The sequence below is a fragment of the Myodes glareolus genome, chromosome 14, assembly GCF_982192425.1.
Source record: "Myodes glareolus chromosome 14, mMyoGla1.1, whole genome shotgun sequence".
Taxonomy (NCBI): Eukaryota; Metazoa; Chordata; class Mammalia; order Rodentia; family Cricetidae; genus Myodes; species Myodes glareolus.
Window position 1 is genome coordinate 34,604,918 of NC_142039.1, and position 72,089 is coordinate 34,677,006.

At 40.0% G+C, this 72,089-nt stretch overlaps 1 long non-coding RNA gene across 1 annotated transcript; it reads left to right on the forward strand.

The window, feature by feature from the left end:
• The first annotated feature begins 6,764 nt into the window (after positions 1–6,764).
• LOC125417460 (uncharacterized) lies at positions 6,765–41,814 on the forward strand. The gene is made up of 2 exons (XR_015005082.2): positions 6,765–7,071; positions 40,480–41,814. It is a non-coding gene; the product is annotated as an uncharacterized LOC125417460 (long non-coding RNA).
• The last annotated feature ends 30,275 nt before the right edge of the window (positions 41,815–72,089 follow it).

Here is a 72,089-nt window from a genome sequence, read left to right on the forward strand (position 1 = left end):
TGTCTGGGTGTGACATTCCAGATTGGATACAACAGAGAGAGCCCTGCAATGCTCATTTCTAAATCCAACCCTCGCAGCCTTGTTATCTTTGTCAGAACAACCTAGTAACTGCTTCCTCGATGTTTTAATTTAGATTTCTGAGATACAAGAGGAATGTAGATGTTATCTCCCACCCCCACCCCACCTTAAATGTGTGGCAGCCTTGCTGTTTCTAGGACAAGGCTAAAAAGAAACAGATCAAGCCTCAGTGAAGCCCTGAAATGTTATTCTAAGGCTCCCTCAGATTTCCGTCCTTCTGTACAGCATCGAGCCTCATTTAGAGCTATAACACACAAGAAAACAGTTGTGGTGTAGCCAGAAGACTGAAGAGGCACAGGAGATGGGTGACGAGGAACAGGAGGCAGCTAATTGTTTCAGCTCTGCAGTTTGGGGAAGTTGTAAGTGCAAATGGGAAAATGAGAACTCCGGTTTCTTTTTACTGTAAATCTTGAACACAAACACTGCTAAGCCCTTTGAGCATTACAGTGTATCTTTTTGTATACCTTTTGGGAAGGCCATGGACATATGTTAAGGAATCATTCAGGGGGGATTCAAAGTGTAGGTCATTTGAGGACTGGGCATTTTCTAGATGAGGCATTAAGCCGTTCATACAGACCCAGAATTCTCTTGGAAAAAAATACATATTGTAACAATTTCCCTAGACATTTAGAGTCTAAAATACCTTTGTATACTCCCATTTTGTCCTTGAGAAAGTCAGGTGTCCATGGTTAGTGGACAGTGCACCAGAGATCTGATCCAAACTCCGAAAGACAAAGAGCTACTGTGAGAGCTGTGTCTTCGCCAGCTCACTCTGTTTCTTAGGTCCCTGCTTTGGTGAGGTCCCTAGCAGCTGACAAACAGAGCCTAAAATTTAAGACAGTCTTGGAAGGTGAAGGCCCACTTCCTTGTACTTTTAGTGAAAGAGTCCGGCAGTTTGCCTTGGGAAAGCAGCAGAACAAAAGAGAGGCCTATGCATTTATCTGAGGAATTCCCCTGCCTCCTCAGCAACAACCTTGTTTTGGTGTGCTGTGCTCACTAGAATCTTCCTCAGAGTTTTGGGATTGAAGCATCGAGATATGATAAAACGATATGTTTGAAATCTAGAAAAAGAAGAGGAAGAGGAAAAGGAAGAAGAAGAAGAAGAAGAAGAAGAAGAAGAAGAAGAAGAAGAAGAAGAAGAAGAAGAAGAAGAAGAAGAAGAAGAAGAAGAAGAAGAAGAAAAGATAAACAGACGGGCAATTCAAACAAGGGCACGGGTAAAGGGAGATGGGATAACATAAGAAAAACGCAGCACGGGCTCACCAAGACAGCTTCCAAGTGTGGAGCACTCTGAGTGAATTTCAAAAACTAATTGCAAGCATTAACTATTGTGATCTTTGTAGGAAAATCCAATAAAGCTGTCAAAGGAATTTCGTATTGAATGCTTTGTGGTTGGAGAGCTATCGGTTTGTTTGCTTTGGGGTTAGTTTATGTCCTTAGTCATTTAGGTGTCCCTTTTGTTGTCATGGTTTAACTTTTTCTGCGTAAATTATAGCCATTTTCCCATTATTTAAACAAAGGAACAGTTCTAGGTTTCTGCAATTTCAGCAGAGAAAGAGTGTGGGGATCCCAACATCCGCTGTCCTTCAGAAGCAGCTTCTGAGTCTGGAACCAGATGCTTTCTGGGTCCCAAGTGTCTCAGACTGGGACAGAGCTTCCTACTTTCCAGTCCGCTTCTGTTTTTAAAAATAAATTTTCTCCTAAGGGCCTTCTCAGCACACAGATAGTCTATGATTGTCTGCTAATTGAACCTGGTGCATCAGGGGGAAGGTATTACCTCAGCATGGTGGAGGAGATGCATCAGAGGAAACCAAGAAGTCCGAGACAGAAGAGATCTCAAAATCAAAAGGTTGGGTTGCGGCTTCTGTGCTTTCCGTGTCTCCTCCGTCTCTGTCTGTCTCTGCTCCCCGTTCCTGTCTTTCTGTGTTTCTGTGTGTGATTATGGGGTTCAAATGGCAGGACCACATTTCTGTGCATGCTGTAAATTCTTTGCCGCTGATTTTTGTTCCTCGTTCCAAATTAAGTCTTTTGGGGGGGGGGAAGAAAGCCTATGCTTCTAGAGATAAGATAAAATTATTTTGGAAAAGAGTTTTTAATTCTTCTTTTATTTTTCTGCTAGTAAAGAAAGAAATTCTCCCAGGTATTTCTACTTAGAAAATGATAGGCCTGCACATTCCTGTTCAAAACCAGTATTATAAAGATGGGTCTCAAGAATTTTCAAAACTAATGGATTTGAGAGTATTTGAATTCTGTATTTCTAAGCTATTTATGTCAGTTTCTATATGGATTATAATTTCAAGACTTTGATTTTTTTCTTGGGCCATGGATACTTCTCTGAAAGTGTTACATGCATTTATTTGTAAAATAAAACTAACATCTTGTACATTGCTCAGTTTCTATATGCTATATAAGCTCTGCATGCTCCTATGTTGAATACAAAACAAATTCTTCACTGTAGTGTATGAATTTAACCAGTGCTCAGAAACTTAAAATTTCACATAGATTTTATAAGAAGGGAATTACAGCCACTGGTATATGGTATCTAACTCAATGTTCTAAACAGTGAGACTCTAATTATGTGGTGTGGGAGAATTGTCTGTAATCTGTCAATCATGTTTTAAATAAACGCTGATTGGCCAGGCAGGAGGTGTAGGTGGGAAAAGCAGACAGGAAGTGGAAATAATGCAAGGAGAGCAGGAGAATTCTGGAGAGGAGGAAGTTGATTACTCCCACTCCTGTCCAGATCACCGAAGCAGCAGGATGTGAGCTGCCCCACTGAAAAAGGTACTGAGCCATATGGCTAAAATAGATCAGAATAATGGGTTAAGATATGTCATAAGAACTAATATGTAGCCTGACCTAATGGGTCAATCAGCTTTATAACTTACGGAGTCCTGTGGTTGAGTTTCTCTGGGACTAAACAGCTGGGGGTCTGGGCAGGACAGAAATCCGAACAAGCCAGCCTTTTCATGTTACGAGTATAATGTTGATAAATGAGTGCCCAGGGTGTGTAAAATAGTTTTGACTTAAACTGAAAGTCTTGGAAACAAAATGACAGTACGTAGAGAAACAGTGATACTTGAGCACATTTTGAAGAGAAACTCTTCTACTGTTTAATCCTTTGATTGTTTCTGTCTTTTCTACACTAGTGGAAACTGCTTATCTGCTTGCCCAGCATCAAGTATCCATTACCTTCCCCCTGGGGACATTTTGAGTTTTTTGGAAGGCTACCTATCCTAACGCTTCTTGCTGTCTCTACAACTCCTTCCATCCATAGCCAGTATATGGTAAAATTGAAACTAATGTTAAAAAGTTGGGTTTATAATCCGGAACTGAATGAGGCTATTTTCATCACAGGCATAGTCACTGTTTACTGATTAAGTACAGATTCAGGCAAGCTAAATCAACCCAGTAAGGGGATTAATGAAAAATATTAAGAAACACTGAAAAAGCTGACAGTGTAGAGTTTGAGCAAATAGAAAACCATTTTGACCACAAAAAGGAAGTAATTGACAAAAAATGAACTGAAAAGTCTCAAGATCTCCTGATGTCTTCAATGTAGTGATGAAAATAGCTAAACTAGCTGAATAAATAATTGAATATTGACTTCAAACTTAATTAGTTCGTATTGCCATTTATCGAAGTGATTACAGATCAAAGAGACACAGGACTGAAAGAGAACAAAACAAAATAGAGACTCATCTGTACAGTGGGGATGAAGTAAGTGTAGATACATAGATATTGGTGTCCCCAATACTTGGTTGGCAACTGAAGTCACTGTGCTAAAAGACACAGCAAGACTGAATCTGAAAACTGACATGTATATCCTATATAGAAAGAGGCCCTTCCCAATGACACAAGTGACTAACTAGCTTCTGCCAGTTCTAGAGTAAAATTCAAGCTATTTTTTTTAAAAAAATTATTTATTATGTATAAAACTTCCTGCCTTCATGTATGCCTGCAGGCCAGAAGAGAGCGCCAGATCTCATTACAGATGGTTGTGAACCATCATGCGGTTGCTGGGAATTGAACTCAAGTCCTCTGGAAGAATAATCAATGCTCTTAGGCACTGAGCCATCTCTCCAGCCCCAAATTCAAGCTTTTCTACATACTAGACCATTCATGTTCTCTTTTTATATCTTCCCAACCTTTGCTCTGTTGTCATGCTTTTTGTAGCTTTTGTTCTATTAAACTTGACTTGTTAGTTTTCTCTCAGGTCCCAGTAACTACAAGGCCTGGAACTGGGAAAGTAAATACATTTCTTAAAATTGCTGAACAAGGCCATGCAGGCTGAAAGAAGATCCCACTCTCTGTCTCCCAAGTTAATGATTTGTTAAAGCCCACCACCCCCAGTTGGGTGCATTTGAGGCTTCTCACATTGTCATCAGGATAAAACCCTCTGATGATGATTCCAGGAACATAGGACTTGCCTAGGCATCAGGGGAATATGTCTCAGAACTAAAAATGTTGCTTTAGTTCATTGTAAGTAAGCTAGCATATTGTCCAGAACTGCTAGATAGTACTAATACTTATATTAATACTAATACTAATAATCAGAAGATGATATGTAAAGGTTTAGGCTGAATGCATGCGTACTTTAAAAAATTAATTTACATAAGCTTAAGGTAAGTTGGCTGCATGTAATTACTTTCCAAAGCAAGGGCAGCCATGAGCCAGCTCTGCCACTATTGTCTTTTCTAATTGGCTTCATTTCCATGGCAGTCAGCACTCCCACACACAGGCCACGTCCTACTTGCACTGGAGGGCACACAGAAGACAGGCTCCCACATGGGGTGGCCAGATGTCCCAGATTAAACAGAATGACACAGGAGCTGGAGCTACTGTCTGTCCAGTGTGTGCAGACATTCTGGATGGAATGTCCTTCCAGAGTGAAGCTCCTGGAACTGTTGGAAGAGAAGACACTCCTGTCTTTCACCATTTGGGTCTCAGGAGACAGAGGGATGAATTGTGTTGGTGGGGCCCTGGGGAGTACTTCATTGCTTTTGTTTGAAAGGAAATGTTTCCAGTTCTATAAAGAGCTTTCCTTTATTCCTAAGAAGAAAGGAATGATACAGGCTTACACATTTTGTGAGACTTCTAAAGGAGGCATTCCTGACAGTTTGCCACTTGGGATCGATTACTAAGAGATTCCAGGGAAAGAAGAGGAGAGCGGGCCAGCACAATAGGTACTGCCCCAGAGGAGACATTGTCTTCTGCACACGAAGAGCAGGAAAGAGTTCTCAGAAAGCAAGATGGGAGTGGAAGACGGTGGCAGAAATCCCAGGGCACGGCCAGAGTGCCATCTATTTGCTGGGCTCTAGAGCACCCAGAGCCTCTCCGAGTCCTCATTAATCACTGCTCTTCCTTCCAGAGAAGAAATGTGTTTTTTATAAGCTGGTTCTTATGAATAGGGCTGATTACAAAGCTGTAAAAGTCAGACATGAATTAGTGTGCAGAGTCCCTAAAGTCCCCAAATGCCACACCAAGGCAGGACTTTTAAGTGCAATTATAACTTCTGGAACCAGCATAACATGATGTTCTGCATTTGAAAATCTGGGAAAGCATCTGCATGAATTTCTTATTCCATTTGCTATTTGCATACTTGCAAAATGTAAAAACCTGCTTTGGCATATGTCAGGAAAAAAAAACTATAAAATCTCTTTTCAGAATAATGGAAGAAAAAATGCAGTGTAAATATTTGTGTCAAAAGCTTGATAAGGGGAATGCCCGCCCCCACCCTCGGTGATGGTTTCTGGCTCTTCTTGGCTCAGAAATTTCAATGGACAAGCAGTTGTGAGAGAAAGTGTAAATGGTCCTAACTTATTAGAAAAACGCAATCATTACTAATCGAATGGCAAAGCTGAGCTTTGGCCTTCACAGTCACTTTTCATTGCCAGATAAACGCCCAGTGACTTCTGAGTGGACCCTGGCATTTTCCCAAGCTGTAGCTTTATGTCAGCGTCTTTGCCACTGTGGCCCCTCCTCACAGAGATCCTTTCTCTAGAATCCTTGAAACTATGCCCAGTAATTTGTTCTGTTTTAACGATGACAAGCAAAGAGACTCGTTTCCCTGTTTTTACATCAAGGTTTGCACTCTCGAGAGGCATTATCCATGTCAGTATTTGATGCTGGATGTTGGATAAGGAAGGTGGTTCACAGCAGTCAGCTGGGTTTGTGTCTTCCCCTCAACTGTGGTTTACATTTTCAGGCATATAGACACGTACATTTTGCAAAACAAGTCCAAGGCATTGGTGTACGCCAATGATGATGAGCACAAAGCATTACCATCTGAGTGACCCGCAGTGAATAAATAAAAGAATCAGAGTTTTCAAGCAGCTATGCTGAGACACACAAGAGCATGTACTAAGTATGTGTCAGGATAGGTGCTCTTCTACAAACTGGGACACACAAATAAATATGGAGTCCTTCTCCTTTCTTTCTTTTCATGAAAGTAATGGCAGAAAAGGATATAACGTTAAATATTGGACATTATCATGAAGAGGGTGTGGATGCCACCAGCAGCCACCAGCAGGAAGAACATGCTCCTGGTCCAAAGCCCAGCCTCTAGAAGGTAAGTGCGCATGCAGCTGTCCTCAGCCAATGTTCTCTCCCTTTCCGCAGAAGGACGCTGGACTTATCCAGGGACAGAGGGTGTGGCCTGTTTGGATCCCTGGTCCAACAGGCAGGGTCATAGTCTATTCACATTTATCTGTAAGTAGCCTTTCTCTTAATTACAAACAGGTCATATGGTTTTACTCAGGAAGTTGCTCAAAGTCACTCAGGAAGTTCCACCTGACTTGCTATTCTTTCTATCATGATACAAGTTTTAGTAATTATTCTTAAAGATATTGAAGGGGCAAAGAATGTACCCCATCTCTGGGCTACTTGGTTGATCTCAGCGGTCCTCTGGTGCCAAAGCTCTGCTCGGAAGAGAAGGTGATGATTAACTCAGGAGGGATTTCAACTGCAGAGAGTTAACGATTGACAGCTAAGGTAAGACAGGGGGACATTTAGGAAAATAAGGAAGGCATGGTGATTGAGAATATAAGAAAGGAACCAGTGGGAAATACAGCAGGACCTGTTGTGCACTACCTGCCAGCATCCTTTATGTAAAGTCACTCTCTGACAATTGAACTAAGGAGTTTCCTCTTCTCTGCATTAGAAAAGGCGAGCAAAGAGGGTTTAGTTGACTTTCTGAGCCAACACTGATGAGAAGTGGCAGAGATGAGCTGTAAACCAAATTGGCAACTGGCACTCAAACCCAAGATCATATTACTATGCCCTCACCGTCCTTCAGTAGCACACATGCTACACATATGTGGATGTCTGCATGCATATAGAAGTGTCTATGTATATGCAGATACTGATATTAACACACTGTTAATTAAAATTGGCTGAGGAGAGGTGAAAGACAGTCACAATCAGCTGATCTAGGAAACTCGACAGGTTCCTGGTCATGTCATGGCCTAGGTGGCAGCTGTTACTCTGTGCGCTTGCCTAAGTCCTGGTGGGTGGAGAAACATGGTATTTTGAGAAGGTTTATTGATTAAACATCAAAAATCCTGTTTGATTAGATTCTGGTCTTCCTGGTTTCTATTGGTTCCTTCTAACAGGAGGCAACTCAGCTGATAAGGGTTTTTTGGAAGCCTATTGGGCCTGATCAGGAGTGGTTGCTGCAGGGAGTCCCCTCACAGATACTACCACCACACGCTGCCATTGCTTTGTTCTGCCTTCCTTTTCGATGAGATTGGAGAGGTGACAATAAGGGCCTTCTGTCACTGCCTTGGATATTCCCCATGTTCATTTCAAGTGTCATTACAGGTAGCAGCAATTCTATCTACACATTTAGCTGTCTTCACAAATCCCCTACCAGATTTCCTTTGAGGTGCAGAAGAATGTGTTGGGACCTCTTTGAGGAACTCATCTTAAAGATGTTAATTCCATCTTCTCATCTGATACAGAAGTACCCTTCTTCCAAACTTATAATACTAAGTCTTTCTTTTTATTTTCAATAGCCTTAATTATTAGAGGAAAATATCCCTTAAGTTAATGAGGAATACCAGTTTCCAGGTTTGATTTCTGAAGCCACAGGAAGATAAAACTTGTGCTATTAAGATAATAGTACTCTTGAAGGGAGAAAACACACAGGCCAGAAAGGGGATGTGTGTAAGTGAAAGGGGAGTGTGATTTCCTGGGCTTAGACAAACAAATAACCCTTCATTCTCTGTTGTATTTCTCTAATGTTTTTTATCTTCCTACCTGCCTTCCTTCCTCTGTTCCTTTTCCTCCTTTCTTTCCTCCCTTCCTTCCTTCTTTCCTTCCTTCCATCCTTCCTTCCTTCCTTCTTTTCTTTTTCCTTTTCTTCTTTTTTCACTTTGTAGCAGGGTCTTTATTCAGCCCAGACTGATCTAGAACTAAATAGCTGTCCTTGTTAAACTCTCAATCCTCCTGCTTCAGCCTCTTGGGTGTAGTGATAACAATTGTCTGTCACACACCTGCTTTCCATTAGTTTTAAAATAGAAAAGATACTGGGAGTCAAGGTATGCCTGAAAGTGTTTAAGTTTCTATTTAAAAAAAGAAAGTAAGAAAGAAAACCATAGCATAAGAAAATCCTAAAGTACCTTAAAGAAGTCATCCAAGGGGAGTGAAAGGACAAACCTTACATCTAGGCAATGACAACAGAAGCAAGAGACAGTTCTTTCAGGACACCATACATGAGTAAGGAAGCTGGAGACTGAAGTCAATTTGATCAGTCCCAAAGAATCATGGGAAGAGGCTCGGAACTAGAAAGGAAGCAGTAGATTTGTTTTGGAGGAGACAAGATGTGAGCAACTGATCAGTGTTTTCAAGGACTACACGTGGTTTTACAAAGAGAGCTGAGAGAAAGTATTTTAAATGGAAACATTCAAGGGTCTATTATATCTATGATTTTAATGCTTCAAAAATGTTGGAACTTTGAACAAAATTGCTTTTAGAGAAAGTAATACCAGCTACTTTTTATTTTAAATTTCATTCATGGGTTGTTATTTTCTTCATCACCAAAACTATTGAATGTTAGAAATTGGTGCGGGAGAATTGTCTGTATTCTATCAATCATGTTTTGAATAAACGCTGATTGGCCATGCAGGAAGTATAGGTGGGAAAACCAGACAGGAAGTAGAGGTGGAGCCATGAGAACAGGAGTATTCTGAAAAGAAGGAAGCTCTTTTGGCAATCCTGCCCAGATCACCAAAGAAGCAAGATGTGATTTGCCCCCACTGAAAAAGGTACCGAGCCATATGGCTAACATAGATAAGAATAATGGGTTAATATAAGCTACAAGAGCTAATAAGAAGCCTGGGCTAATGGGCCAATCAGTTTATAAGTAATGTAGATTCTCTGTGTGATTTCTTCGGGGCTGAACAGCTGTGGGAACCAGGCAGTATAGAAACCCCAACAAGCTGCTCCTTCATACTACAAGAAATCATCACATTTAGTCACTGAGCAGGCAACACCCCTCACATCACTATTCTGTCCTCTGTGTTGACTTACGACCACCGTGAGCATAGAAACACAGGTGAAAGCAATCCCACACTGATCTCTGCTTTTTGAGACTAACTCCCTTGGTGAATATTCTAATGGATTAGAATATATTGGTCAGAGACTACAAACATGTGCTTTAGAGTACCCAATAAAGCTACAGTAACACCTTTCAGAGGAGTCGTAAAAGTGAACACAGGATTACATGTGAAAGCCCCTCTTCACCCAGTCAGCTCCAAACCTTCATCTTTAACAGATGTACTGTTAAAGACGTACAGCGTGCTGAGCTAATTTTATAGTTTCGGTTATTTATAATTTTTAAATCATTGATAATCAATGACATGTCTAAATTACCTATCAACAAGATATGATAGCTAATCAACTTTTATGCATAAAAAGTAAAAACTAAAAGAACAATAGCATGAAACTCAGAAGTTACATTTTTATAGCAGTCTCTCATAATGCTGTTAAATCTTACTCTTTATTTATTGTAGATAGAGCCATAAGCATGCTCCTTTAAATAAGGGGTAATTTTATAATGATTTGTTAAGTGGGTGTGAGCAAATGCTCTGTGGAAAAAGGCACAATTCATTATCAAATAACAAAAAATATGTGACACATAGAAATTAACTTCACAAGCACACATAAAACAAGAGGAGAAACTGAGGGTCATTTTACTTAATCATGCTCTTTTTGTAAATTTTTTAAAATTTATTTTACATCCCAACTGCAATTTCCTCTCCCATTTCCTCTGGCCGACTCCCCATCACCCCCCTCCCCTCCTCTGTTTCTGTTCAGAAAGGGGCAGACCTCCCAGGGATATAAACAAAGCATGGCATATCAAGTTGCCCTAGGACTAAGCACCTCCCCTTGTATTGGAGACTGGGTAAGGCAACACAGTATGAGGAATAGATTTTCATAAGCTAATTAGTGTGATAGGAGCAGGCCCAGCTATCACTCTTGGTAGTGCCATAAGTCAACCAGTATCTCAACTGTCACACATGTGTAGGGGGCCTAGGTCAGTCCCATGCAGGCTCCCTGGTTGTCCATACATGAAGGTTATTTTTATCCTGTGCCCTTCTAGATGAGCCCTAGAACTATACTGAACTTTGTGTGTGGCTTTAATGCACAAGCAACTTCAAGTATAAAAAGTTAGATTTTCCGTATTTAATTAGTTAGCAAGCTAGCTAGTGTTTCTTTAGCTTACAGCTGATGATTTGCTATACACCATTTTATGAGTTGAGTTTAGATGACTTTTCTCTAAATTTATTTCTTCCCTTTTGCCTACAGTGAAGCCTATCTACCCTTCTTCTTACCACCTACATAAGTATTTAGTGGAGCCGTTTTTAGTTTGATGCAATACTTAAACTTCATGTCATTTCAGAACCAGAAATTCCACTGTGCATTTTATCACCCAGACCTCATACTAAAGATGGCAACTTCAACACTGGAGAACTCAACAATTTGCATTGTTACGCTTGGAAATTTTTCTTTTACTTGACATTTGCTTTCTCAAAATAAGGGAGTTCTTTGCATTTTAAAGATGTCCTTTTTTTTCTCCTAAAGTCTCAAAGTCGTGTCTTCCATGTATTTTAAGTCAAGCTGTGATGTTCTGTTCTGTGTGCTATGCTGCTGTTACAGATGTGCGTCCCTGCCCTACCCAGACTGCACTTTTCACTGATGCGGGGTTGCAGAGGGATCTAGAGAATACCAGCAGTCCATGAGCAGGCATCAGTGGGAGTAATCACGGCAACACACTATCATTATTGGTGCTGGGCACAGTGACCATCTTAGAGAGACATGCTCATTGATTTTCATCCCTGATTTCAGGAACTGAAGTCACCTGAAGCCATTTATCTTTTCTCCAGATCTAGGATTAAAAAATAACAACAATTGGAAATTCCAGGCTCAGTCTCATGGTTTTTGATTTCTTTGTTTCCTGCATTATTTTATTGGGTTTTCTTAGTATCCAAGTGTGCAATCTCTGAGTAATAATACAATAGCTTCTTCATTTCTAGTGTTTACCATCCTATTCATGCTTTTGTATCAAATAAGATGAGTGTGAGTCTTTTTCACAACTGTGACAGCAGTATTCTGAGTGTTCCAAGCCTAGTTATTACATTGAATGTATACTTCCTCCTTTATCATAGTAGGTGCATTTTGTACCTTTATTTCACAATTTAGAAAATTGATATTAAGATCAACTAAATATTCACTAACAATAAGGCTCAATATTATAATCAAAGTTCTTAAAATTAAACTCATTCATTGTATTGTATAAATCTGACTTTTAAGCAGTTATTCTAATCAATTTCTTGATTTGAGATTTAATAATAAACTAAGAACTGCTGTGTAAGGTAAGGAGAGGGCTAGATAGGCTTCACCGTAGGCAAATGGAAATAAATGAATTTAGAGGAAATCCATCTAAACTCCACTCACGAAATGATGTATAATGAAAATACTGGCTATAAACTAAAGAAACACTTGTAACTATGTAGCTAGCTAGCTAACTGACTAAATAAATACAACCTAGTGTTTTGCTACATAAAACTTTTTGCTACATAAAGCCACACCCAAAGTTCAGTACAGTTCTGATATTCCTCTAAAAGGGCACAAGATAAAATGAAGGAAGTGGAAGGCACTGCTGCAGTAAGGAGTAGCACAGAAGGTCTAGAATGCTGCGGCAGTGAAGAACACATTGCTGCTCTTTCAGAGGACCTGAAATTAAGTCCCAGAACTCAAAAATGCCTGTGACTCGACCTTCAAGGGAATCTAGTACCTCTGGTTTCCTTGGGCACCTGGACACGGTGACACAGAGACACACAAACACAGACAGACAGACGCGTGCGTGTGCAAACACACACACACACACACTTAGAAAACAAACCTTTAAAAAGAAGTAGAATGAAGGACACAAAGAGCAATCTGCTGTATCCAGACAGCAAAACAAATTAAGACCAATAAATACAATAATTAGATACTCTGTATGAGAAGGTAATTAATATATATCATAGAATTAAAGGAAGAGAAGGTAAAAGGCATGTGGGGAAGGGGAAGTTACCAAAAGACTAGTTTCCAAGACGGTTTACTTTTTCTTTTCCTCCTTCCTTCCTTCTTTTTTCCTTCCTTCCTTCCTTCCTTCTTTCCTTCCTTCCTTCCTTCCTTCCTTCCTTCCTTCCTTCCTTCCTTCCTGCCCTTCTTCTTCTTCTTCTTCTTCTTCTTATTATTATTATTATTATCATCATCATCATCATCATCATCATCGTCATTATTACTCTTGGTTAATGAGAGGGGCGTTGCAGTATTCTCCACTTAACAAACTGAGAGTAGGAATCGTAGATGACTCAGAAGCTGGACAAATTAGTTGCCTATTATTGACATAATTAGGTAAGAAGAAAAATAGGACTTAGAAGAGAATCTAAAGTTCATTTAAGGCCATGAGATTGAACACTGCTTATGTAACCAAAGTGGTCAAGCGTAATTGAATACTTAATTCTAAATGTAAGGGCAGTGTTTGGGTTGAAGACATGAATTGTGGAATATTTGACTCATAGACTAGATTGTTAAAAGTGTACTTGGCCACCACAATCAAGACCCCCGCCCCCAGCAATTGAATGATTCCTATAATATGATCACAAAAAACCAGGGAGAACCTTTAAAGAAGAATGGCAAAGAAACCCCATACCGGGTGTAAGCCACATAAATACTATATTCCAGAAGCAAAAACAGCAATTAATAAAGAGAAACAACTGTGTCAAATATTGTTTATCAGTCACATGAGATAAGAGTAACAGAGGGCCAGTCACTATATTGATAAAAAGTGGAAATCATGACTACCTAGCACAAGAGATACTTCAGAGAACTTGTTGAGATGTCATTCTGACTGGACCAGATCTCAAAGAGAAAGGAACCTAGAGGTAGCAAAGGAAAGCTCTTGATGAATTTCCCAGTAAAAGAAAGAGAAATACATTGGCAATTTGAAGAAGAAGTAAAGCCAAGATAATATTCTCTTTAAGCCGAGAAATGATAGCTTGTTTCTATACTCTGAAGCAGTATAAAGGAGATGTCGAAATGACGGGAGGAGAAGGCCACAGACATGTGCTTGAATAGGTGAGAGTAGCTGGGGACATTGCAAGGGCACAAGCGGAAGGTGCAGCCCATCCTGTACAGTGATCTGCAGAAGATGAGGACTGTGGAGGACAATGCTATGAATAGTACAGGGGCACAGCTGTGGGGGAGCAGCTATGCACACTCACCTCCCAGGGCTTTTCAAGCCAAAGAAAAATGAGGTCATCAGAGGAGAAGAAAGATGAAGCAGGGATTCAAAGTGTGTGGAGAGGAAGAAAATGTGATAGTAATTGAACACATGGGAAGGGGAACTCCCATGATATGGTAGAGAGAGCATGGTATGGGAGAGAAAGCTAATGTTTTAAATTCAAGTTCATGGTTATTAAGTACAAGTGTCAGCAGTAAGCAGACTGGTGAGGAATCATTTTGCTCATAATATAACATTATTTTTTAAAAATATGATAAAGTATCTGCTCTATAGTGTACTTTCAGTCAAGGGTCTCAGAGATATTGCTAGGGCAACCATTTTAGCACATTATCATCAATGTTTATCAGCATACATATGCTCTCCATCCCTTTCCCCAGGTGCTGCCCAACCTCACATGTATCTTGTAATAATCTCATGAGCTGGATATCACAGCATCATTACCTTTATTTTGTATGTAAAAGAAGGAGGGAGACATTGAGTAGCTTGCTGCAGTAAAAGGTCAAGGCTGAGAACTGAGCGGCTACAGGATAGATGAAGAGTTTATGGTCTGACTTCATGTGGCACACTCTTAGATTTAGGTCAGTAAAGATGAACCACACATTACAGGGAGACTGAGACTACTGCTCATAGTGAAATAAAACCATCTATAACATGGATTGAGCATGGTTTTGTGTGAAAAGGATAAATACAACAACAGTGAATTTGGGATTCTTAGGAGTGTTACATAGCCTAGAGAAAATTAAACCTGAGAGATTTTAAGTACTTGGATAAAATTCTTCTTAAAAGGGGAGTTTTGCTGTTATGTTTCATGAATACATAGGTCTTCAAATGTGGATTCTGGATAATTTCCCCTTGAAAATTCTTGGAGACAGATGTTCAGAAACTAAAGCCAATGCTGCTTTATTTTCTAAGCATCAAACATTTTTTAAGAGCAAATGATAATCTTTCATAGCCTCTTAAATAAAAATTTTCTACAGAGGAGCCAGCATACTTCCTAGTTGTGTCCTATAAAGATCACTTTTTGAAAAATAATAAACTTTATTTTTAAGTTTGTCCCATTGTATAATGGACAACAATGAGACAGAAACACCATGGCTTCCTTTAGTGACTTCCTAATGGCATTTACTCTATCTGCCCCTTCTCTGTATGCCTTGCATAGGAAAAGCTCCATGGAGTGGCTCTGTGTCTCTACAGCTGTGTCTTATTAATGTGTTTACCTACAGAAATGCCCCATCACCCACAAGCTTGCTATTAAATTTCTGACTCTAAAACCGGGATAACTGGGATGGAAACTCAGAAGGAGCACAGTGATGCATTTCGACTTAACCCCAGAAAGAAAAAGTTTTCTGGGAGATGTCTGAGTCAGTCCTGTCCAGCAGTTTCTTTCTACTCACTAGGTATTGACATTTGAATTTGGTCTTTATAAGCAACCATTCCAGGTGTATACTCAAAGCATTATGGAGAACCAGAGTCAGTACTTCAACGGAGTTCCACGGGAGGCTTAAATTTGAGACTATATTTGGCTTTAGCTTTTTAAAAAAGTGTGATTGATACATTGTAAAAACTGGGGCACCTAACACACTGGGCCTACTGGTAGATGTAGGCATCACTGTCTATATTTGTGAATTAAACTTCTTTCTGATATTAAATTTATTTCACATTTTATAAATACTAAGACATCTTGGAAAAGGTGAACCACATTCTATCAATTTCTGTTTGTGTTACAAAATACCAGGACCAAGGCAACTTATAATAAAATAAACTTATAATAAAAGTGTTATTCAGAACAATTGGAGCCCTTCTTGGTGAGTAGGCATAGCAGCAAAATCAGGCCCCTCAGCAGGAGCAGGAAACTGAGAGTTGACATCTCCAAGTGCAAGAACAAAAGCAAGAGCCAGCAGCAAGTGGACTAAATATATTAACATAAATAACAAAAGCCCACTCCTAGCATCATGCCTCTTCCAACAAAGCTCCACCTCCCCAAAGTGCCACAACCCCCTCAAATAGTAGCACCAACTGGGGACAAAGGGTTCAATTATCTGAGCCTTAAGGAGGCAGCTCTTCATGTGATTTTTATAAAGATGCATGTGAAAGTCTCCTAAGAGAGGCACAGACAGCAGGGTTTCAGACGAATAGTAAAGCAATGAAGTATAAAGTCCTTACCATTGAGGCATTTTCTGAATGAAATTGAAAAATGAGGGCTATGATTGGCCAGTAAAAATGAGGAGGGGGGAGTTGTTCTTGTTTCACAGGATAAGCAAGTGCTTATTGATAAACTTGGGTATGAGTAGGAAAATAATAAAAACAAAGCTGAAATTCTGAGTTGAGCTCATGAAAACCAAACAAGTAGGTTTTAGTCTTAATATGATTGGCTGCTCTTCTCAGGATGAGCTATTGCACCTTACGAGAAGAGAAGCATGATTGGAGGATCCCTGGGGAAGCTAAGGAGAAAGTTAGATCAGGACAGAAGTAGAGACAGATACTCCAGTAGGAAGGCTATATTGTTCCCTGGGAAGACTGAGGTTCTGAGTTTGGCTGGTGACAACAAGAATGGGATGAAGAAAAAAGTAAACAGAGCAGAGATTGTGGAATTTGCCTGTATATGGGAAAATAGCCAAGGCTTCAAAGTTAATAGACAATTTTAAGTTGGGTGAAAGATCACATGGCCTTGTTGATAGCCTTAGGAGGAAACTATAGCAAAACTTATGCTTAGATTATTCAACAGTTGCTTGAGGCTGTAAATAATCAGGGTAGTAAAGTTGTGAGCTGATGTGGGAGTCCCCTGTGGGCTGTGATTACCATTAATGAATAGAGAAACTGCCTTTGCCTGCTGATAGGGCAGAATTTAGGTAGGCAGGCTGGGGGGAGGGGACTTGACTGAATGCTGGGAGAAAGAAGGAAGAGTCAGGGAGCCGCCGTGGACCTGCCAGAGTCAGACAGGCCGAATCTTTGCCAGTAAGTCACTGCCATGTGACGATATACAGATTACTAGAAATGGGTTAAATTAATATAAGAGCCAATAAGAAGCTAGAGTTAATGGGCCAAGCAGTGTTTTAATTAAAATAGTTTCTATTTGATTATTTTGTTTCTGGGTTGCCCGGACAAATAAGCGGTTCCTTGCAACAGTGAGCTGGTATTTATGTGTTCAAATGTCATTAGGGAACTTCATTTGATTTTTTTTTAACACAGATGTGGATAATGAAGGGTTAAAAATGACACACAGACCACCTCAGTAGTTTCCAGGCTGTGTTCATCACATCTTGTCACATTTTCTACTGCTATAACAGAATATGATAAGCTGAGTAATTTAGACAAACAGAATTTATTTAGCTCAATGAGTATAGTACTAGCCTATGATAAGGGCCTTCTTGTTACTTCATAGTGTGATGAAAGTGAAAGTGAGCCCAGGACAGAGATCAGATAGGTCAACTGTATACTCATAATAAATCTACTCCTTTAATAATAAACAGCCCTAGTCCTTCAGGAAACCCCCCTATGACATCATACCACTTAACAGCCTCTCCTTTTAATATTGTTTCATATAAAAATAAATTTCTAATGTGTGACTGTGGGACGTTAGATCCAAATCAAAGCACCTCATTGGAGCAATCCAAGTAACAGACACTCAGAAACAAATCTCAAGGATTCTAATTGGATGTGTCCTGGCTAGGTGTCAAGAATCAGTAATAACATGGCCTATACCAAAATTGCTATGAGCTAAGTGGTCCAAAAGAAACAACTCCAGATTAATCCGTGATGCATCCATACACCAATGATTGGAAGGTGAAGAGTGGGCGAGGTCCTTAGGGGCTCTCTTGCTCTGGCTTCTTTCTGTCGCCCATCTCCTCTGCTTCCTGCCTGCCGATACACGAGGTACTCAGAGCTGCCCCACCCTCCCTATTAGGACCGATTCTTCTGAAATCATGAGCCCAAGCAAATGAGTCCTTTTATTTAAACTGTTCCTAGATAGTTTGGTCAGAGTGACACGAACAGTAACTAAGACAAGGAGGATGTCAACAGCCCCTGAAGCCGTAGTCATGGGTAGGACTCTAGAATGAATTTACATTTTTGCAATCAGGCAATATTAGCTTATTCTAGATGGTTAAAAAGAAGAAAACAAGCATTTCAAGTTTTCAAAATAGGGATTACTCAATTGTACATTCTTCTAGTCATTACTGTGCTCATCTCTCTCTCTGACTCTGCCTCTCTGGAGCTGGACCGGGAATGTGTTTTTTATCTTAGTTGGCCAATTATGTAGATGTTAACTTAATATTTTTTTCAGATTCTGCTTTTCAAAATAATTTTATAGCAGTATTAACAACATTTTATGAGAATATAGCAATATGCTCATTCTCTTCTCCTGATTATGTTAGGACTGATCTAAGTGATAAGGATTATATGATAACTAATATTTAATATCTGTTTTACCCCCCCCCCCCCATTAAACTAACAGCAAAGGTTTTTGGTAGCACAAACTGCCGTCACGTCACTCCTCCCCAATAAGGTCCAGTTGATTTATCACCTTTCTCTGCCTCCAGTGGGATGCCAGATTTTGCATACCGTTCCTCCGGAAAGTACACAGTTACATGGTGGAGTTTAGCAATGAAAATTATAGCTTTATCTAAATTGCTGCTGTTGTAATAAGAATACTTCTCCATGTCTCCATGACACGTTTCTTTCTGAGAATGTGTTAGATTATTGCACTTTCCTGGGCTTTTCATAATAAAGTTTTTGTTTAAATCAAAAAACTTCATTTAAATCTGCCCTTTTGGTTGCATGAGTCTTCCTAAAACCCGCAAGAAGAAGAGAATTTTGAATCCCCTAAGTTCCAGTTGGAGAAGGGGAAGGTAAGTTCTTTTCTTTTATTTTCCCCACGTGCATTTCCACCTGCCTCTTGCCTTGTTCAGCTGAGCCAATGTAGATCATTACTACCTCATACTCTGTGAATACCTCCTGGACAGCGCATGCTCCAGACCCTGCAGACTCTCTGTGCGTGTGCCCTTTCTACAGGCATGCTTATAAACCTTTCCATTATGTCCACATCGGGCTAGCTGATGACTCCCTGCAGAGTGTGTACCTTGCTGAAAACTGCCTGCAAGGCCATTTGGCTGAATGATAATGTTACATACCTTGGCTAGCTCTAAGTAGCACACCTCACAGAAAGAGACTGAGTGCAAACATCATGGTCCAAGGCAAGACGAAACACCAAAAGCTTGCATGTTTGTCTCTTTATTCCTCACACCATCAGCTCTGTAACATCTCCCTTCAAAGTACCTCAAGCTCCTTTTGCTACTTGTCTCCACTGTGGCCACCCTAGTCTAAATGTTTGCCTGTCTTAGCCACTTCTAATTATCATACCAAAACACCAGAGTTCAGGGCACAGAGCTTTTCATTGCCACAGTTCTAGGGACTGGAGTCCCAAACCATAGATTGTGTGCTTACATTCTGGTGGGACCATTTTCTCTTATGAACATTGTGAAAGGCTCTATTTTCATAGATTTTTATAATTTATTTTTATTTATTAATTAATTTTTCCCAACCTGATCATAGTTTCCCCATCCTCCCTCCTTTCCTCCTAGTCCCTCCCCAACTTCCCCACCCCAATCTACTCTTCCTTTCTTTTCAGAAAAGGGCAGCCCTGCTATGTATATCAGATATTCTTGGTATATCAAATTGCAGTGAGACGAGGCACCTGTTCTCCTACTGAAGCTAATCTATTTTGATTTAATTTATTACCTTCTTATGGATTTCCCCCACATGAACCAGCAAAGCAGTTTTAAAATGTATTTCTGATTATGTCTTTCTCAGTGAAGTTATAAACCCAAGCATGGCCCAACAGACCCTCTCCAACCTGGCTCCTGACCAAAGTCTGGTTGTTTCTTCTGCTACAATCTTGATACAATCCAGTCTCTGCAACTCAGATGTTTGGTATTTGTTTGTGTGGCACCTACCCAGAGAGCTACAACCTCTTTGCCTAAACTTTCAGCTCCCACCCTTAATCACATACTCTCACACCCAGCCTTCTTTTGCCAATTTTTAAATCCTTGTTTCAGGTCTTAGCATACATTATATGCCATTGTTTTTGTTGTTCTTACTTTTGTTTTTTCAAGACAGGGTTTCTCTGGGTAGCCCTGGCTGTCCTAAAACATACTCTGTAGACCAGGCTTTCCTTGACCTCAGAGCTCTGCCTGCCTCTGCCTCCCAAGTGCTGGGATAAAAAGGCACGTGCCACTACCACCTGGCACATATCATTGTTTCATGTTATTCATTTTCTGCCTCTGCCTCATGCATGGCACTACAATTTCCTCCCTCCCCCATTCTTCCTTTCCTTCCTCTTCTTCCTTTTCCTCACCCTCCTCTTATACCTCTTCCTGCCATTCCTTCCCCACATTGCTTGCTTTTTTGGTAGCCACTGGACTAGTTCCTGACATATAAGAAATGTTCTCTAAGACCATCTGTTAAATTGATGACCTTTTTATTGAACAAAGTTTTATGATCTAGATGCTAGTAGCTTAAGCTTATGGAGAGTATTTATACAGCATATATATAAAGGTATACTTTTATAGCATTTTTGTAGGAGGTGGCTTTATAATAAAAAAGTCGTGTCTGTAGCAGAGTAGGAGAGGAAGGCAAGGCTAAACACTTTCTTTATTATCTATCCTTGCCACATCGCCTAAATCTGCTGCTCAAAATTCTCACTTAGATTATGCTGCACTTTTTGAAGTTTTGATCACTAATACAATTAAATAATATTTCTGTGTGTTTCTTGACTGCTTGTTTTCATAATTGATAGAATTAGCATGGTGTACAGACCAGGTTATTGACCTTCCTTCAAGTATCTGTGGGTAAAGTGGATAGGATAGTTCATCCAGGGAAGGAAAAGGACAAGAGGTTACTGTAGGCATCCTTGTTGATTCCTCTTTTAGATTCATCCAGAAAACAGAAACTCAATAGTTAAGGAAAGCTTTATCAAGGGTCTACTTCTCAGGAAGTGTTAGGTCCCTGTCTTTTGAGAGAAGCCTCATAATTTCCTCCCTCCATGTCTTTCCCAGAAAGACGTCCTGTATTCCCATGGGAAAGGGTCTGGTGGGAACTCACATGGAGGTGACCTTGCAAATTACTTCCCTAACCTTGAGGAGCTATGTCATAGGGGCTGAGAAGAACCTGGGTAAATGAAAGAGGTTTCACACACATTGCTATGAACTCTTAAAGCCTACACCATTGAAATCTATAGTTCAAAATGTTCTCTTCTGGCGTCTGTGGGCAACCATATACACACATAAATGTGTGAGAGGTATGGGGGTGCCATGCAATACCCCCATAAATAAATAGTAAAATAAATCTAAAAGTAGTATAAAATTGTCTTTATCTATCTGTAAATACTGTGAACTATAGTAACAATCAACCCACAAGGCATGGTCAGTGTTGGGGGTAACCAACAGCTGTCTGATTGGATTTAAGGACCACTTATTAGGAGGTAGCTCATGCCTGTTCCCATAAAAATCATCAAGAGTCATGACTGGAAAGGACATAGACTTTAGAGAAGAGGTGGCTACTACCATTTTGCTAAATTAATATAATATGTAACTGCCTTCTAAATATTTATCCCCATATCCCTAGTTAAATGTAACTTTCACACCTCATTGAAGTTTTCTTCTTCTCCTTCCCCTTCTCCTTCTTTCTCCTTCTTTTCTTCTTTCACTGCAGATGGAGAATAATACAAAGAACTACAACTAGTCCAAGTGCAGAGAATAAATGGCTGTGAAGTGTTCAGCCCTCCCCGAGACATCTGTAATGCAGCTTCTACACATCCAAGGCTCAGGTTATATCTTGGAGGAGTTGTTGAAATATAAGAAAAAGTGGACTATGGAATTCCTTCCATCTATTCTGTTCAAGACAAGACAGAGACTTTGTACCTGTGAACTCTTAAAGTTATAGCTGCTTTCACAAGACCTGAAAAGACCACAACAGTAGACATGCTGACGTGGACTGAGAAAGGCTTTTAAGACCCTCTCCTAATGGACGAGCTCCAGACAGTCATGGCTACTGTGGGAGGAAAAGTCCGTTTTTATCATAGAGGAGCTCCTGATAGGTCATGCAAGTCTAAGTGGTCATCTCTAATTCCATGTACATATGAGTAACACCAATTGGATGTGTATACATACATACACATATATGCATATATGTGTATATATATTTAATAAGAAAATATGCATTTGAGAGAAAGACAATCCTGGGATGGCACAGAATTAATGGGGCGAGGCAGGGGTTGAAATAATACAGTGCACTTACGTGTGAAATTCCAAAAAAAGTTTTTGAACAGAAACATTTTACAAATACAGGGGGAAAAAAATCCGATCTAAAATCTAAGCAGAGTGTAATGTGCATGAAAACAGTTTGGAGGATGTTCTGTGGTTCTTGAGGTGGGGGAGGAAACTTTTTTGATTATTATTCAGCTTTTGATCTAATATCATGGTGTTTTTCTTTTACTACGCTGAAGGTCAGATGGTAGAAGCTTAGGAGGAAGAAAGTAGTTGTGATGAGCTCGCAGCCTTTTGATTGCCAGCTTCCTTTCGTAGTTGCCAACTCAGTTTCTTGCCTTTTTCCATCACCTGCAACACGCTTGCTCTGGTGAGTAGGAGGGGTAGCTTCAGGGTAGGAGGGGTAGCTTCAGGGGACTGAGATCTTCAGAGCTCTTGAGTGGAAATTCCCCCAGTCCAGGACTGGCTCCAAACCCAACTCTTCTAGGCTATTCTGGGCCACCTTAAAATCTAAGACAGGAACACAGTGATAGGGGCTGCAATTTCCCAGGAGACTCTCCACATACTCACTGGGCATCTTTAGCTAGAAAAATTATGCTTTGCTTTCCTCCGTTTCCTTGAGTTTTAAATATTGAAACAGATTTTGCTTAGGATAATGGAAAGCAGACTTGGGAAACACGGCTTGTTCTAAAATTCCAGATCTGATCTAGCTTTTGGTGCAGGACTGACAGTAGAAATATCATGAAACAGGCAAGTGGGATTATGCCAAATTCTGTGGTGTCTCTAAACACATTTCTTTTAAAACCATTTTCTTAGATACACTGCTTGTTTTTTATGAGCTGCTGTCAGAGGCTACCTCCAATGAAATATTTGCCGATTGCTTATCCTATGGCTCTATTTTGACTTTCTGAGAATATGAAAAATGTTCTATGAATATCTATCACATAGTCATCTTGTTATTCCAACCACATATTAGAAGAAAATGAATAAGAAACACTAGCATGTAAACAGATTTCTGTTGGCAAAGTGGGGTCTGCTTAACCAAAGAAGCATCGAGATTCAGTGGCAAAGACCACAGTGGATCACAGGTACTGCAAACCATTTTTGTCTACAGCTGATGAACATGGCCCTGTGATGTGAGGGTTTTATTATCAAATTCATTTTAGAGATGAAGACACTGAGTCGCAATGAGTTAGTAACTATTCTTCAATTCCATGGCCATCAAGAGTTAGAGAGAGATTTGAAGCCAGGCCACCTCTGTTACAGTTAACGTCATTGCCCCTGAGTTAACGTCATTCACGTCATTGTGAATACCTGATCACATGAACACAATTAGTCACACAGAAACAAGCACAAAAAGTGCTGTAATTTCCTTCCTCCAAATAATTCCTCAGATTTCTTACTTTGTAAGCATGAGACCCAGCTCCCTGGTTGAGATGAATATTTTCAATGCAAACATTTATTTTCTCATTCATGAGATAAATGAATTTGCTACAACAACAAGGCCTGCAACTGAGTTCAATCACTGAGCAAGCACCCTGAAGTATGGTTGGAGTGTGGCCTGCCATGAAGAGGCAGTGTGAGACTGAGAGGCGGTATGAACAGTGAAGTTTTCAAAGGGAAATGGGATTGATAATGTCTTAAAATGACTGTCACTGCACATTTATGTCTTGTGACTAGAGCCATCTTCATAACTTGCAATCGGTATTATCACTTCCATGTTGTATGTTTACCAGTGGGAATTATACATGGTGCCTCTCAAGATGTTCATTCTCAAGTTGTTCAGATATGCATTCAGATATGTTTATATGAATGCATGTTTATACATCTTTTTTTGGCTCATCAAACCTACCAAGGAAGCAATTAGATTTTTTTATTTATTAGGAAACATCAATTGCCTGATGTTTCACTAGGAAGATTAACAGAGGTAATTTGCATTCTATTGGGGAACTGATATCTTAAGCACTGTAAATCTCAGTATTTGGGGGGAGATATAACTATTACTACTATAACTATTACTTTAGTATTATTATTCATTACTATTATTATTACTTCCACATGCAACATGAGTGCTCCATCACTGAATTGTACCCCTAGGATCAGAAAAGACTAGTAGGAATAGAAATAATAGTAACAAACCAGATATTAAGAATGTTATTTTTCAGGTTGCCTACCAGATACCTGTGAATGGAGATTGTTCATTCATTTCCTGGCCGCCCTGACTTAAATAATCACACAGAAACTGTTAATTACAACACTATTTGGGCAATAGCTTAAGCATACTCCTAGCTAGCTCTTATATCTTAAATTGACCCATTTCTATTCATCTATGTATTACCATGAGGCTGTGGTTTACCAGGTTCTGGGTGTTTTTCTCCTTTGGCAGCTACATGGTGTCTCTCTGACTCCACCTTCTTTGTTCTTTGTCCTGTAAAACAGGAACCTTGAAGGGCCATCAGGTCCTTTGGAAAGTTTAGCAGTCACTTTGCTATGGATCCTGCATGTCCACTTCATACGGTACACCATTAAGCAGTCCAGAAAAGAACAGTTACATGCCCAAATGGCAAGCCTTGTCACATTGAAGACCAAATCTATAATGAGTTTCTTTGATTCCCATCAACTCTCTGAAGTAATTGGTGCTGCCAGAAGCAGACATGTCTCACTGTTGAGAAAAGTATAACTTCTTAAAACCTTTTGCGTGTTATATTCTTTAGGTCTTTGAAGTATTGAAGATTATCTATCTAACCGAAATACATTTATCTCTGTAGATCTAGAAAAACTAACTAACATAATTAAAAGTTTGTTATAGATGACTATCTATTAATATGTAATTTTAATTATACACTATATTTTTTAAATGAGCTGCACAAACACAATACCTTAAACAAGAGCAAAAATACATATACACAGTGTAACAAAATTGACCTTAAATTTATATCAATAGACCAAGATCCATACCAATGCAAAGTATTCATCTCTATATCATATTCCCCTTATTTTTTTAAGACATTGACCCCTTTTAAATGAAAACAAATATAAATAATCCTTTTCAGAACTTGGGCATAGTTTTCTCCAAATTGCTTCCTGTTGCTTGTTGGGTGAAGTATTTCTAGGGTTCATGGAGACCTTTTGGCAGATCTTGTTCCATCAAAACACATTAGCCTGAAAGGAATTCACAGATTCTCATCTTTTGTGGAAACAAAAGCAGAGCTTCTTTTCCAAAGCAGCATATCCATAGACCATATTTTGAAGTGAAGATGTCTTCAAAATATATATATTAGTTTGTTTTAACAGTCAGTACAAATAAAAGTCTTATTGCAGCTAACTCATTCACAGCCAAAAATTCAAAGAAATACAATAATATACATAATCCAGACTCCATGTATTTTCTATCTTTATGTGGCTTAATTTTTACCCTTCATTTTTAATATTTATTTTATTATCTTTACTTCCTTAATCTATGACTGTCTATATTCTTTTTTTTTAAATTACTTTTACTGTCTCTTAAAAGACGTGGTTTTATTTTTAAAAATTATTTCTATAACTGCCTATACACATTTTCTTTTTATTTTTTATTAAACTTACATACATCTTCTAAACACCCTGTGACTCTTTCAGAGGTTTATTTTTTGTATGAATTTGTCTTTATTCTGTAACTGTAATAATTTTCTGACCAGGAGCGCCATTTTGTCCATTTTCCTTTTTTTCTTTTCTTTTCTTTTCTTTTCTTTTTTTCTGTGCTAAGCAAGCATGGCTAGGACTAACCTAACCTTTACAACCCTACCTGTTGGTTCGACCCCATCCAACATGGCAAAAGTATGTTTACAACATCTGAGAGTCATGATCACTGACCCAGTTCCAGGGATGCAGCAGGTCTATGTTGCCTTCAAACAACTTGCAGCACTCTGCTCACAAACCCTGAGTGTTCTGTAGCAGGATCTCCTGAAAGAGCCAGATCCATTTGTGCTGCCAGTATGAACCAGGAAGCTGTTACTTAGAGGAACCAAGCAGATTTTGCTGCTAACACTGAGTCAGGAAGACCTCTCTTAAAGGAGTTGCACCTCTACTTGCTGCCAGCAAGCAGAGACTATCTAAAAATATGCAGCTACCAAGAAACTGTACTTGGCTCCATTTTTTTATGAGTCATGAAGTCCTCTTGTTTTATGCTTGTTTAGGTCTTATAGACACCCATGCATGACAGTGGACACCATTTGTAAGCAGAGACTGCTTGTTCATTTCCTAGTTATGTAGAGTCAAATAATCACATAGAAACTATATGAGCTACAACATTGTTTGGTCAATAGCTTAGGCGTATTCCTAGTAAGCTCTTATATGTTCAATTAACTCATTTCTGTTCATCTATATCACCATGGGGTTGTGGTTCTCTGGTAAGTTCTTGGGTGTCTTTCTCCTTCGGCCCCGTGTTGGGAGCCATTATGTAAATGGTGATTGCACTTTCATTTCCCGGCCATCCAGACCTGAATAATCACAGAGGAACTATATTAATTGCAGCATTGTTTGGCATATTAGCTCAGGCTTCTTATTAACTAACTCTTATATCTTCAATTAATCCATTTCTTTTAACCTATGTGTCACCATGAGGTTGTGGTCTACTGGTAAGTTTCTTGTGTCTTTCTCCTTTGGCATCTACATGGGATCTCTATGACTCTGCCTTCTTTCTCTCTGCATTCAGTTTAGTTTTTCTGCCTAGTTCTATTCTCTCCTGCTATAGGCTAAAGCAGCTCCTTTATTAACTAATGGCAATAAAGCATATCCACAGCATTCAGAAGGGACCCCCACCCACATCTGTGGTTGGTCACACTTCATCTAAATCTATTCAACCATCACAACAGACAAAAGATGATCAGTCCATTGGCTGCAGTCAGGAAGTAAGAAAAATGAGTCCTACTACACTGGATATGGTACAAACAAGATTCTAGTTCTCACCTCAGTGGCTTCAATTACACTCAGGTAACAAAAATTTCCTGGAGGATCACTTGGTGAGATGCTAGGTTAGGAAAACCAACTAACATTTATTTTACTTTTTTATATTACTGAATGTTGTCATTTTCTAGTATCTTGAATTCTTTCTTCTTTTTTATCATCACTGTTATCAATTCCTACCTCCCAGCTAGATACTGAAATAGCAATCCAATTTTAGCATCTTAGTGTTTCTACATACTAACAACAGTAGATTGTTGTTAGAAATGCAGGCTCTTGTCCTCATCCAGAAAGCCTGAATAGAAACTTGCATTTATCAAAGGTATGTAGATTCCTACGTTTGTTGTCTGCTATACTTGACTGTCCTTCTATCTTGGACAACTGGCATGTAGGGTCAACCCTGAATGTTAACCTGATTTTGCAATCCAATGATACTTGTTTTCTGTGGCTTGATTGTAGTTTGCCCCCCGAGGACAGGTGTGCTAGAATTTGATTATTCTGATGGTGGGAGCTTTAAGAAGTGAGCCATAATGAAAAGTATCTGTACTATGGAGATTCTGTACCAGAAGAGATTACCATTGTTCTATTATGTACTACTATTGTTCTATTATGTACTACTCTTTTAAGACTAGATTTTTACAATGTAAAACCTTCCCACATGGACTCATTCTGTTTTACTCATGCCCAAGTCTAGTCTTATTTCTTCATTGTTTTGATACAGCTAGGGGAATCTTCAGGACTTATGAATTTTGGACTTTTCAACCACCAGAATAGGAATCAAACAAGTCTCATTTTTTTATAAGATACTCAGTTTCCAATATTTTGCTACATTATCAGCAAACAATGTGAGACATTGATGTTCTAGTCTTTCCAGCTTGTCCTTGCAAAGGGGCAGGCTTCTCTATATTAGACTTATTTTGCAGATGCCTTTGTCATGTTGCTCTGTTAAACCGATGGCTCCTACTCTCTCAGCCACCTAATGAACTTTATGCCTTAAAAGTTTGAAAATAACCTAGTTTGAAAAAGAATTCTAATATAGTATTTCATCTGATATGTGGTGCCTTACTACAAGTGAATGTTCATTTGGTATTAGGAACTAATGACTATTCCATGCAAACTTTGGATCACAAATAAAATGTCATATCACCAAGGAAAGATCAGGTAGGCTTGAAGTACAAAACTATACATACTTTCACTATTACGAGTTGGAATGAGTCATTTCTTTCTATCTAGTATTTTGTATTTAACTATGTTAATCAATATCATCTAAAGTCTGGGCCTTTGGTGGTATTGAACATATGAAAATTAATACTTATTGAATTTTTAACTTTCTCAAATCTATACCAAAGCTTGATCTGAATCTGCCCTATGTGAAAGATTAGACCTGAGTCTGCCCTATGTAAGCATCAGAAAACAAGAAGACAGATTCTGAAAACAATCCTAGGCTCTTATAACATAGTTAAAAAGCAAGATACAAAAGAGGCAGAAAGCTTTTAAGAAAACTAGGCTTTATCATTTCAAGTAACTTAATACCCTGAGTTGCTCAACTTATTTCACCATTTGCTTGTTTTTGAATTATAGTAATAAAGTCATATTGACGTTCGGGAAGCAGAAGAGTTGAAACATCAAGAAATCTCATACTTTTGATTGCCTTTGTTTTACCATTTCACAATTTTCCTTTAAGAAAATAAAAGAGCACTTGAATACATGCAAGTATAGGAAGTGTTAGCACACACAATTCACCATTATTTATTTAAAGTCAGTTTTAAGCTCTCAGTAAATTTCATAGTCTCTTACCTATACAACACAGAATCTCAAGTTTTACTGTTGATGGGAAAATTTCAAATCATATGGGTTCTTCATATTTCTTTATCAATTGAGAAATTCTATGATCTGAATTCAAATTTTAGATGGTGTACTTGATTGCCATGTTAGAGAAAGTAACAGAACATTTACTTAATTGTGGCATAAATGGCATATAATTTAATCCACATGGAAAAATATCTAAAGGCATTTGGTTTGCATAGTTATTAAAATCAGAAGTTCAAAATGATGGAGAAGTCACTCAGCATTTAAGAGCCCTGGCTACTCTTGAAGAGGACCAGGATTCAATTCTCAGCACTCACATAAAGAGTCACAACCATTTGTACTTTGGTACCAGGAGATCTCATATGCTCTTCTGTCCTTCTCTGGGTCAGTATTGAACACAGACATATGTTCAGGTGAACTAACCAAAAATTAAAAAAAAAATTGTAAAAATCTGAAATCCAAGGTTTTAACTGGGCTACTCTGGTGACATAGGCTTCCAGTCTCAGTTATTAGGGATGCTGAAGCAGAGGGTCAAAAATGCAAGGCCAGTCTGGGAAATTTGATCGGAAAACCTATTTTAAAAAATAAGTAAAGAAAGGGAGTGGTGATATAGTTCAATGGAAGAGCATTTGTCTAGCACAAAAAGCCTAAAATTTTCTTAAGTGCTGCAAGACAACACCCTAAAAAGAATTATATTTATTTTCCTAGCCTTAATAAATTTTTAAATTTATGGCAATTCAAAAGTTTCAAGGCCTTTGCTCTCCTAGACTACATAAAATGACACTTTTGTATAGGAGTGAAGAAAACATAACTAGAAATTCTGTCTATTAGACTACTGATCAGAAGACCCTACACCTATGCTGAAACTAATCACTAGCAAGAAGGGAGGTGTTTTAGTTGCCTTTCAGTTGTATAACCAAACGCTATGACCAAGGCAACTTATAGATGAAAGAGTCTATTGTGTGGGTGGTTTCAGAGCATGAGTCTGTGACCACCATGACAAGCAGCATGGTGGCAGGCACGCTAAGAGCATACATCTTGGTCTACAAGCAGAAAGCAAATAGAGCTAACTGATAAGGTAGTCCTGAAACCTCAAAGCTTGCCCCAATGACACATCTTCTCTATCAAGGTCACACCTAATTTTTCTCAAATGATTACATAACTGGGGAATAAGTAATCAAACCCTTGATGCTGTGGGGGGTTCTTTTCATTCAAACCACCATAGAAGGGATTCACAACACAGCAACACCTTACCTGGGAAGGAGGTGCTTGGAACACATGGCTCCCTAGGAGCAGGAAAATCATGCCTGCCAGGGACACTACTGGGAATAAAGTAACTTGATGTTTAAGTTTAAAAAAAAGTACTTACATGATAAATCTCATAATAGACCCTACTGAAAGAAAATCTACGTGAATGAACTGAAGGGCACATGGATAAAATTTCCTCTAAAATATGCAGCATTAGACTGTGAGGGGTGGTGTTCTTGGGAAAACATGTCTCAAGTTTTACCAAACCTAAACTTTGGGGAAGCAAATACAGTTCCAGAGTGTTGACAACCAATAACATAGTTAAAAATCATGCTCAGAATACATGCTCAGAGTGTGATCTGCTGAAGGTTTGGAAAGACTATGGTATGACCTCTACAGAGTCAGGACTTCTGGCCACCTACAGGTTGAGTGTACTCTGACTATAGTCTAAGACCAGAACCAGAAAGAGCAGGAAGTGAAATGGAAGGGAGTGGGCTTAAGTGGTTCCCCTCCTTAATCCTGGCAGTCATCCACAGATAGAATGTTGTTCTTTCAATATGTAATAAGTATTGCACTACATACTAAGGTTCCAACGATGCTTATTACATGTTAGAAGAACAGAAGTACTGAGAATCCTTGGCTCTGAGCAGCCTACAGCTCACAGAGGAGAGAAGGCAGTTGTAGGGGATAGTTAATTGCTGTCATGAAGCATCTCTGGTGTTCATGGGAGCAGAGAAGGCATGCCTGCATGTGCCTGCCAGCACTTGGACTTCCCTCCTCCTCTGCATTTCTTAAAGGTACAATGAAAACAGGTGAGAGAAACTAAGCATACATTTTTCAAGGTATCCCCTTTAGTTTTTGAGTCTACATATCTGGGAAAGGAGTTATAATCTAAAGCTTTCTAAATTGTTCATCCTTAAATATCATAATTTGTTAAAGTCCAAGAAATCTCTCCTCTCATCTCTTCTCCCCTCCTCTCCTCCCTTTCCCTCCTTTCCTCTTCTTCTTTCCCCCACTTCTGCCTTCCCCTCCTCTTCTCTCCTCTTCCCTTCCTTCTCTTCTTTCTTTCTAAACCTATCCCTCTTTTGAACTCTCTCTCTCTCTCTCTCTCTCTTCTTTTTTCCTGTCAATAAGAAGTTTGTTGGATCAAATGCCAGGATCTCTAAGCGCAAAGTACATAAGGCCCAGTGCTATGAATTCTTGAAACTCAAATAGCCTTTGTGTTTGGCAACACTGAACCAAACTCAAACAGGCTGTGGCTGGTGCAACTGCTTGCCTCTTATCTAGGTTATGGCCATTCATCAAAAACTGTTGCCAGGGGGTATTTGGATTATACGTGTCCCAATTACATCTTCTTTGAGTGTTCATATGATGCAATGGTCCAAAGGCTAGTGATCCAAAATGCTAGTTCAATCCTGAGCCATCAATCAGAACTGTTTGGAAATGGGAAAACTGGTCTTTCCCTGCTTGTAAATGCTGTCTCTAATGCCCCCAAACAACTGTTAAAAGTTTTCTTTGGGATTTAACAAAGATTCCTGGGGATTTAAGGTACCGGCTGCCAGATTGTTAAAATGCATTAATGTTTACAGTGATTATGATTACAGGATCTAATAATAAATACTTACATATGCTGGAACACAGCCCAAACCCTACTGTTTCACAAGAAAGTCTCAGTGTAAAGCTACAGTTCTTCAGAAAGCTGCAAGCAGGAAAATCTGAGACAAGTCTAGGCACAGAGAAGGCTGTTATGTGCCAGCACACTAATCAGATTCTCCCCGGACCCTCAATACTTTGAATATAAGAAAAGAAAAACATCCACTTTAATTGTATTTTTTCATTGCTATCAATTTAGATAGGCAGAGTGTATAAAAGTACGTGTTTCAGATTGCATCAAACATCCTACACGTCAGAGAAATGATTGCAGCCAGAAATGACTCATCAGCACTGCTGCCAAGGACAGGATTCACTCCAATGTGCCACTGTGGTCTTAAAGTCTAAATTGCAGCCAATCACATTGGATTTCCACGTATCCAAGGATGGTGAACTCAAAGGCTCAAAACTTCTTTTTGGCTAATGAGGTTCAGGTCAAGGTCTGATTCATTGTGGGCCAGATATCTCTTCTGAGCTGCCAGGTCACATCTTGGGATAGGCTCAAAGTCCCAAGAAGTCACATTCTCCCTACTACACACAACACAGGTCTAGGAATATTTGCTGGACACAACTATTGTGGGCAGCATGAGCTCCACACCACGTTCAATTTCTTCTCTGGACCTTCCAATCAAGTGATCCTCTGTCTGTGCACACACAGAGGCTGCTGATTGCTCTGTTTCTAACAGAACACCCCCCCACACACACACACAAACACCAAAGTAAAAACCAGCTAAAACCAGATTTTCACACGCTTTGATGACAGACTTAATACTCATGCACTAGCATTGTATTGCTTTATCTTCCCTGATCAGGAAAAGGTTTTCATTGTAAAATGTCTCTTGTAAGGGGCTAAGAAGATTGAGAATTATCTGACAGTAGCAAAACAGTTCAGAGACAACTGAAGCTAAAACCCAAATGTCCTTTAAAAAAAAAAAAGTGAACTAAACGTAAAAATGTACACCTGAGAAACTGATGAACTTTGGGAGTTCTCCAAATCTCAGGAGTATTGAGTGTCTCTTTTATAGGCGAAAGGTCCAATCTGTACTCCATGCCTAATACGGAGGACTGCAGAAGGCAAATGTTTACAAACTGTGCTGGATTGTTTAATCCAAAACCTTTCCCTCCTGCCTCGGGATTGTATGTCTACACGAAGTTCAAAAGGCTTTTAAAGATAAGGTGGGCCAGCAAGCACTCAAGAGCCAATGAGAAAGCTGTTTGCTTGTCAACCTGATATGGGCTGATTTTACTGATAGCCAATCCACAGTCTGAAAAGTGATGAAAGAAATTCTAGCAGGGTAAAGTGTTGGAGCAATCCCTGAAAAAGACCACTGGCAGAAGCCAGAGGGAAGAACACAAGAACAAAACCGGCACTGTAATGCTCCTCAGACCAGCGAGTGGCTACATGCTGAGCTCAGAGCTGCAGAATTCCAATAGGATCATCTGAACACAGGGGTGAGGTCTCTCACCTTCTTAGTTTTCTTTGCAGTGTGATGATGAACGGTCTCCTAAGTCAACTCTGATTTGCACAGCTGCTTCCTGGCTATCAGATAGGATTTCTTCATACTGCCTTCAAACTCGATTTGTTTTCTAAGGAGATAGCACACTTTATAGCTTTGGAATTTTTCATAACCTTATTATGGTGTAGTTGCTCTATAGTCAATTGTTCTTAGTTTATAAAAGGACATGTCTGGGATGAGGTAGCTCAGTGGTAGAGGACTTTCCTAGCTCAATCCTCAGCATCCATCAACAGCCAATAGTTAGCTCCCTGGTGAGGATCAGGGCTCCGCGAACCCCCTCCACCATCCATGACTGACTGACAACAGGCCGAGTCTTGAGCAGGCCCTGTACAGGTGACTGAAGCAGGTGTAAAGTCGTGGTAGGAACTTCCCAGCACAGCATTCCAGCTGTTACAGTCCTCCCGAGTCCTTGGCCACATGTTCCCAGAGTAATAATACAGAAGCCCCATTTAGCGATGGCCACTTAGAAGTCACATACTAAGCCCTTGGAGCAGCCATGAGTGTTTGTGGACATTCAGTGGAAAAAGAAACTTGCCCAGCCAAGGCTAAGAGCAGCACTTACCTGTGCACACACCTGTAGTAGCTCTCTGAGCCTTAAGGCATCTCTTCTGTCATTACCGTGCTTCAGCAACTACACAACTCGGTCGGGATCACATTATCTTAACAGTGAGAGACTCCAGCTCAGGTCCCTTAGTCTCCAAAGCATTTGTCTTTCAAGTGTAAATACAGCTTTCTCTAAGCCCAGTGAAAGTTAGGTTCTGTGGAAGTCACATCACAGAGGGCATAGGAAATGACTTCATGGTTCAGAGTGACAGAAATAACTTCCTTTTATAATTATTCAAGCTGCTTTCTGACAAAGGGAAATAGATTATATGAGAATTCATCCGTACTATTTCTTTTCGTCGAGATTAAAATATTTTTATTAAAAAATAAAGCCCAGGAGAAAAGAATATCCAAGTGGAATAAAACAAAATCCAGAAACCTAATGACAAGTAGATAAATAAAAGTGTTCTACAGCAAAGGGGCTTCACATACACACTTGAGAAATTTATCCATCCATTATGAGTTCATATTTAAACATTCAATTTTTTTCTTATTGTCGGAATAAAGTATATACCTGCAATTATAACACTCTCGAGTCTCAGACAAGAGACGCATGATTTCAAGCTAAGACTGGATGACACAGTAGACTTAGCCTCAAAGGAAAACAAAATCTTGTATGCAGGTTATTGGAAATAAGATTTTTTTTTGAGGTGGGGGATGAACCAAGAGACTGGTTGTACTAACTTTCTCCCTAATCTTGCATGACTCCATCTAGTACTCATCTCGGAATTCTTTTTTTTTTTTAACCTAGTAACCAAGGATTGGCATTTTAAGTTTTAGCTTGGGTATTCTATGCTAGAAGACAGGGGATACTGCATTTACCACTCACCATTGACTCCACAGCTTTACAAGAAGTAGGGTAGATCTACACGTGGTTCACTACGTCCATCATCTCTAGCTGTTCGAATCCAATGGAAACACTCAGAAGAGTGAACAAATGTCTATTGAGGGATCAGGCATTCATCTTCATCAACACAGGGTTGGCTTCACTGCTAGTCTTAGCGGAGACTTCCAGAATACGTAGCTTTTCCTATTTGCTGAAAAAGTCACAGAAACCTGCCAGAGAATGCTCAAACACTTAGCTACACTGTGACCTGGAAACTGTGTAGGTGTTTCCATCTTTGCAGGCAAATCTCAAGTCAAGAAGAAGACAGCTCTTAGCAATTTTGTTTGTTTCACAATGGCATATTCAATTGTTTGTGACAGTGACATTGTATTGAATGGGTTTGGTGAAGATCTCTTTCTTTCCTTCTGCCCATTTCAAGGATAGTTTATTAGGAAGGCAATTCTAAGCAGCTATGCCCATGTAAGGCAACCGTGGAGGGCCATCCAGACTCTGAACACAAATGTGATACCCTTCCAGTAAAGCCAGACCTTTGAGTTTCTGTGTGCACCTCTGTGCGCCTTTCGGGGCTGCGTGTGTGCTTGAGAACAAGATCTGGAAACTGGATCTATCTGCACATGTCGAGCAGAGGAGTAGAGAGAATAAAGGTGTACTGGGATTTAAGCAACATGACATGGACGTAACATCCGTTTATGACTTTGGGGGTGGAAAACAATAGACAGAATTCTCAGTGCAGGGCTGAGGTTTCCACTGCAGGATTCCCAAGGCCGTTAATGAAAATCGTGTGGCTGAATCTTGTCACATCTGCTGAGAACTCTGCCTGAAGTGTCCTCATTATGCAAACTTTGGGAGCTTACAACCCCTGTGTTGAATTAGCATGCTCTTTTCTGGGTGCCAGTCCTTGCCTTGTTCTTTCAATCCATCTGTTGGAGCATGCGCCTTTGCTTGTATTTTGGTTTATTTCCCTCAGGTTATTTCTGAGCCATAACTGGGAAGGGCAAGGAGCAAAAGAAAAAGAAAAACAAAGAACTAATCATGTTCATCCAATTTATCAGGTCCACAGCCACTGGGAGTCCACTTGAATAGGGTTTTTATGGTGTGATACGATTAAGTTGCTCTCATCCCACTGCCTGAACTAGATTCTTCATGAGGACATAATGGCTCTCAGAGTCCATCATGAGGAGAGGTTGGGGAACACTCAGGGTGTGGCTCTCTGCAGCATTAGCACTGTCCACTTGTGAGCCTATGAGCACAGCCTGGGTCCAAAAGCCCCAAAACTGCCCTAGGAGGTATAGCATGGTGCTTATAGAAGAGCTTCTCTCGGTACCACGCACTTTGAAAACAAAGAGCACTATTTAGCTTTCTCCTCTTCCCTTGAAGTCTGTATCTATCATCACTCTGATGCTTCAAGTTGCACTTCTCACGTGGGCACACCCCGGCAAACCACAAAGGAGCAGGCTCCAGAGAATTCAATCCTATCACTGATGCTAGGACCTGGCTCAGAAACAAGGAGAAAATTCCCTCTCAGGGCCTGAAATGCTTTTCTTTTTCCTGGTAAGCTCACCTCAGCATCAGAAGTTATAGCCAAGGTTTTTCTTTGCTTCCTTTGGTTTCTCAGCACATGTGAAGGCACTAGGCAGACAACTCATTGTTCTAATGCAAAACTGGACTGAGATACAGACCGCAGTTTTTCTTTTACTTAAAGCCTATTATTCTAGATATTTTCTCATGACATTTGATTAAGAAATAAAAACATCCACTTGTTCCTTTTTCTCTTTACCAATTTCACAAATTCATGATCTATCTCACAAAGATGAGAGGAACAACACACATGAAAGAGGCAAGATTCTGAAAAGAAGTAAACGATGGACTGAAATAAAAAGAAAGCCTTTTAGAGTACCCAAGGGATTAAATAACCCTTATGAGTTGTCTAGTGAATTGAGTCCCCTGAGGAAAGTGTCAGGTTCTGGAGACTTTTCGCCAGTTTTTTAGCGAGAAGTTTTCTGACCTCCCAACTGCTAGTTTGGAGCATTAAAAAGAATAAATTGCGTTGATCTACAGTGCTCTGCGGATCATTGCCCTTGTGTGCTCAAGGCCCTGGGTTCTACTTACAACACTGAAAAACAAATGAATAATATCAGGGCCCAGTAGATGTTTCATTTCGAGTTTTCTTGTCAAGCAAGCATGATGACCTGAACTTGATCCCTGAAATATATTGTAGAAGGAGAAAACTACCATCAACATGCTGTCCTCTGGCCTTTGTGTGTGTGCTATGGCATGTAGGAGACTACATTCACACACACACACACACACACACACACACACACACACACACACACACACGAGAGAGAGAGAGAAGAAATGAGAAGAAATTAAATATTTAAAGCATTACAGTGATACTCAGCATTTCTGAACAGTCCTAACTGAACAATTAGTAGAAATTATTTTATTTAAAAACATAGAGGGATATTTAAAAATATACTTTCTTAATTACTGTTCTAATTCAGGTTAGAAAACCAAATGAAGAAAGTGGGTTCTTCCCTGTAATTGAAGAATACTTCGGTTTTCTTCCTCTTCAGCTTCATTTCAACACAGAATTTAGATTTCTTACCAGTGGAAGGCAGGTGCTGTGGTAGGGATTATGGAAATAGTGGGGGAAGGCTGTACCTGTGGGGTGGAGGAGGAAAGGCAATGTAGGGTGAGAGCAAAGGAGTGATAGATAACCATAAGGATGTTGGAAAAACTCATACAAAACATACTATTTTTACAAGCTTACTTAAAATACTTGTTGGTCAGACGAAGACAAGACTCTCCCAAAACAATCTTGGCTATTGTCATTGCTTATGGTTGCCCTCTATCTAGAACGTGAAGGTAAGACTGCATTGTTGAAGATACCTCATACCTTGGGCACAGGACTTAGAGGAACCACACTGGAACCTACCTGGGAGCATACCTAAGGACTGACTCACATAGTACTAGAAGGTGCTGTGCAAGCTGCCAAGGTAGAGGAGCAATCGGTAGTCCTACCTAGCTGAACATTCCATGAACTTCAACAATGGCTTTACCAGAAAGATACTCAGTTACAGTACTGCCACTTTTTTCACGGAGGTCACCAACAACCATCTAATTGGACTAAAGGCCTGCTCAGCAAGAGGAACGTCATGCTTGACACTGTCAACCTAGCTAACTCTTTGTGGCTGGAGGGGTCCTAGACAAGAGAGAACCAACTACTGTCAGTGTCCTAAACCAATACAATCTCTAATATATTCTAAATACTTACTCGTATACCCATAGGTGATAAACTCTCGGCCTTCATCAAAGAAGCTTTTTGTTGTTGTTGTTGTTTTGTAATAGATGGAGACTATTACAAAGATCCACAAAACATCAAATTGCAAAGAATGAGAGACTATGGGGTGTTCAAACCCAGCTGAAACACCTGCAATATCAGCCCTAAGCCAAGACACAGGGAAAATCACAGCAAAGTGGGCAGAAAAAGTATAGGAGCTAGAGAAGCAGGACTCCTGCTGCCACTTAGTGTCTTCTAGATGTGGGAAGAAAGCTGCACCAATGCAGTCTCAACAATATTGTTGAGTAAATTATATAATGACACCAAGTGCCATGCCAACATGGACAGAGGAATTCCTCATGGCTCCACCTCTAGATAAAGAGCTGCAGGTGACCATTTGTTTCTGAGAGAGGGAGCATCAGTTTCATCCAGAGAAGGACAACTGAATAACAGGTTGTCCACTTCTAGTGGTTAACCTGGACACATGCACATACCGGCAATTCTAAATGGTCTTGGACTCAGGCAATTGCATGTACATGCATGCACACACACATAATATGTACATATATACACATATACCTATATTGTATGTCTGTATCTGTTTGTCTCTTTGTGTACATATTACAGTACTAACTAAAGAAGAAGAAAAAAGGGCAAGAAAAGAGTTGGATGGAAAGAGGAAGAGGCAGGAATGATGTAGACTCCTCACCTATGAAATTTTGTAGAAGGAACGGCGGGCTACGTCCTGTCACTCGCCCAGCTAGCTTTACCCAAAATAATTACACGGAAACTATATTCTTTTAAACACTGCTTGGCCCATTATCTGTAGCCTCTTATTGGCTAACTCTTCCATATTGATCTAACCTATTTCTAATAATCTGTGTAGCACCACGAGGTGGTTGCTTACCAGGAGGATTCTAAGCTGCAGCTGTCTTGGAGAGGAGAGTCATGGTGTCTGCCTGCCTCTGCTTTCTTTCTCCCACAATTCTGTTCTGTCTACTCCACCCACCTATGGGCTGGCCTATCAAAAAGGCCAAGGCAGTCTCTTTATTAACCAATGAAAGTAACAATAGACAGATGACCCTCCTCTATCAAAATTTTAACAAAAATCCCTAAAGAAAATACAGGGCAGGTGGTGCGGGAAAATTGTCTGTATTCTGTCAATCATGTTTTAAATAAACACTGATTGGCCAGGCAGGAAATATAAGCAGGAAAACCAGGCAGAAGTAGAGGTGATGCAATGAAAACAGGAGAATTCTGGGAAGGAGGAAGCTGATTCCTCCCACTACTACCTAGATCACCGAAGCAGCAGAATGTGACTTGCCAACTGAAAAAGGTACAGAGCCATATGACTAAAATAGATCAGAATAATGGGTTAATATAAGTTACAGGAACTAATAAGAAGCCTTACCTAATGGGTCAATCAGCTTTATAACTTATAGAGATCTCTGTGTGATTTTCTTTGGGGGCTTGTCAGCTGTGGGAAAGTAGGCAGCGCAGAAACCCCAACCAGCCAGCCTACCATGTTACTGGCAGGGATATGCTATTCAATGGAAGAGTCTTTCTGAAAAACAGCTGCTTCTCAGCTAGTCAGTCACCGATCTCACCCTTTATGTTAATTCTATAGTTACTTTTCTACAGAACAGTCTTACAATGTTCTTATGAATGAGTATGTTTCCTGGTCTTGTCTTTTAGAAATTCTTTTTAATAACAGATACCAGTGTCTGTGTCTGAACCCCTCCTTCCCTAAGACCCTGCCTGGAACATCTTCTTTGGTGCCATAACTTCCTCTTCTGTTTGGAGATTACTTATGTCCCACCTGTGTTTTTGTCTGTTCTCTTCTCTCTCACAAGCACGTTCATCCTCTTGCAGTTTTTGGAAGATCTGCCTCTCCTCAGACTAACCACAGACCTAATTTTCTCATGAACTTTTGAGTCTCCAGGCACAGTGAGCCTTTCTGTTCTCTATGTTTTAGAAGAACTCTGGTTTTGGGTAAGAACTGTCACAATTTTCATTTGTTTCCTAATTTTCCTCTTTGAAATATAATTTATTCAATATTAAGGACCTTGGCTTCATCAGATGCCTCTAGTTTATCATGTACTCAGTGCTTAGCCAGTCTGTTGAAATGATAAATGAATGAAAAGACAGCAATGGTTTTCAGGATAAAATAACCCCTTCATCATGCCTTTAATTCTGTAATGTGCTTTGAAATGTTCCTCTAAGCCAGGGTTTTTAAGGACCTTTGATACACACATTGTAGCACTTTTTACATTGGTCTAGTGGATAATGGCCTCCTGCTGAGCGGAAGTTAAGGAGAACAACTTCTATTTACCTGATTGATTGATTCCATTGATTCTCAAACCCAGACACTGTCCTGTTATATTCTTGTTTTGGAATGGACTTGGGTACAGGTGTGTGAAGAAAACTCTGTTTTTCTTTTTCTACAGCTGGATTGTGGAACAACCTGATCGCAAGCTGCATGGTGGATCCTGTTTCTGCACCGACAGGCAACGTGCTTAGCATGCACCTGCAGCAACGACTTTCAGAGATTTTTTTTTTAATTAAATTGCACTAAGGTGATTTATTTTCAAGTAAAGTTGTTTAGTAGGCCTTCATCTGAATTTCGACTTCTAAGACGTTGACATGTTCGGTGTTGAACCCAAGCAGAGGTCATGATCAAGTGTGAGCTTGTGGTTCAGTGACTCCTAAAGTCACACAATCAGTTGCCGAGTTCTTTTGTTTTCCCTTCAGGAAACTGATGAGAACAACTTGAAGCATGTGGAAACATTTCGACCTTGTGAGTTACTGGGACTAAGGAAAGGGGGACATGTACTCTCTAAATTCTGTCCAATGAAGATGGCGTTTAGAACACTATTACTATCTTTCAGCTTCAGTGCATCCTTGTGTGCTGGAAAGACCCTGCAGATGTTAAAGAAACTCCTCCATAGCTGCAAATAGAAGGCTGGAAAATGCAAGCAGCTTGTCCTGCAGTCATTGTTCCAGATGAAAAGGAATGCCTTCCGACACTGGAGCTTCTGTACTGTCAGCTGCATTGCGAAGGCTTGCTCAATTGTCCTCAAGCACTACATGTTGCAAGCAGCTGTCAGCCAGGAAAAAAAAAAAGACCGCAACAGGCACATTTGTAGACAAGATGACACCTGAAGAGGACTACAGAACACAAACAACTTCACGCAACGCCACTGTTTTCTTGGACTTGTCTTTGTCAAGCTGGCAGGGAGGCTTGCAACACCGAGCCAAGGGAGCAACGGCCCCCTTGGAGAGTTTGGAGTGGGCCTCTGAGCATTTGAACATGAATGGGTGGTGATGTGGGTAAAAAGGAAGAATGAAGACAACACCACTGTAAATGCCAGATTTATGGTTAGGCAGACAATAACACAGAGGAACAGAATTACACAATTTTGTAAGAATGGATCTTTAACTAATTTTGTAATAGAAGAGCACAATAGGACAAGGAAAATCCATTACAGGGTATATCAGTCCACCAAAAGATGGAGAGCTGAAAAAAAAATGTGTTTGTTCAGTGATGATCAAACAGAATTAAAGTCACATGTCACACTGCAGTGGACAGGACGTGCACCATGGTGTGGCAAAAAAAAAAATGAAGAATCATCTTCAGTATATTAAAGGGGGTTGTTTCACAAAAGATCTATAGAAGAGAAAAATAAAAATTAAATAGAACCTTCTATTGTCTGAATAGCAGTCATCTTGAAGAAGGAAGAACACAATTCAAGGTAAACACTAATAAAGTATGTCTATCTTCTGAACACCACAGAACTCTCTGTACGAGACATTCTTTATTAATTGTATCAAAAATGAACAGATCACTTCATCTGGGTCTGGTTGTCAGAGACTCAAAGGGTACTTTTTTTCTGAGTGGAAAATAAACTAAAAAGAAAGATTGTATTAAGTAAGATTTCTGTGAGTTCTCACATGCAGATAAACAAATAGCAGACTGTGAAGAATATCTATCTATCTATCTATCTATCTATCTATCTATCTATCTATCTATCTATCTATCTGTTTATCATCTGTTATCCGTCTACCTACTTATAGCAGAATAAGAATGCACACAATGGCTACACAGAAAAAGTTTAACTTTAACTTACAGAATTTAAGACAGTCTCTAGGACTGAACCATAACATGGCCTTGTTTTTAGAACACATAACTGTGGCCCTTAAAAATGTAGCAGGTTGATACTGGGGATTACATGAATTGTCTCGATTAGTCCTTAAGACAATGTGTGTGGTATATGTGGTGTGCGTGCACATGCATGCGTGTATGTATCTCTTTAAGTAGTAGCTTAGGAGTATCTTAGTGTTTCTACTCTTATGATAAAATACCATTACCAAAAGTGACTTTGGGAGGAAAAGGTTTATTCCACCTTGTAACTCTCAGGTAACACTCTATTACTGAGGGCAGTCGGGACAGAAACTCCAGACAGGAACCCACAGTCAGTAACTGATGCAGAGGCTATGAAGGAACACTGCTTACTGCCATCTTCTCCATGGTTTGCTGAGCCTTTCTTGTACTACCAGCCCAGGAGTGACACCACTCATAATAGATGGTCCCTCCACCTGTACAAAGACACACACACACACACACACACACACACAAACATCAAATAAAAAATAAATAAAAATAAAATAGATATTTAAAAAATAGCTTAGTGGATAAAGGGTTCATTCAGCTCATAGTTTCAAGTTACAGTCCATCTTTTTAGGGAAGTCAAAGGAGTGACTTGAGGCACTAGTTCTGTCCGCAGTCAAAAGCACAGGTAGGATGTAAGCATATGTACTTACTGCTCAGCCTTTCTCTACTCTTACAAAGTCTAGGGCCCCACCCATGAACTTGTCTCACACACTCAATTGTCTAGGAAAATAATTCACAGACAAACTCATTGATCAGTGTAATCCAGATAATTACTCCTTGAGGTTCTTTTCTCGGGTAATTCTAAATTAGTTATTTCAAGTTATAAATATGACAGTTTAAAATCACCATCACAGACTCCATGTTGGAAGTTCAGCCACTGGAGCTGAGGTAGGCAGAGGATGGTTTAACAAGCTATGCTGCATGTACTCTCCACACATTGCTCTCAGAATCATTTCCCCACAACCCGTTAGCAACCTATGACTTCCCACCTGCATAAAGCTCTATGCACACCCTACTCCAAACAATGGCATAAGTTTCTCTTATCATCAATCACCACCAATATAGTTCAATTCTATTCATATGCATTTCCAATAAATCCAGATACAAGGATAACAAAGCAAATTTAGCTTTATCTAGTCTTAAACATATGCATAATAAGGCAAACTGTGCCTTACAAGTGAAATTTTAGGAGATTCCCCTTTTACTTTCTTATGTCTATGAAAAATTGAGCATGCATATGCTCAAAAGCAGGTATGTTGTGGGAGGAGACATGGACAATAAAAAATTAAGTTTATATAACTTAATACAGCAATTAAAACAGAGAACTACCCTTTCTATATCTCTTGGCTTTCACTCTTCTATGATTACGAACCCCATAATAGGAAGCCCCAACAATAATCATGGCTATTGAGTACTTTTTCCACTCTTGAAAGTATATCTGAATGTCTTATATTTGTTTTTTAATAAAGATATTCGCTAACCTTGCAAATCTGTGTAAGCTTCTATTTCAATTCCTTGAATAAGAGGTCATGACCCTGGAAATTTCTGACCCAGATCCTGACCATCAGGATCAGAGAGCCCATACAGAAAGGCCATGTATAGTGGTAAAGAGCCTGGGAATCATATGAAGGAAAACTGAGGTCTGGATTTGTCAGGTAAGAGCAGTTGTTTCCATCTGAGATGGTTTGAATGTAAATGACCCCTGTAATCTCACAGGGAGTAGCACTGTTAGGAGGTGTGTCTTGGTTGGCGTACCTGTGGCCTTATTGGAGAAAGTGTGTGACTGTAGGGGTGGGCTTTGAGGTTTCCTGTGCGCAGGATACCACCTAGTGTCTCAGTCAACCTCCTGTTACCTTCAAGACATAGCACTCTCAGCTCCAGAGTGCACCACCATGCTCCCATCATAATGATAATGGACTGAACCTCTGAAACAGTAATCCACCATTCCAATTAAATGTTTTCCTTTATAAGAGTTGCCATGGTCATGATGCATCTTCACAGCAATAGAGGCCCTAATTAAGACACCATCCAACTTGGGCATACTAAGGAGCCCAATTCGTACATTCAAATGTACGAATTTGTTTTGGAGTCTTCATCCTGACCTTCATCTCTTGCAACTACATGAGAGATCTCAGGGGGACTCTTATGTAGTGGTACCACGCTTAAACCCACAGAGTCCTCTGAATCAATTAAATACATAGTTTATAAAAACTCTAAGTTCAAGGGGGATTTTATACTGGGAAGGATCATGGGACCATGGATGGAGAATCAGCAAGGCAGCAGGTAGAAAACAACTGAAGGCACTGGTGGTGTAGGTAGCTAGAGCTATCCATGAAGCAATGGAGATGTAGCCACATGACCAGATTCTACATGTTTTGAAGAGGAAGAACATTGTGCAGAATGTATGAGGGCTAGTCAAGGCTAGAATGAATGAAGTGTACTCTTGATATCGGGGTGCGTTCCGGACCACTGCATGGGAAGCATTCAAGTGTCAGGTTGCACCCACACAAAAGGGCTGGGCAGGAAGGTAGAGCCTCTTATGTTGTAATAAAATAGCAACAAAAAGAGGAGACACCCTAGCAGAAAGAGGTGGCCAGTTCTACAGAGATCCTGAGGCAAGAGGTCTGGTTCCAAGCTTCAGGAAAGTGTCAGTGGTTTCACATGCAGGTCTGGATAGTTCCAAGCTGATGACTTGACCTAAACCCCAGTTCACATCCTCAACATCCCATCTCTATAGTCAAACAAGCAGCCTCTGTTTGCTTTCCAAGAAGTCGAATCCCTTTAAGCTGGGCAGGCAGCCTCCATTTCTCAAATCCCCCAAAACCTATAAGAGCATTTACACATAGCCAAGGTTAAATCAGCTCTTCTGTGATGCAGATTATAACTTCCTGCCCTGAAAGCTTTGCAGAGCCAGCATGATGCTTCCCTTTCCAAATCCAGGGGTGGTTCAGAGATAAAAGACAGCATTCCTATGTGTGAAAAGCTGCCTTGCTAACTGCCCCATTTCCACAGGAAGCAATGCATTATTTCTCCATCTGGCATATGTTAAATAGTTGTGAAAATACAGGAAGCTCCTGTGAATTTTAAAACAAATCTTGACAGTCTTTGCACTATTTTGGACTATTTTGATTTGTATTGTGACATTTAAATTGTGATTAAACAAAATAACACAATATAAAATAATTTTTAAAAGTAAAATTCGGTCAGTCAGTGTGAAGCTTTCCTCACCCCTGTGCAAAACTAAGGACATGTTTGTAAACAAAGAATGTGAGAAAACAAAACTGAAGAGTTTGCTTTTTGAAATTCAGGGAGTCGAAACTGGATCCATCATTTTAAGTTGTTTTATAAACATTTTCAAAGCATTTGCTAAAACGGTTTGTTTCTTTATATTGTGGAATCATAGTATCTAACACCATGAAACTTAGCATGATCCCTAGGCCAACCTCTTTGGTACATAGGTGAAGAAACATATGGCCACAGACCTTGTGATTTTTCCAAAGATCACAGAGCAAACTAGATGCAGAGTGCATGCAACAATCAAAATTTCACAATCCTTAGCTCAGTTTCCTACTAATATAAATATCTATACTGATTGCTGAAAACATGCCCACCGAGGAGATGAGATTATGTAGTATGGAGGAGTGTCAAGGCAGGAAGGCCAGGCAGTGGTGGCACATGCCTTTAATCCCCCTACTCGGGAGTCAAGGCAGGCAGATCTTTGAGAGTTCAAGTCCAACCTGGTCTCCAGAGCTAGCTCCAGGACAGGCTCCAAACTACACAGAGGAACCCTGTCTTGAAAAACAAACAACAGATAAACAACAACAAAAAATCAACAACAACAGCAAAGAAGCTGTGAAAAAAGGAGAGAAGAAGAAAAGGGCAACCAATTGTTGGCTCATGTCTTCCTTGCTGTGGTGAGCCCCGCAATGGTGGAGAATAGAAAAGAGTAGACATGACTCATCCTGAAAGTGGTCCACTGAGAATGCTGTGACCATGCTGATTTAATTAAGCCTAAGCCTAACCCTGACTCCTTTCCTCCAATTAGAGCTACGTGGCCTCAACTACCAGATCTTCAATCTTCTTATCTAGTAAATAGAAAAAATAAGCAAACCATGTAACTCACTGGGCTGTTGTAATGATAAAGACTAGATTTTGAAAGCTAAGAGCACACCTGGCCCATATAAAACCACATATGTATCTGATCAGTGAATCTTCACATAAGTTAAGATTCACAATACAATGTCCATCTTCTCAGAATGTTCCAGTCACCTTAGGACTACTCAAAGGGCAGGTCCTGTCCTATCAGCACCACTTTCCCTGACCAACCCCACTCTACTAGCTCTAATATTGCTGAAAATATGGCTCAGAGGAAGAGTCTGTGTGGTCAGCAGCATAGCTTTTTTCAGACTCAAGAATTTCATGGAACCAATGTAGACATTTTTTTTATTATACATACACATATCACCCTAAAAGAATAACAGTCTCCCTCGTGAACTCAGTCAATCACTCAATGCAGACTAAATAGTTTCTAGTGCCAAACACTATGCTGTTTTATTAGCTTACATTTGTCATGGAAATGAGTAGATTCTCACAGCAGAACTCGGAGCCAGAGTTAGAAATACTTCAAGACCAAGAATGTCAAATCTGGTTAAGAGTGAGTGGTGCCAAGTTAAGGAAGAATGAAAACAAACAAAAACCAGCAAACAGAAAACAGAGCTGGTGGCTAGTTGAAGCATTTCCCAGTAGGCAGAGAAAGGGAAAGAAATGCAAAATACTGAAAAATCTGAAAGCATGATCAATGTGTAAGAACTAGAAGGATGAAAATAGGGAGTTAGTTAAAGTTCTTAAGTCCTGGACTCGACTCAGGTTAAGCTAGTAAAACCTAGAAGAATGGATTAAGCCTGGAGTCAGACTGCAATACTGATCTACACATTACCTTTATAGGAAAGCCTCATGTATTCCTCCCTAAAACGGCTCCGAGAGGTCACAGGACAAATAGCCTTCTCTTGATCTCCCTGGTTAGAAAGGCAGCTTGTCAGTAGTGTCTCAGAGGGAGATTCAGAGCCTGTAGCTGCCAAAGCCTTTCCAAAGTAAGAATTGGAGAGTTGATGTGAGAGAGGGCACTTGTGTGTGAGTGGCAGAACAGATGTTGACAGGTAAGGATGGTCCTTAGCTCACAGTTGTGGTGTGTATAGCAAAACAAAACGGCACTGTGCCACTCCTCAAAGAAGAAAAGGATGCAGACCATCAACAGAATGCCAGATGTCTCAACGCGGAAAGGAAGAGTAGTGTACCCCCACCGAGAAGGCCCTCTGCCAAGAGGCTCATAAAGGAAGCAGGGCACCAAGGGTAGAAGGAGTTGACTGGACGAGTCTTCAGGTTATTAGAGGTCTGGGGGAATCTCATAGAACCCCTGGAAACCTCAGCTTCAGTCCCTCCTAGAAATGCAAGCCTAGAACAATGCAATTTCTATGGACATATTAATGAATGTGAGGAATTTCTAAGGTCTCATGCCTAGACAAAAATTGCTGGGAGAAGGAGAATTAGATTCTCCCCGGGATGAGCCCTCTTATTCGTTGTACAACATGGATTGGGCACCCTTGAAGCCATATACACACAAATGACAAAAAAGGACTCAGCAGGATAGATATAGATACATATTTGCATATACACATATGTATGTGTATATATGTTTATATGTGTGTACTAATAATAATCAAAGAAAAAGAGGCTATCAACTTGAGGTTGGGGTCAACTTGAGGTAGGAGGCTCAAGGGAGAGATGCTGAGAGGGTCTGGAGAGGGGGAGGGGATGGAGAAGGCAATGCAAGTCTATTTCAGTTAAAACACATATTAAAGGGGGGTTGTCAGTGCCTGAATGCTCCCCTGCTAGTGGATACAGGGAGAGAAGATGAGGACTCAAGTAGAGAAGGAGGTGAAAAAAAAGTCTCGCGCTAAGGGATTCTGTTGGAGAAGGCAGAAGTGCTTAAGCAAGAGTGTCACCTTTACACCCCGAACCTAGAAAGGATAGCAGGATGTCTTTAGTCCACCTGGGTCTGTCACAGTCTCACACAATAAGCAGTATGGGGTTAATTTGAAAATAGACAGAACTGGGGAAAAATTTGAACGGAACTATATGATTTTTTGGAAATATAGAGTATATTTTAATTGTTAGTATTTATGCTGAAATTGCACAATAAAAGTTTTACTTTTTTTCTTTTTTAAATTGTTTTTATGGAGCTACATATTTTTCTCCACTCTCCTCCTACCCTTTCCCATGGTCCCCATGCTCCCAATTTACTCAGGAGATCTTACCTTTTTCAACTTCCCGTGTACTTTAGATCCATGTATGTCTCTCTTTGGGTCCTCCTTGTTATCTAGTTTCTTTGAAATTGTGAATTATAGGCTGCTTTTTTTCTTTATGTCTTAAAACCACTTATGAGTGAGTATGTATGATATTTGTCTTTCTGAGTCTGGGTTACTTCACTCAATATGATGTTTTCTAGATCCACCCATTTGCCTGCAAATTTCAAGATGCTATTATTATTTCTGTTGTGTAGTACTCCATTGTGTAAATGTGCTACATTTTCCTTATCCATTCTTCAGTTGAAGGGCATCTAGGTTGTTTCCAGGTTCTGTCTATGGCAAACAATGCTGTTATGAACAAATTTAGCACATGTCCTTCTGGTCCGACAGAACATCCTTTGGGTATACGCCCAAAAGTGGTATTGCTGAGTCTTAAGGTAGGTTGTTTCCTAATTTTCTGAGAAATATCCATATGAAAATTCACCAGCAATGGAGGAGTGTTCCCTTTACCCCACATCCTCTCCATCATAAGTTATCATCAGTGTTTTTGATCTTTGCCATTTTTACAGGTGTGAGATGGAATCTCAGAGTTGTTTTGAACTATATGATTTTTAAACTGCATTTTCCCATAGCTGTGGCTCGAGCAGCCTGAGAAATTATACGGACACTAAGTGTGCAAAAGATAGCTATGGAGGACCCTGTGTGGACACTAAGCTCCCAAAGAGTAGCTGTGAGGAAGCCTCTGGGTGTTTCAGCATGCACTCTGTAGTTTCAACATGACATGGATAAATGTAAGCAGGCATGAAATCAGACCCTTAAACCATGAAATTTGTGGACTGATGATTTCCATAGGGTCTCCCATTAGACAGGAACTTCAGGATGTAGCCTCAAGGTTCTTGTTCTTATCCCTGGAAAGAACCAGATAATTGGCCAGATTTTTTTTTTCAGTGAGGGACAACTGGTTCCGATTTAACTGAAGATTTGAAATGGCTTCTGCCAGTTGACTGGAAATTGGCTCTTCTTTCTCTATGGATGATGCTCATTCTCTCGATCTCCGTGCCTTCTGCAAGGCTTCAGGAAAGATGGTGTGCTGCGTTTATACTCAGTGCCATACTGAGTGCCACATACATCCAAAGAAGACTCTCTGACAACTGTTGCCATGGTCTGACAGATCCCCAGGAATCATACTTTAAGGGACATGTCACCCTCAATTAATTTAAGAAGGAAAAAATTATTAATGAAAAGGAAATGATCCCCCAGAAACTCAGTCTTTCCACTCCACATTTTTACATGCTAAAAGGAAAAAAAAAAGATGTGGGAAAGAAGAACAGAAACAGAGATGCCCACAAAATGGTAAAATTTAATTTCTAAAGAGTTCCCAAAGAGTTCACTATAGAAGGTTATCTCATGCAGAAAAGTTAAATCCTCCAGTTCTCTCTATGGAGCAGATATAACCCTCAAGATCTGGGCAGATGTTAGCAGCTATGATTTTATGAACTGTCATTTTCATGATTACTTTGGGGCTAGATCATGTAGAAGACAGAAAGAAAAACAATATTTGAACCTCCACCATTTTCTGATTTCTGTTTTGGAGGGCAAGTGAACCCAATCAAAGACATAAGATAAATAAGAGGAAGCTCACTAAAGCCTCTGCATCCTTAAACTAGGACACCATCATTACTTAACTGCCAGATGCTACCGGTAACTGCATCTGCACCATCCATCCGTGCTTACTAGTCTTTCCAACAAATATGATAGTCATACTTCTCAAGGGTTAGAATGTGGTTGATAGCCATAAACATGAATAAGCAAGAAAGTTAGCAAATTGGCCTATTTGGAAATATATAAAATGAGTGCATCAGGCCATCCCATCCTAAACACCCAAAAAGAGTCACACATTTAGAGTTTTAAGGATGAAAATGCATTTTCTGCTGGCTCAGCTTGTGGTTATGTAAAGACTTCACATTAATTTAGAAAGTGTTCTAAGGGTTGTCCAGTATAATGAGAGTTATTAGTTCAGATGAGAAAGAAAATGCCTTGTTCTAAGGGGTGCCTCAAAAGTAGGTCGAACTAAGAAATAAAAGATCTAGGAGCCCCAAAAGACATGTTTCAGGGTGAGCATTTTCTGTATGCCTGGATAGAGGTGCACTAAAAATCAAACTCACAATTGCAATTTGTGTCTTTCAAGGACCATTAATGTTAGTTCTCTCTCTCTAATTTTCTTCTCTGCTCTATCCTTTTACCCATCTCCACATTCAAACCTCCTTTCCCATTATCCCTCTTTTCTCTTCAAATCACTCTTCTACATTCACATAGACACGTGCATCTGTATACGAGCTTCATTTGTGTTACCATTCCAAAGGGAACAAGGCTCTTCCCTGAAACTATAGGTTGTCAAATATAAAGCTAAAGTTAGGAGTAGCACACCTCCCCATGCATGGTTCATCTGGCATGTCCCCAAGACCTCTTAAAACATTACAGGCTATTGCTCTTACTCTTGGTTGTCTAGCAAAACTTCATGTTAAAATCCTGTTGCAGAAGATATTATATACTTCGGTCACAGGACATGGAGAAGCAAAGTTTTTCTGACAACTTTCCTGATAACTATGCTATTTAGGCCACTAGGGGGGAAAGTCATTAGCAGCCATGCTTAAGTATGAACCCTGGAAGCTACAATAAACTTTGAGGTGGCAATATACATCCATAGGTGCCATAAAGGCATGATTGGATTTAATGTCTACTGAATAAAAGGAAATGCATACCAAGAATCTTTAGTTAGGGAGGTAATGGGCTCCATAACTATTATTATAAAATAATTATTATACGTAATTATTTTGCTAAAACACATAGTATTGAACTGCACTCTGTAGTCACATAACCATGCTAAGAAATATTGAAGCTCTCAAACTTCAGAGAAATTTCTTTGTTCAGTAGTTCATATAGTGGTTAGCATAGACACTAACAACTCATCAAAGTAGAGAGAATACATATCTGTGGAGCAATAAGTGAAGCATCTATATTATACTCCTTCCATGCAAGGTTCAGAGCAGTTGCAGAAGAGGAAGCAGAAAGATGGTAATGGTCAGATAGTTGGGAGGACTGGGCTGAAATAGTGTCCTTAGGAAATGACAGTGTGCTCAGGAACTTGTAGCAACTGTGATCACCTACATAAGACCCACACAAGATCAGTTCCTAGTAAGGAACTGGGAAGTGTTCATAAGCCTTGTCTCCAGCTGAGAATTTAGTGACAGTTGATGGCTATAATTTCATTAAAGGAAGATTGACTTTGTCCTATGAATATATGGGCATCACAAAATAGATTAGGCAGGCAACAAAAAAAGAAAGAAAGGAAGAAAGAAAGAAAGAAAGAAAGGAAGAAAGAAAGAAAGAAAGAAAGAGGCCATGAAGTTGGAAGGCAGTGAGGATGGAAAGTCAATCTGGAAGGAGTTGGAGGAGGAAAAGAGTAATGAATATGACCAAAATTATATGCATGTATTGAATTCTAAAATATATTTTTAAAAATTCATGTTGATGTACAAGATTTAAATATGATTGTAAAAATAATATAATAGGTAAAATCTATGGAAACAGTGTACAAAACTGGTACAGATAGACTGAGTGGAATGCAGAGCATCTCTCTTGACTGAGTGGAATGCAGAGCATCTCTCTTGGGACAGTTGGAATAGTCAGCCTTGTAGAATCACAGCCTTCCTAGCTCTTGACTTTCTTCACTACTGTCTTTGTACCTTCTGGAGAGGAGCTGCTGTCAGTATGCAAGAAGGCGATGCTACGCAGAGATTAAAAAGTGTGAGGAATCTAGATACACAGTCTTGAATACAAAAGCGAGCTATCCCGTGATGCAGGGCAGAATATAGTTACAAAGTCAGTGTCTGTGCTGACAGTTATGTAAAGCTTAATCATGCTAAACATTTTGCTCCATATCACAAAGATCTGCACAAACACTGTGACATGAGGCCTTGTACTTATAAGGAGATACAGATTAAACCATCTTCACAAGGCCAACGTGGAGGTAAGTAGCAAGGTTAATACCTTTATCAGTTCTTTATGATAATATTTTTCAATAAATTTTTTGTAGTTGCTTGAAATATACAGTCTATTGTTCTTGTTTTTAATCATTCTACACTACACACCACAATTTCTTTCTTAATTGTATCTGAATGTAACTTAGTATCCACTAATCTAACATTCCTGTTCCCCATCACCCTGACTCTTTCCAATGCCTCACAATTGCTATAGTCTCAAATTTTATGAAAGCTACTTTTTACAATTCCAAACATCAATAATAACAAGTAACATTTAATTATTTTTCCTGGTTTATTTTATTTAACATAGAAATCTCCTGTTCTCTAACTTTCTTGTAAATAACAGTCTTGCTATTTTAGGTTCACTAGATTTTACTGGTGTAATGCTGTCCTTTGTGCCATTGTGTGTGTTTTTACCTTGTCTACCCATCTTTTCCTCTAATTGATATAGTTGGGACTGTCTCAGGTGCCAGTGGATCCAAGGCTCAGATGGCTGTTCCTCGTGGTGCAGTCAGTGTCATGGTTCCAGTTACCCCATTGATTTCTTTGTGTTCCTGGAGGTTGCTAAGCACTCCCATGATTTGCTCTGCCTCTGTGAAGTTTGCTGTCTCCTCTGGCCTAGGTTGCCAGCTAAGACCAGTTTCTGTAAATGTCCCAGGTCTAGATCTGCTCCTGTGGAGGTCCCTGGCTTGGGTTTGGTTCCACAAAGATCTCTGGCTCTGATCTACTCCCTCAGAGGTCCCAGACTCATGCCTGGACCTGTAGAGGTCCTGGCTCAGATCTACTCCCTTGAATGTTCCAGACTCACAAACATACCCACAGACTCTCTAATTCCTGCCTACACCCTCATAGGTCTCAGACTCATGCCTGGACCCACAGAGGTCTCTGTATCCAGCCTACTCCCTCAGCACTTGCTCTCCTGTACCTGCTGCTGTGGAGTTTGCTGTCTCAAGTCTGCTCCAGCCTATGCCTGGCTCAGTCCTGTTTCTGTGAAGTTTGCCATCTGAGACCTGCCCCGACCCAGGTCGCTGGCTCAGTCCTGCCTCTGCAAATGTCCCTGGTCTGAATCTGCTCCTGCTCCAGCAGAGCTCACCATCTCTGGACCTCTCCAGCCTAGGTCACCAGCTCAGTCCCGATCCTGTGGAGCTTGCTGTCTCAGGTCTGCTTTGGCCTAGGTTGCTGGCCCAGTCCTGCTTCCACAAATGTCCCTGGTCTGTTCCTGCTCTCATGGAGTTTACCTTCCTAGGCACACTCTGGCCCAGGTCACTGGCTCAATCCTGCTCTTGTGGAGTTTGCTGCCTGAGGCCCACTCTGGCCCAGGTTGCTGACTCAGTCCTGCTCCTCTTTGTCCTTTCTTGAGTTGATAGACAGCAGAGTGTATTGATTTCTTTGCAATTGCAAATGCTGTTGCCATAAACATGGGGTACAAATGTCTCTCTGATGTACTGACTTCATTTCCTTTGTGCATAAACATAGGTGTAGGATCGTTGTGTTGTATGGCAACTCTACTTTCAGTTACTGAGCAACATGCAGGCTGTTTTCATAGTAGATAAATTAATTTACACAACTTCTAACATTATACAAGGAATCCTATTTTTCTTTGCCAACACTTCAATAATAGCTACTTTACTAGGGTAAGGCAATGTCTCATTACAGTTTTGCCTTGTGTTTCTCTATGCATTAATAATTTGCTTGAATTAATATATAATTAATAATTATATAGCTTTAGGATAGAAAAGCAATGTATAAAAAGATAAATGCTGTATAATAACAGAAAGTTACATTAAGTAGAAATCAAGATAGTTATTTAATTTAAAGCAGTTAAAAAGTAGCATAATACATAGAAAAAACAAGATCGCCACCATAAATTATTAAATGCTCATGAAAGAAATAAAACACACAAAGAAGAGTAGCGATCCCATATCTGTGGATAAGAAAAAGCAAGAAATAAAACACACAAAGAAGAGAAGCCATCCAAAATATATGGATAAGAAAAATCAATATAACTTCTTGGTCCTTCACAAACATAGATTCAGTGCGAGTCCTATAAAAGATATACTGTAATAGTTAATGTGTTTTGTTATGTCAAATTGAAGTATGTATTTTACCGTACCCTGTATAGATCATCTACTGCTTTTTTCATTCTTTGGGGGGGGTGGTTTCAAGACTGGGTTTCTCTGTAACTTTGGAGCTTCTCCTGGAACTAGCTCTTGTAGACAAGGCTGCCCTTGAATTCACAGAGATTCAACTGCCTCTGCCTCCTAAGTGCTGGGAATAAAGGCGTGTGCCACCACTGCCCGGCTCCTTTTCTAAACTGCTTTTTTAAACAGGTGAAGGACAATATAATATAATAACAATGGCACAGTTCTCTAGGTTGTTTCATTATTAGCTCAGGGAATCAATTGTGTTGATTGTAAAGTCATGCTTCTGAATTTAAGTATTAGGAAGTTTAGTTCTAAATTTGAGCTAGGAAAATAATCACTGAGTTGAGCTCAGTGAGAGGAAGAGAGGGAGGGGGTCAAGATCATGACAGGAATCCCGAGAGACAGCTGACCTGAGCTATAGGAGTTTGAGGACTCTGGACCAACAGAGCTCTCTGCATGTGGGTGACAGTCGTGTTGCTTGGTCTCTTGTGGGGTCCCTAGCAGTGGGACCAAGACCCATCCATGACACAAGAGCTAACTCTTTGGAACCTATTCCCTATGGTGGGATGCCTTGTCTAACCTTAATACAAGGGGGAGAAGCTTGTTACTGCCTCAACTTAATATGCCACGCTTTGCTGACTTCCGTCAGATGTCTTATCCCTTCTGAATGGGGGGGTAGAAGGGAGGTGGGGAGAGGGAATGGGAGAAGTGGAGAGAGGGGAAACTGATTAGTATGTCAAAACAAAAATAAAAAACAATTTGCTACTAAAAGAATTTTTTGTATATTATGTTAATCAACCCTGAGTGGGAAATAAGTTTATACATCAAAAAAAAAAAAAAGATTACTGAAAAAGTTGTTAAATTAAAAGCCCAAATAGTTGACATCCCTCTGAGTGTTGGGGAGACATATTGTCAGATGAAGAAACCTTGCAGAGTGAAAGGTGGGCTTATTCTAGATAAACGTTAAGAGATTGTGGTTATGGAAAGTATGAGAGAACTGGAAGTAGCACTCGTGGAGAATCTGGGAAATGATGTAGAAAATGAGTTCTTGCTCTGTTAAGTAAATGGATGGAAAGGGTTGGCAGGGTCGGAGAAGCAACAGCTAAGCCTGTGTTCAGTTTCCTCTTAAGGCCATGCTAACAATGTCTCAGTTGCCTTTTATGCCTCTGATTGTATAATTAATAAATCGCAATCACAGAAATGGTATCTGTTTCTTGATTATGCATACAGTATTGGTAAAAAAGAGATATTGTAAATTTAGTTAGATAATAAAAATTGGTTAAAGAACAGTATTATGAAATCAGCATAAAATATCAAGGGCAGAGACTCAGAAAACAAAAGCCAGATTAAAAAAATCTTGATAATTTACAGGGAACTGCAAAATTAATGTGAAAGCTAAGGTGTCATAAAATATTTGCTTAGATCACAAAAGGAATGAGTCTGGTATTTTAGATTTTTTGTTACTACAACTGTTATCTGACAAAAATCAACTTATAAGTAGAAAAGTTTTTGGGGGGACTCACAGGTTTGGAGATTCTAATTCAACATTGGGCCCATTGCTTTAGGCTTCACTGAGGTACAGATTATAGCAAGAATTTGGGGTAGAAAAGAAAAAGAAAACATTAAAAAAAATTCACGTCATACCCAGGAAGCCAAAAAGAGAAGATGTGACCAGAGGTTCACAGGTCCCTTTTTAAAGACCTACTTGTAGGATTCAGATGCAGAGGGAACCGAACTTTTAATATGGTGATGTGGAGGCATTTGTGATGAAAACTATAGTACTCTCCCAAAGCTTTGATATGTCGAAGGTTATTTTGTTCAGAGGCAATTTTCCAATCTTAAATGTATCACTTTGAATTGTAAATTCTCTTTCTCTGTTTAAATACTTCCAATTATGATAAGCCTGTTTATTTCACAGAATAGCTCCTTGTTATGATTTCGTAATTCCCTAAAAGATTTTATTATGCTTTCTAACACTGCTTACAGTGAACAAATAGATATTAAACATAATATTTTTAATTGTCCAAGTCAGCTTAGCTTCTTCCCTAATTTTTATGTTTACGCTATACAGCCCACAACATACGAGCAGAATGCTGGATGCCAGAGCGCCCTCACCTTTCACTTCAGGACGCAAAGATTTCTTGCCTCGTCTTCCATTAGGATTTCCCTGTTACCTAATCTTTCAGGAAGTTTTCTTTATCAATTAACCAATGAGTCACCAGCCTATTATACTAATGTGAATGAATAATGGAACTGCATCAGCTCTTATAGAAGCCTTTGCATTCTCTCATAATTTCCACATGATAATACAATGTCCAAATCCCTCTTGCCCTTAAATCACACCTGATGCCTAGTATAAGCAAGAGTACCATCATTTTATTAGCTCCACTTCAAATTTTATCAGCTCCACTTCAAAATCGACACTGCAGTTGACCCTATTCTGGTCCATTATGTACTCCTTGTGGTTAGCATGATCTCTGCAAACCAGGGCAACCTGACCTTCTCAGGACAGAGCCCCTGTCTCCTGCATCCTGCAAGAGGTTTTTGTATGTAGATTCTGTAAGGTCATTTTATTTTCCTTTTTGCTGAAAAATGATTATTTAATTCCTGGAAGCTACATGCCTGCTAAATAGAGGAGCAAACCATGACAGTGGTGGAACTGTGAACCCTGCGGATAAAGCATAATCAATAATTAGAGGGCACTGCCTTGAACAGAGATTGCTGTGCTAGAAGGCAATCATTGAAAGGACAGATGTCTACAGATCTACCCCCCACCCCAGGCTAAGGAACAGTCCTTGCTAGTTTAAGAGGTATGGTGGCAAAGCCACCTCTGATTGGACAAACTCCCGCGTTTGTTCTCTGGGCCTGGGAAAGAACATTGTGAGCAGCCTGCCTCCCTGACTCTCCAGTGGAAAGAATAGAAGTCGGCTTTAAAATGATTTCTGTTCTCACACAAATGTACTTTCTGGCACTCAGAGACTAAGGATGCTTGTTTCAAACCTCTGTACCGTTCCTCTAACTAGGCCCTGGATCACACAGGAGGTTGATGGGACTTGCTTTAAACTCCATCATTTTCTACTCTTAGATAACACTTACTAACCAGCCCTGTTGACCTATGACTCTCGTGACTTTTCCATCTTTCCTATTGACTTGACTCATCCCAATGCAAAAGCTCTTTTCAAGATAAGGCCTGAAAGCCATTTACCAAACCAGTGTCAAAGGATAAAATTACAACTAGGCCAGGACCTAAGTAATCACTTCCTATGGAAATGGATGTGGTACAATTAGATGAGACCACAGAAGTTTAACTGCGGTGGGTGTTGTTGCATTAGTGAATGAAACGGATTCTGATTTGGAGACTGACAAACTCACTTTCAAAAATGATATTCAGTATCACAATTATCAGTCACAGGATTTAACTATGCAAAATTTTTATATGGTATAAAATCAGAGGCGTGTTGGTAGAAGGGAAGTGCATGGATCTTTGTTTTGAACTCAGATCCATGGAGGTATCCTGTAAGAGGATTTTGATGAGTGGGCCTATCGATGATCAGGGCAATTTCTAGTACCAGGATGGTGTCTGATTTACATAAGCACTTAGCAGTGATATGATCAAGAGAGGGTAATGGTAGAAGGAGTGTACGATGAAAGTACATCATATAAATAAAGATGTCACAATGAAACTCATTATTTTGTACAATTAATGTGTATCAATAGAAAAGGAACCAATAAACAGGTGTTCAGCACGTGACATAGATATCGCAGGAGAAACTGGTATCGCTACCGGACCTAATAACACAGTGGAGTCTGACTTGGGGCTTCCACAGTTGTCAGTCATAAGGATTTTCCCAGACAAGCAATAAAGATACATGTTCCAGAGCTCCAACAGATGTCAAAGTCCCCAGGGAAGGATCTGGGAACAAGAGTGTTTAATGCCTAAATATATCTCACAGAAAAGAGTGTACTCCATAGTTAATATAATCATAATTGACAGCTTACAGATTAATTAACTGACCCATCTCCTTATTATGTAAAGTGTCATTTTGTTTCTTCATTTAATACAATTACAGAGCTCCTATGTGTGTTGCTATTTAGATAATCAGATACAAATAGGAAAGGCAAGGCCTGCCTTTGGGAGCTTGCAGTTTGGTGAAAGTGGCACAGGAAATGAGAAGGAGTGTGGTATGTTGCAGTGAGGGGGAAGGCCACCCATGATGAGGTTGCAGAAAGGGCTGGAAGCTCACGCTGCGTGGGTAACCAGGGAACGCCTGAGTGAGGAGGAAGAAGAATTAGAGCTTTTTCAAAAGAGATGTTGCTAGGTGGGAAGAAGATGCTCAAGGATAATTATTCACGAAGAGGCCTGGCCTAGCAATCAACCCCAGGTAAGATCAATCAGTGGATCAAGGCTTAACACACACACACACACACACACACACACACACACACACACACATAACCACAACCACACACCAAACCATATACTTTGAGATTTGTCTTTCAAATGATATCATTTACCTTTTCCTCCCCTCTCTCTAAACACTTCCATATACTTTTCCTTGCTCTCTTTCAAATTCATGGACTTTTTTTCATAAATTATTCCTACACACAAGCGTGCGCGCACACACACATTCTTAAATACACAAATACACATTCTAGTTAGCCTGTAGAATGTTACATGTATGTGTGTTCTGTACTTTCAGGGCTGACCATTTGATATTGAATAGCTAATTGATGTGCTCTTAATTCTTAACTACATTATAATTATGTGTCCTTATATCCGCAGATAAGTGTAGCCCTCACCCTTCACGAAGGAAGCTTGCCTTAGCAATAGAGATCATTACAGAAAACTACCATAATCAAAATACAGAGTTGTGGAGTCTTGTCCTGATGGAGCCTCTATAATATAACTTCTGCATCTAGAACTCAGAAATTATTTCATGAGAGGAAGTAAAAAAGGTTGAAGAGCCAGAGCATGGATATTTGCTGAGATCATGTCTCCTAGTGATATCAGATGATATACCCATAAAATCCCACTAACATGACTACCTAAACGTGAGCAGAGCAATGGAAACAACAGAAATGCTAAAGTAGACAGGGGGAAACCATGAGGCCTCAACCCTCTAAAAGAACCATAGGTAACTAAGTAATGCAGAGAGCAGAAAATCTATGCTTTTAAATGCATATAAACTATATCTCAACAAAGGAAAAGGCAATGCAAAAGTGTAAAAGAGATGCTTCCCAATTTCCAGCTGCTTTAACTGTGACTTTGCCCTGCTCCCATTTCAGTAACATGATGTGTTAAGTGAGGATTTCCTTGGCCACGGTTGTGAAATTCAATCTACTTTCATAAAAAGGGGTAACAAGAGTTTAAGCGAGTGTGGATACGATGGACACTGTGTTCTTACGTTCCTTTCTTGATGAAGAGCAGACTCCATGTCATAATGTATATGCACCTTTTTCTTTCATCATAAAAAATGACACTGATAACAACCTGAGTTTATAAATCATCTTGGAGTAATGCTTCATAGTCACGCTGTCTTGCGTGTACATCCCCCACCCTGTTCTTAGAGAGAGATAAACAGTTAGGACCAGGGCGATGGCTCCAACAGGCAAAGCTTCATATACACACATAAAAGTTATAATAAGAGGTACAAAGCAAGACAAATGCCTAAAGATTTCACTTTTTATCTCACAAGGAAAAGCACCTTTGAAAAAATAATGGTAGTTTTAAAAAACGGAGTCTTGAAACTTTGGTCACAAACCAAATACTTTATTGTATTGCTCTTCACCCTCAGAATGCTCTCGGTCTTTAAGCTGAGGTGTGTGCTTATCTGAACAGGAAGGGCTGCATGACTGTGTTGCCCGTATGGGTATCGTGTGTACCCTTGAGCATCTGCACATCCTATGAATTTATTTAGCTTCTACTCAGATCAGCAGACATTGCATAAGGAGCGGCATCTTACCTGGGTGTGTAACTGTAGCTCTCTGTTTTCAAACAAGGGCCCCTCAGTGCCTCAGAGATGGCAATTGCAGAAAGTTCAGAGTTGACACTTGACCTTCACTTATGGTGGCGAATGACAGCAAGCGTTGCATCAGCTGGCCCTCTGACACTCTTGCCTCTTACATTTAATCAGTTCCAGTCCTGATACGTGAGTTTGCTTGGAGAAATGGAAGGGCCACTGTCTGTTCAGATCATATCCTCTAGACTAAATATGCCAGAAGATGGGGAATCCAGAAACCCTGTAAGCCCGCTGTGACCTGCTCAGTGCCTCTGCTCTTCTAGTGACCTTAGACCATAATGATGCTCAGTGGCCTTCAAATTCCAGGGGCACCTGCTTCTGATGAAGGACATTCTTACAGGCATAGCCATGGTATCACAAAGTCATAGACCCAACAGAGTCCTCACTGATAGTGTTGAGCAGCCTTTTTCTATCTAAAGAGTTGAAAGGCCAGTAGAATCCAGGAAGAAAACGATTGACTCTCTTTGCAAAGAAATTACACACCTGCAAATCTACAAATGCACACCTAATGCTCTCTCTAAAGCATGTACTTTTAAACTCAAACACACAGCAACCTAGGTTACCTAAAATTCAGTTGCCTACTGTAAAATTCCAGTAATGTTTATTGATTGTAGCCATGTTGGTAAGAATGTCATTGTCTTTTCCATTGATGGTGGGAATGCAATTTGGGGCACCCTGTTTAGATAGCAGTGTGACAATACTTTACCAGCTCTCATATGTGCCAACATTTTGATTGAAAAATTACCCTTTCAGAATGCTTTCTTGTGGGGTTCTTAAACATGTGTTCCCAAATTTGAGTTTGTCTTATGTTACTTTGTATGCAGTGCCCAAATATTAGCTTGATTATCATTCTGAAATGAAGTATGACATGTTATTTAACACTTTGCACTAGCTACTGACAAAAAGTTGCCAAGGTATTCTAACAAGTTAAAAAATAGCTCTCAAAATGCATTTATATAATAGGATTCTATTATATAACAGACAAACTTGATGTGTTTATGAAATCTCTCTCTCTCTTTCGCTCTCTCTTACACACACACACACACACACACACACACACATACACACACATATAATAATAGGATGTACTCAATTCTGAGAAGTTACCTACAGTTGGTGGGATAGGATTAGGACATTTATTTTAAAAATGTACCCAGTATGAACTGTATTGAGTTGTATTATTTGTATTTTATGATCAATTCAAATTCATATTCATGAAGCAGTGTCACTGAAAACCTAGAGGCATCTTTCCCTAGTTTGTGTAGTGTTGGGGGATGGTGGCTGACCGTGTTGCCACCAGAAAGCAGGGGTTTGGATGTGCTGTGGGAGTGCCACACACTATACATGCATTTCCTTACATTGTTTATTTTCCCTCTTGTGCTTTTTTGGCATTTGTAAATACACTGCAAATGTTTTGAGAATGGGAAACGTTCTCTTTGATCCTCAAAGTACTGAGAACCAGGGACGATTTCCAAGTGGAGTACACATTAGAGATGGATCTTGAAAAATGAGAGTTTGTTAGCTGAAAAGAAATGTTCATGCCAGGCCCAGGGTCTGGAAAGTGTAGTAACAAGCCATTTTAGGAAGCCACAGTGAGGCCAAGAGGGTAAGGATGGAAGGCAGTCATAGCACCGAGACCGGAGCCAGAAGGGGCTGCATCTCTGCCAAAGCCCTCATCGTTGGCTCCTATGACAGTCTCTGCTGGAAAGCAGCATCTCCTTGTACACTCAGGATATGGAAGTGCATGTGAGTAGAGCCGAGAGTGGAAATTTAGTTAGGGAAAATGAGAACTTTCCAGTGATTCCGACCTTAAAGATGCTTATCTGTCGTGGAGGGAGGGTCCACAGCCCTGTGTAGCTCAGGAGACACATGAGAACGGCTGGTTTTTGTGTCATTCTTCCAGTCAACTGCCTCCCTCCTAAATCTCCTATTTCCTGGCCCTAGGCAGAGACCGCAGAAGTAAGCTGGCATTAGAGATTCCGAGACACCCCTAACATTCCCTTGTGCTTGTAGATGTGATTGTAAGTCCTTTCCTGGGAGTGAGAGCCTTACATTCTGTGTGGCTCCCATAACTGGTGCGCAGTGGCTTTTTATGCTGTGAAGCTGTTTGCCTTACTCAAAATGATTTTGGCGCAGTTTTCTGTAGAGTTCAGCTTTCCTTGTCACCAGTCTTTATCACGTTTGTCTTCTGCCCTTTGTCCTCGGGGTCTTCCCTATGTCTTAGGTAAGCTGAATTCCTAATGTAGCTAATGTAGCGTTCAGTCCAACACAGAGCCTGGAAACTCCTGCGAGCTACACACATGTGTACCATCCTAATTTCTACAGGGCTGTATCATTAGTAGCTTTGCGAGTGTGCAGTAACTTACTTTCAAGAAAAGGGGAGTCACACGAGAGGAAAGGGGAAAAGGGGAGAGGAGGAAAGAGGAAAAAGGAAAAGGAGAAAAAAAATCCCCTTTGTTCAGCATTTTTTGCATTTCAGTGGTATAAATCCAAGGCCAAATTTCAGCCTATCTGTGAGTGTGGAGGTACAAAGAGGCAAACAGCAGCCTCAAGTCGGTTTTAAACTCTGCTCTCTACACAAGAAACTGCCACTCACTCCAACCTTACCCAGCTATTTCATTCTTGGAGTTTCACCGAATACTTAGTGTGGGCTAACACTGTACTGGGAATTCAGACTACAAAGGACTCCACAGGTAAAGATCTCACTCTCCATGTAATTGAGTGCAGGGAGACAAATAGTGAAAAAAATGAGCCAAGGAAATAAATATTGTGCATGTCATTTGGTGATTTAAACAGGGGAGGAATCTAGTTGGGGAAGGGGAAGGGCGAAGCTTCCTTTTCTTAGGGAGGGAGATGAGGCCAAAAGATGAGCCTGACATTAATTAAAAAGGTAAGAGAAGCCCCGCACAGGACCTTTCTAGGCCAGGGAAATAGAATGTGCAAAGGGCCTGAGGTAAACCTCGGCAGGCATGGAGGAGCTGGTCGGAGGAGCCAGACGGAGGCCAGCACACTGAAGGAAAGTGATTCCAAGACTTGTCATTTGGAAGGGCAATGCATTTCCTCCACAGATTTGTTCTTTGTTTCCGTTTGCCTTTCCAACAACACCAAAAAATGTTTCTACATGAAAGAACAGTTAACATTATTGCTTTTCATTTTCCTTAGAGAGGAAATGAAGTCTATAGAGATTAAATCAAAGGCTTAATTACAGATCCAAGATTATGATTGGTCTCAGTTTTATATACACTGTAACAAAACCCAGTGCCAGGCAAGTTCCTGCCTGGCCACGAACTGGGTCCGATAACCACATGTTGGCTGCTTCGTGTTTTTGTTAAACATCTGCAGTTCTACATAACAGAAAATGTCCCCTGCATCCATCAATAGTCTGCTTTCAGATTTTTTTGATGTGGTTTCTGTTAAACAACCATTTCTTCTGTAGTGAAATTATGATATCATTTGTTTATTTTTAATGCATCCAACAAATAGACCATAAATTATGTTCGAAAAATTGCTCAGGGAACTAAGAATATAACAATGGGTAAAAGGCATTTATGTGCTACCCCGTGAGTCCTGAAGGTTAGCAGGAGCAGTATCCGGACTACTACATATCAGAACAGAGTGTATCGTGCCTGTGAAATTAATGAGTACTAGACAAGAGATGGTTTTATTTTTCTTTTCAAAATCTCAAAATTTAATAAAAGTAAGGCAACACAAATAACAGCGGCAAATGCCAATAGTACAGAGAAACAAAGAAACCCCTAGGTTGGTTTTAAGCATAAAACTAAGTTTGAAAAAAATCAAACATAGTGCACCAAGGTGGGATGCAGAGCAGCCCGTGCTCCAGCCGGACCCAGTTTGTTCTTCAGCTCCAGGAAGCATTGCTGAGAATGAAGCCCAGGATCAGCATTGACCAGGTGAGAGTTACCATCTGAGTCGGAATTTGAATCAGAATAAGACCAGGGCCTTCTTTTCAAGGGAAGAGGGGATGGCTGCAGACTGTTTTTCCTCCCCAGCCCCTCCCCCAGGGGAGAAAGTGTCTGATGAACACACCTAGAATTCCTGAGACTGAAGAGAAGTGGGCAGCCTAGGTAGCAGGTCCCACTGTAGTAACCAGGTGTAACTTTTCCTTCTAGGATGGGTGAGTATTTTAAAGTCACTTCCTAGGGTTGTTCTTCGAAACATAATTGCAGTGGGGATCAAAGGATTTCTTGGAATGAATGAACAACCTCGCTGAGGAGAAGCATCTAGAACGCCAGTCTAACAAAGTGAGACCTTACCTACCCTTCTGATCCCTCTTGCCTGTTCCTGGGAAGTAATTGTGACTGAGAAATTACAAGGTTTGCCGGGCTTTGGGATTCAGGCTGAGAAGAGTGTGGGGAAAGAGCTGTAGGACACACCATTCAGTGGTCACACCCTGTATCTGCCCTGCTGCTCAGAGTCAAGTCACTTGTTCTTGCAGGTCAGGATATGGCACTCACCAGGACAGTTGTGCCATCATTTTGTTTAAGGAGCAAGACTTTGGTGCTAGAGATTGGGAAAGCCACAGAAGGGCAGAAAAGTGCACAATCCAGTAGACACCGATGGCCAGGAGTTCTCTAATAAATGCTCTGGGATGGCCAAACTAGAGAGCTTAGGAGAAAGCAACCGTAGGTAGATAGATGAGTGAGGAGAGGGACAGAGTAGAAAATTGCATGGACCATGAAACACCCGTCAGTGCGGCAAGGCGAGGAGCTGGGTGAAGGTGTCCTGGGACTTGTGGATTTGTTTCAAAGTGCATGCAACAGGCTGCATTCTCATTACACAGAGGGTACAGTGGGGCAGCGGGTGCTGAGATGTTCATGGAAAATGTCTTTTACTGGTTGGTGGAACTGCTTTGGAAGGTTGTGGAACCTGTAAGAGCATGAGGCTTTCTAGAGATAATGAGCTGCTCGGGTGTTTCCTGGGGTTTGGTAGCCCAAATCCATGTCTTACCTATTCTCTGCTTCCTGGGTGTGGATACAATGTGACCAGCTACTTCCTGCTCCTGTAGCTGGGCCTCCTCTCTTGCTCTTTCCACTGTTGCTTTTATCTTGTATCTTCTCCACCTTAATGGATGTATCTCTTACCCCTTTCAGTTGCTTCTTGTTGCTTATTTGATCAGAACAATAAAAAAAGAAAGAAAGGAAAGAAACTGAAGCAGTAGTGGACAACCAGGTTAGAAAGTAACAAACCCATTAAGTGTACATCTTAAGCTTCCCATGTCTAAGGAGATCCATGAGAACCTAATATTGGAGTTAATTAAATCGAAACATTTTCCTGAAGAGAAAAGAAAATACAAAAATTAAGGAAGAAAGGAAGACAAAGAGGAAAGAAGGGGTTGAAGAAATGGGGAGGAAGCAGAGAATGAAAAAGGAGAGATGAAGGGAGAGAGAAAAGGAGGAGAGGAAAGAAAGGAGGAGAGAGAGAGACAGGCAGATAGCCACAGATATTTGGATTGAGAGAGACTCCAGGTATTCAGTGTGGACTGCCACAATCAGGAGTGTGGGATATGCAAAATCTTCCTTGCCAAGAAGCCAACGCTGCTGAAATGACAGAGTACATAAACCACAGCCCAGTCAACAGCAATGTGGGACACAGCCCGGCCACACACACACAGAAAGCTGGCTTTCTGGACAATGTTATAGGAAGTAGAGAATTGGTAATTCTCAGAAAATAGATAGGCACAGAAGTGAGGAGAGTGCTGGGAATTTGAGAAAAGACATTTCAAATCATTTCAGCTTGTCTGAACCAGATGGAAGAGACGTTCTTCTCTAACACAGCAATGTGAGGCAAAGCACATGCCTGTACCACAGCAAACATTTTTGTAGGGACTAAACCGGGGCGCATGTCTTGGGCACATGTGTAACCTGTGATCTTCTATCAGCTTGTAGCAGGGCGCTCATCATCAGCTGGCCTCCTCATTAGTGGGCCAGTTGGCTGGCTATTTCTCCATGGGAGTGACCTTGTTCCAGAGTTGGGGATAAGGACTGAGGTCCAGGGTACAGAGCTTCAGGGTCTAAAATTCAAGGTTTGAAGATTTGGTGATCCAGTTTGCAATCAGCTAGTTTATAAATTTGAACAATCCTCACATTAGATTATCCAAGGCCACAGACTAGAAAGTGAAATATTTTCCCCAGCTCTTCAGCATGAACTTTGTCCAAGATCTGTGGGGAGATGCCCTAGGTCCAGGCTGAAGGAGAAATATTTTAGCCCAGGTGCTAGTAGACTTGGTGAGAATGGGAGTGAAAGCCCTGTTGTTGTTAGCAGATTGCAGCTTCTCCACTTCCAGCTGCCGGTACCATGGATGCATTTTCATCTGAAGAGTTTTGGGAAAACAGGCAGAGGGAGCATGAGCGTGCCCGGAGGCCTGGTAGAAACCCTCAGACTCTCTCAGCGAATATATGCAAGATGTTCCCAAGACCTGGGAGGCTTTCAGTGGTAAGGTAGAAGAAATGATGTCGTAGAGAGGTGAGAGGTTCCCCGAATTTGTTATGGATAACAAAATAACTATAAACTGCAGAGGCCCAAAGAAACCTGGGCCTCACACATATGGATGGTGTGATAGAGCAAGAAAGTATGGCTAATGAGAAAAAAAATATAATAACATAGCTTCATGAATAACCATGAGCCAGATCTAATTCCCAAAGGGTGAGGATGGATGGTCTTTTCTGAAACAACTATTTATCCTTTTTAAAAATGTGTGCATGCATGTAATATACACATATATTATGTACATATATATGATGCTTGTATGTATGTAAAGTTGAGCACATTCCCATGCTTACTTAGCCAGGGTATGGAGGTCAGGGACAACCTAGAGTATTGATCCTTCCATTCCCCCTCGTTGGTTGCAAATGCTCCTTGTTTGCCATTGCACTGTGTGCACCAGGCTAGCCAGTCTTTCTGGTCACATGACCTGCTACCTTCCCTCCTTTTCCTCACAGGACTGCTTGTAACAGAAGTGTGTAGTGCATTCCCACAATTTCCACTCTATGAGAAGGGGCCTCTGGAGCTATCCCTTACTGAACTCTTGTTCAATCTTCCTGGGATCTAGTCAGTGGCCCAGTACTTCCTAACATTTGCTACTTACTCCACATAAAGATAAAGATGCTGCTTTTTTGGCATTCCGAGTTATCTGTAGGAATGGAATCTTCAGTTCTTTAGCATTTGACACAACACCATATGCCTTTTCCAGAATTTCCTAGCATTCAACTGCTGTTCAATTGCTCTCTTTCCCACGAGCTAAGTGTTAAGCTTGAAATTATAGATTTGGTAATAATTCTGTGTCTTCAATCTTTTACAGAAACAGAACCATTTTATAACAATTTTCACATTCTTATGGGCACCTGAAATGAAAATAATGTTAGAATGTGATTTTTATTTTCCACATCGAGTGAACACTAGCAGATCCAGCAGCTGCCTCCTTGAATATTATCCTCCCTCCCAAACAAATAAAAACATTGCAGCTGGTCATTGAACTTATTGGAATATTTAATTGTAATAAAATATGTATTATCTTATAGTTTTAGTTACCTTTATAAAATACTTTGCTTTAATACATAAAATATTTTGGACATGTACTTCAATTCACCTTTCATGTTCTGTATTTTGGAGATCATTTTAAGTTATACAATATCTACAAATGGTCAACGCTGAAACATATATCTAAATTCACTTGATTTTTTTTTTATTTTGTTCTTGTACAACCTTGAAATGCCGAGATTCTTCCTGGGATTCTAATAATGCTGCTAATAAGAATCATCCCTTTAGTGCTCACATGTTATACAAACTTGTAAGAGCTTATAGTCCAAAGCCAATTCCTTCCACAACTTTTTCTAATATTCCAAATTTACTTTATTCAAATAAGGACTTAATTGGTTACTATCAACCAATCTGGATTCTGAGCATGTTCCTAAGAGGTGCTATGAGGTAATGAAGTTTAATATTCACTGACATTATTGCTAAAGAATCAACATGGTGGTGAGGTTTCTGAACTCTTTTCTTGTCCACTCTTGATGAATGACCTGATCAAATAACTGGAAATTATATCCAAATTATATCCAAAAACTGGATACATTTTGTGTAATTGAATAAATATAATGGACAACAGAAAACTTCTTCCCATTGAGTCAGGGAATCATCTTGGAAAACTGTCTCTATCTATACCTGAGTGACTATGGAGTGAGATGTACTGTTTGCTGCTGACCCTCTAACAGTGCGTTAATGCCCGAACCCTTGAAGGTGTGATGGCAAGCTTATTTGTAAAGGAATTCTTATGAACGTAATCATAAGAAAACATTAAGAAAAGGCCATGCAGGATTGCGGGAGGTATTAGATCTATTAGTGTCCTTGAGAGACAATGAGAGAATAGACAGAGAGATAGAGAAAAGAAGGTGGTTATATGTCAAGATACTGGAGTGAAATAGTTTCAGAAAAGCAAGACTGAAGAAAGCAAAGGCAGCAAAGAAAGGGCAGTAAGGCTTAGGATGTCAAAGTGACTGGGAGTAATGGAGTTGGTTGAGAATGGCAGAGGAAGGCCAAGGAAGGTTGAGGTTGCTGAGGGTGGCTAGTTGCTCCAGAAACCGTGTAGATGCCAACATGAGCATGGCATTAGGGGGTCCCATCCTGCACCCTGATTTTAGAATTCTATCCTCTGCAAATTCAAATATTAATTCATGCTCAAATTAATCTATTGGATACTACCTAGGGAAATCTCACAGCACTTTTTTTAAAACCAAGAAGCATAAAATTATTTTGTGGCCTAGGGAGGTGGTCGTCTGAAGTACTTGCTTCACAAATGCAAGAATTCAAGTTTGGTTCCATAGAATACATGTAAAAGTCGGCTGTCTCATTGTGTGCTTGCAACCCTAGAACTGGGATTCAGAGACGCAGATCTCAGAGACTTGCTGACCAGTCACTCTGATTAACCCAGCAATCTTCAAGCTCAACAAGAGACTGTCTCAAAAAAAAAAAAATAAAGTGAAGAAGTGCTAGAGGAGAAAATCCCGATGATATAGGGAGAGATGGGCTGACCAATGCAGAGCATCCTGCCTGTTTCAGGGCTCTGTGTTGGGCAGGAACCTCAAAGCAGCAGCAGGAGCTACAAAAGAAAGACTCCTCCCATGCTCTCCCAAAGACTCCTCCCAAGCTATGGCTTTTGGCATCCAGAGCCTTGAATAAGATGCAGTCTGAAACAGAAGATGATGCCTGCAAAAATTACCATAAGAACCAGAAACAGCTGGTTTGATGGTGCTTCCTTGACTGGTCCTCTGCTTCACCTTATTTGCACACCAACAGGCAGTGAACCAGTGCCCAGATAGTTTGTCAATAAGTTGGGGAATGTTTGGGGCTTCAAAACATTTCCACAAACCTCTGTGGAAGATGGAGGTTTCCCTCGGAAAGCACCTGCAGCAGGATGTCCAGAGTTGAAACTCTCTACACCTGAGGTGTCTGAAGAACAAGGAGCTCTTTCGATCCAGGTTCTAGGCCCTCGTACCCAGACTCATGTCTGCCTGAGCCTCCAGAAGTCTGTGACTAAAACCTTAGAGACCTGCAAACTTTCTCTTAAGGGATTGTTTTTGCCTGGCATGCTGAAGCACTCTGCAATCATAGGGCTTAAATACCTGTAACCACACCAGGTAGCCTGCTTAGGCTGCTGCCCAAGGACTATCCACCCCTCTCAGTTGGCATCTTGTTTGCACCAAGGTTTTCAATTCTTACTTTCCTATTGAAACGATATTCCCGTGTGACAAATATTATCTTTGTTTTCTCGACGTCTTCTCTCCACTCTGTTTTCGGAAGGAGGGTGGACAAAAGCCAAATTGGAGATAGCAATTTCTACCCACCAACTGTTTCAAAGATATCAGCCTCCATACATGATAGTGTTGGCAAGTGTACTTACACATACCTATGCACACCCATGCACCAATGGAAATCACATACACTTATTTGACTCATTATTATTCATATTTAAGTTTAGATTTAATAATCATTTTTGCCTGTATATGTATATATGATTTTATACATATACTTACAAACATACACCATACTTTACAAAATTTACAAATTTCCTATTTTAAAATTGTGTGGTTAACAGTCAACATTCTTCAAACTTCATTCATGAAAAGACCCTTTGAGTACCTTTTTGTACTTAAATTAGTAGTGTTACATAGTTAGTATTTAAATTATTGTCATAAATAAAGTATATTGGTTAAAAGAAGAAAAGTTACATTGGAAAAAGGATTTAGTAAAAAAGGCACAGCCAGTCTGTCTATAACTGAAATGTTCTTTGTGACAGAATAGCTTTCTTTGATTTAAAGTTTCTGTTACATCTTGTAGTAATTTATTAATAGGATAGTCATTGTTGAGGCCAGAACTACCACAAGGGGAATCCTCTTAGCCTCCAGGGTAACTTTTAGATTAGATCACCTAGAATCTGTTGCAGGCTCTCAATGTTGCAGTTTCTACAACCCATTACAGCTTGTCCAGCTTTGTGTGGTTCAGATAGTACTGAATTTTTAATGTTATTGCTTTTTATACTATGGCCCATAAATCAAAACTCTAGAAAGACAGGGGTTCAAGGCCACTTCTCTTCACACCCCCAAAGGAAAAGCATGTTGAGTCTGTGATCCTTGCTCACCACCTCAGATCAATTATCCTCAACCACAAGTGCAATACTAGTTGGGATTTGATAGAGAAATTACTTCTACTTTAATCAGAGGAGAAAAAAATAAATAGAAATATCATGTGTTTCTGCTCTGTTGTTCTAGATAACAAGTGTTGTGATATCTTGTAAAGATGTGCAGACAGAAAAACTCTGCCTTCCGCTGATAGCTCACAATGGTTATTTTTTTCTAGTATGTAATTCTTTTTAAATTAATTTAACCTGTTGTTTTCCTTGTCCACTAGGATTTTAATTTTCCACATTATTTTAATTTAACATTATTTCACATATAAAATATAGAAATTAAATTTTCTAAAATTTTTTTCTTTTATAATAGTATTAGTTCTTCTATTGTATTTGTCAAATCACTGGATAGCATAAATATATATTTTATTTTGTTTATCACATATTCTTAGAGCATGAGTCTTCTTGTACAGTCTCTTTTAATCTTCCTCATGGCAGACTATTTCCCTGTATGGTTTATAATTTCTCAGTCAATTAACCTCCTGTGTGCACTGAAGTGGTATATATGCAGTGGTGTTATAGAAAAGTTTTGTGATTTCTATATGCAGGGATTTCAAAAGGAGCTTATAGGATATGTTTAAATATCAATTACTTTTACCTTTTGATTGAAAAATTTGACTTCACATTTGTATTAGTTTTATAGGCTTCCATAACAAATCACTACAGAGCAAT